Source organism: Hibiscus syriacus, unplaced genomic scaffold, assembly GCF_006381635.1.
Source record: "Hibiscus syriacus cultivar Baekdansim isolate YM2019G1 unplaced genomic scaffold, ASM638163v2 tig00110584_pilon, whole genome shotgun sequence".
Taxonomy (NCBI): Eukaryota; Viridiplantae; Streptophyta; class Magnoliopsida; order Malvales; family Malvaceae; genus Hibiscus; species Hibiscus syriacus.
Genome location: NW_024062792.1, coordinates 3,859,417 through 3,931,505, shown reverse-complemented (window position 1 = coordinate 3,931,505; position 72,089 = coordinate 3,859,417). Strand labels below are relative to the sequence as shown.

The window sequence follows — 72,089 nt, the reverse complement described above, 5'->3', positions numbered from 1 at the left end:
AGTTGTTGATGAATGTCTTCCTATTGTACTTGATGGCATAGCATCTGGTGTTGAATCCTCCATTAATGATGTGATGTAACACCCCAGTGTAGGGGTTATTTTTTTCTAGATTAAATATGATATCTTTTAAACAAATTGAGGGCCACTCAATAATAGATATCTTTTAAAGTAATGGGCAATTTATTTTTAAAAGAAAAACGTGAATGAGGATGAAAGAGTAGGTATAAGTGGACAAATTATTGTGTGAGTGGATTAAATTAATGATAATGGTATTATCTTCAAACTATTACTTCCAGCTTTCACTTTCAAACTCCAACAAGAGTTTTAGAAGAGTTGCATTATCATCGTCCCTCATTTTTCCTCCTCTTTCTCTCCTTTTCCCTAAAACCAAACGCTCTGTATCACTCCATTGGCCCCCATGAACATCCTTAAAAGCTTCGGTTTCAGAGCCAACAACAAGCTCAACCCATCAATTATGAGGTCTGCCATCGCTAAAGGTCCAGATGACGACATCCCTGCTCCTGGCCAGCAGTTGCTCAGTTCGGTGCTGGGTGTTTTTGGGGCGTTGAATTGGCGTTTCAAAGGGTTTCGGGTATGACCAAAACAGAGGTCGCAGAGACGATGCTTCCGAAGTCATACAAGTCATCTTTGAAATTCCACCATAAGCTAAGTTTTTGAAGAAGATGGAGCTCATTTTAGTGTTGATGTCGAAAACAATGGATTCCGCTAATACTTGGTATTGCTGCTTCGAACTAAAATTAATGCAAAGTGTTTGGAAATGATTTGGAGAATATGAAATGCTCTTCGTTTTTGTGTGCATGTGAGAACACTGATAAGGTTTATTAAGCAAGAAAGAAGGGAGGCAAGGAGGGAAGCCATCGCCGCTTATCGATTATGCGTGGGTTGGTCTCGCTACTGGGAATCCCCACTGCCTTTCTCCTTGTCCTAGTTGGTTTAGTGCTTATCATTTGGCTATTTTGAGCACTGGTAATGGAAAATAATAATAAATAAATGTAAATGGGTATAGCAAGGCACGTGGGATTGTGGGGGAATTATTGATATCATGCAAAAAGGGGTAAATCACAAGGTATGTCATCCAAGTTTTGTGAGATCTTTACCTTGTCTCTTAGTTTCCAAGTAGTTATAGTTATGACATAATTGCTTTTACAAGATTAATTTAGTCACTAATTTAAGTAATTAACTATTTTGATGGCAACATTAGTTTTCAATTTTACCAGTTGAGTTCTCAAATTATTATTTAGATTCTAATAAGTTATTTTTGTGGCGAGGGAAATTATTTGGATACGAGTTAGTAATTTTGATGACCTGGATCATGATGAAAATATTGGAAGTTGAATTAAGGATCGAGGGCATTCAAATGGAATTTAAATGGTCGATCAATAATACACGGAAATCGAGGTAATACTTTACTACCTCTTTATGCTTTATGGAACATGTTATTGGTAAATGCATGAATAAGATAATGTTGGTCACTTTTGTGGAGTTGATTAATTTATACACTCGATATGAATGAGGTAGAAATTCGGTAATTGAATACAGATCGAATGACTAATATAAGAAATTGGAGGACAATTGGAACTAAACTACAAGATTTGTGATTGATAAATGAATCAGTCTGGTTATGTAAATTATAATTTATTTCATCAAATGTACTTGGATTGGAAATTATGAGAATATTTCGGTAAAGTAAAATTACAAAAATACCCTTATATTGTAAGATGACAAGAATTGTCCGTGGAAGTTGACTAATAACTTTGAAAGGATATATTGATCTGAGAAAACTACAGATGTGCATAAGAAATGTTAGTTTTACTTGGAAATATGGATAACCGGGTTTTAACTCAATAAGGTTTATGCAAGATATTAGAAGTCTGTTAAGGAATGATTTCGAGATCAAAGAATGTTCGAGAAAGCAATTAACTATTGGATCTCTAAAGTATAATTATTTTCTTTAAGAGTTAATACCGAAATTATATGGTTAATAAATTACGAAAATGCCCTTGAAAGGTAAAAATAGTCCAAGTTGACTCTAAATGAGATAGTAATATGAGAATTTATTCTTAAACTGATAAATTACCGATTTAATGGTTGAGATCCTACTTTTGTATGGAAAATTCCTAACAATTCGTTAGTAATGTCTAAAAAGACTTTTAACCTGGAAAACTCCGAGTTAAGAATAAATTATCGAGGATACTCTTTTGTCAGAATTGTTCGAAGTGATTAGAAAAGATGATACGTTGGAATTAAATAATAAGACCAGATGGATGAAAAGGATTGAAATACATCAGATCTCTCAGAATAGTTCTATGGGAATAACATAAATGATAAGTTTGAATTTAATAATAAGATCGGACGGAATGAATTATTAGACTACAATGGATCTGTAAAATAACCAGAATACCCTTGGAATGTAAATGACCAAGAATATTACCAAGCTCAGGAATGATTAGGTATCCTCAAGCTTTAAAATGAATGGAAAAACATTGAGCAACAAAATGACCAAAATGCCCTTATGGTCTATACTAAGTAAATGAATTGGATTCATTAAGGAATCCAAATAGACATGGATGTTGCATTGCCTTTAAAAGTTATGGAACACAGTTTAAGCCGGTCAACCAACGCTAATGATATGTCAGTGCCTGAATGGCATAAATACCACTTGAATGTTTGTCGTCTACTTGGATAGATGATAATTATGGAAGTACTCAGCTCGGCTCAACGCCAGAGCACATTCGATATTAAAAAGTGGATATTCGTGAGATAAATTAACCACGAATACAAAATAATGATTTTAGTAAATGACCAAACTGAATTAAACAGAAGTACAACATGTATCCTAAATGTAGAAGCATCTGAATTACTCAGAAAGACTCTGAAGTAAATGATATATGATTTGACTACTAAATGAACCAAGTAACTTTAATGACTAAGAATTTAGTAAGTGATTGGATGAGTCTTAGAACTCCAATGATATTGCATGATATATGATTACTAGGGATTATGAGCCAAGAATTAAATACATTGACAATTCGTGATATTGTTTCCATGTGGATAAAAATAAAGATTATTTGGATCCTCTATTGCTTCCTTTAGATGTAATCAGAGATGATTCTGAAGATGATCTATAGACAAGAATTGTTGGTATTAAAGTGTGAATACTCTGGAAGGGCAATGAATTGACTAGTTGGTATACATCAGTTTTGGGAGTTGTTGATAGTTCGATCGATTGACATGGATTGTAGTGCCCTGAATCTTCGTTTCTCCTTTATCAACTCAAATTACTCTGGTCATACCTGAACACTTTCCTGAGGTATAATAATCATAGTGGGATTCGAAAGTATCAACCTAAAATGTCTGATTAGATAGATTATTAATCGATTCTCTTCAATATGACCTCATTCCTGGAATCTGATCAAATTGCATAAGTTTTGTGTTATCCATTCTGATAACTACAATGGCCTCTGAAAATACTTGGATCCTCTAGTGTGTTCCCTATGTACTATTTAATTATTTTATCTGTTTTGAAATATGGTACACTAAAATCTATGGTTTACTTCTTATTGATACACCGACTTACTGGTGACAGTTTATAGACTATGAGTAATATATGATTATTAGTTTTCACTGATATATATGATAATGATGATTACGGATTTATGGAAATTATGCTTACTACAAAAATTGTATTTTGAAATACTAATTTTGGATGGATTGAAGTACGGTGTATAGCTCTGATCAAGTTGGTAAACCTTATGGACCTAATGTGACTCTTGGGTAGGCTCACGGGTCCCAAGATGCTCCATTAGGTTGGCTCCCTTTGTTGTGTGCTTAGGGTAAGCCCTATGGACTTATGAACTTAAGGGTACAGGCCCCAGAGCCTATCCTTAGGTTGGCTCCCTTTGCTGTGTGCTTAGGGTAAGCCCTATGGACTTACGGACTTAAGGATACAAGCCCCAAAGCCTATCCTTAGGTTGGCTTCCTTTTTTTCGTGTGCTTAAGGTAAGCCCTATGGACGCGGTTCTAGGAACTACGGATGGTGTACAAGAGAATGGTTTAAACTATGAGTTTCAAAAGTTAAACTTTATTATGATTTTATGGGATTTACTGAACCATCATTTGATAAGTGTACCTATTATGATTTTATCGTACTGATGGAACACACTAGACATCCTATTCGATTTCCTGAAATGTGATACTATGAATGCTTCCTATGAACTGAGATATTCATGGCTTCTATTCGTTGAACTACCAGTGGAACTACAGATTATTCTGAAAACCGATATACATTTGATTAAATAAGAAATGATATGGCTTTCCATTTATTGACATGTCTTGCAGCAGCATCTGGTAGTTATGTATTACTGAGCTTTTCGAAGCTCACTCTATTACTCACCATTGCAGGTTAAAAGAATTGTACACGTACCACTATCAACATCAGTAAGGGAGTTCTTCCGGCGTTACTTGCAGAGTACGGTACATGTGATTAGGGGGCATGTAGATTGTATTTTGTTTTATATCTGAGTTTGGAAAACCTGTCTTATTTTTGAATAATAATAAATCATTTTATGATTTTACATGTTTTTAGAAAAGTTTTAAATTTTTTGCTATTTTTACGGTGGGTCGCTCCGATGGCCCTAATGTGACACTCCAGATCAGATCGGGCTATCTGCATCAGTCTGAGGGGGTTACATTTAGTGGTATCAGAGCTTTGGTTTGAGTCAAAATTTTCAAGATAGACTGGTCGGTCGAATGTCAAAATATGACTGATCAGTACATGCCCCTAGACTGCAATCGTACGTCTCTGAACCAGAACTCCAAGGTTGAGTCGCTATCTGTAACGAACAAACCTAAGTTCTATCTTGTAAGGCTCTACTTTTGCATAAAGGAATACCAGTAACGTCTATTTGAATTCTGTAAACTACTTCACAAGCCATGCGATAGTTACTCATTTGAGAAATTCTGAACCAACTCCATAAATGAAATATGTTATCGCTTTATGAGTCTATTCTTGTAACCAAGGCTAAATTGATTTCACAATGATAAATCTGTTCTGATTATTTTATTAGAATGAGGGAGAGTTTTGAAGAAAATTTATACTCATATTGTTAAGGATTAATAGAGTATAGTTACTTTTGTAAGAATTATTTGAAGATATAAAAGAAATGATGAAAGTTTCATTTATGCAATTCTATGACATGAATGAATTTCGAGGACGAAATTCTTTTAAGGAGGGAAGAATTGTAACACCCCAATGTATGGGTTATTTTTTTTCTAGATTAAATATGATATCTTTTAAGCAAATTGAGGGCCACTCAATAATAGATATCTTATAAAGTAATGGTCAATTTATTTTTAAAAAGAAAACGTGAATGAGGATGAAAGAGTAGGTATAAGTGGACAAATTATTGTGTGAGTGGATTAAATTAATGATAATGGTATTATCTTGAAACTATTACTTCCAGCTTTCACTTTCAAACTCTAACAAGAGTTTTAGAAGAGTTGAATTATCATCGTCCCTCTTTTTCCCTCATCTTTCTCTCCTTTTCCCTCAAAACAAATGCTCTGTATCACTCCATTGGCCCCCATGAACATCCTTAAAAGCTTCGACTTCAGAGCCAACAACAAGCTTAACCCATCAGTTATGAGGTCTGCCATCGCTAAAGGTCCAGATGGCGACATCCCTGCTCCTGGCCAGCAGTTGCTCAGTTCGGTGCTGGGTGTTTTTGGGGCGTTGAATTGGCGTTTCAGAGGGTTCCAGGTATGACCAAAACAGAGTTCGCAGAGACGATGCTTCCGAGGTCATACAGGTCGTCTTTGAAATTCCACTATAAGCCAAGGTTTTGAAGAAGATGGAGCTCATTTTAATGTTGATGTCGAAAACAATGGATTCCGCCAATACTTGGTACTGCTACTTCGAACTGAAATTAATGCAAAGTGTTAGGAAATGATTTGGAGAAGATGAAATGCTCTTCGTTTTTGTGTGCATGTGAGAACACTGATAAGGTTTATTAAGCAAGAAAGAAGGGAGGCAAGGAGGGAAGCCATCGTCGCTTATCGACTATGCGTGGGTTGGTCTCGCTACTGGGAATCCCCACCGCCTTTCTCCTTGTCCTAGCTGGTTTAGTGCTTATCATTTGGCTATTTTGAGCACTAGTAATGGAAAATAATAATAAATAAATGTAAATGGGTATAGCAAGGCACGTGGGATTGTGGGGGAATTATTGATATCATGCAAAAAGGGGTAAATCACAAGGTATGTCATCCAAGTTTGGTGAGATCTTTACCTTGTCTATTAGTTTCCAAGTGGTTATAGTTATGACATAATATCTTTTACAAGATTAATTTAGTCACTAATTTAAGTAATTAACTATTTTGATGGCAACATTAGTTTTCAATTTTACCAGTTGAGTTCTCAAATTATTATTTAGATTCTAATAAGTTATTTTTATGGCAAGGGAAATTATTTGGATACGAGTTAGTAATTTTGATGACTTGGATCGTGATGAAAATATTGGAAGTTGAATTAAAGATCGAGGGCGTTCAAATAGAATTTAAATGGTCGATCAATATTGTACGGAAATCGAGGTAATACTTTACTACCTCTTTATGCTTTATGGAACATGTTATTGGTAAATGCATGAATAAGATAATGTTGGTCACTTTTGTGGAGTTGATTAATTTATATACTCGATATGAATGCGGTAGAAATTCGGTAAATGAATACGGATCGAATGACTAATATATGAAATTGGAGGACAATTGGAATTAAACTACAAGCTTTGTGATTGATAAATGAACCAGTCTGGTTATGTAAATTATAATTTATTTAATCAAATGTACTTGGATTGGAAATTATGAGAATATTCCGGTAGGGTAGAATTATGAAAATACCCTTATGTTGTAAGATGATAAGAATTGTCCCTGGAAGTTGACTAATAACTTTGAAAGGATATATTGATCTGAGAAAACTACATATGTGCATAAGAAATGTTAGTTTTACTTGGAAATTTGGATAACCAGGTTTTAACCCAATAAGGTTTATGCAAGATATTAGAAGTCTGTTAAGGAATCATTTCGAGATCAAAGAATGTTCAAGAAAGCAATTAACACTTGGATCTCTAAAGTATAATTATTTTCGTTAAGAGTTAATACCGAAATTATATGGTTAATAAATTACGAAAATACCCTTAAAAGGTAAAAATAGTTCAAGTTGACTCTGAATGAGATAGTAACATGAGAATTTATTCTTAAACCGATAAATTACTGATTTAATGGTTAAGATCCTACTTTTGTATGGAAAATTCCTAAAAATTCGTTAGTAATATCTAAAAAGACTTTTAACCTGGAAAACTCCGAGTTAAGAATAAATTATCAAGGGTGCTCTTTTGTTAGAATTGTTCGAAGTGATTAGAAAAGTTGACACGTTGGAATTAAATAATAAGATCAGATGGATGAAAATGATTGAAATACATCAGATCTGTCAGAATAGTTCTATGGGACTAACATAAATGATAAGTTTGAATTTAATAATAAGATCGGACGGAATGAATTATTAGACTACAATGGATCTGTAAAATAACTAGAATACCCTTGGAATGCAAATGACCAAGAATATTACCAAGCTCAGGAATGATTAGATATCCTCAAGCTTTGAAATGAATGGAAAAACATTGAGAAACAAAATGACCAAAATGCCCTTATGGTCTATACTAAGTAAATGAATTGGATTCATTAAGAAATCCAAATAGACATGGATGTTGCATTGCCTTTAAAAGTTATGGAACACAGTTTAAGCCGGTCGATCAACACTAATGATATGTCAGTACCTGAATGGCATAAATACCACTTGAATGTTTATCGTATACTCAAATTTGGATAGATGATAATTATGGAAGTACTCAGCTCGGCTCAACGCTAGAGCACATTCGATATTAAGAAATGGATATTCCTGAGATAAATCAACCACGAATATAAAATAATGAGTTTAGTAATTGACCAAACTGAATTAAACAGAAGTACAACATGTATCCTAAATGCAGAAGCATCTGAATTACTCAAAAAGACTCTGAAGTAAATGATATATGATTTGACTACTAAATGAACCAAGTAACTTTAATGACTAAGAATTTAGTAAGTGATTGGATGAGTCTGAGAACTCCAATGATATTGCATGATATATGATTACTATGGATTATGAACCAAGAATTAAATACATTGACAATTCATGATATTGTTTCCATGTGGATAAAAATAAAGATTATTTGGATCCTCTATTGCTTCATTTAGATGTAATCAGAGATGATTCTGAAGATGATCTATAGACAAGAATTGTTGGTGTTAAAGTGTGAATACTCTGGAAGGACAATGAATTGACCAGTTGATATACATCAGTTTTGGGAGTTGTTGATAGTCCGATCGATTGACATGGATGGTAGTGCCCTGAATCTTCGTTTATCCTTTATCAAATCAAATTACTCTGGTCATACCTGAACACTTTCTCGAGTTATATGAATCATAGTGGGATTCGAAAGTATCAACCTAAAATGTCTGATTAGATAGATTATTAACCGATTCTCTTCAATATGACCTCATTCCTGGAATCTGATCAAATTGCATAAGTTTTGTGTTATCCATTCTGATAACTACAATGGTCTACGAAAATACTTGGATCCTCTAGTGTGTTCCCTATGTACTATTTAATTGTTTTATCTGTTTTGAAATATAGTACACTGAAATCTATGGTTTGCTACTTATTGATACACTGACTTACTGGTGACAGTTTATAGACTATGAGTAATATATGATAATTAGTTTTCACTGATATATGATAATGATGATTACGGATTTATGAAAATTATGCTTACTACATAAATTGTATTTTGAAATACTGATTTTGGATGGATTGAAGTACGAAGTATAGCTCTGATCAAGTTGGTAAACCTTATGGACCTAATATGACTCTTGGGTAGGCTCACGGGCTCCAATATGCTCCATTAGGTTGGCTCCCTTTGTTTTGTGCTTAGGGTAAGCCCTATGGACTTATGAACTTAAGTGTATAGGCCCCAAAGCCTATCCTTAGGTTGGCTCCCTTTGATGTGTGCTTAGGGTAAGCCCTATGGACTTACGAACTTAAGGATACAGGCCCCAAAGCCTATCCTTAGGTTGGCGTCCTTTTTGCCGTGTGCTTAAAGTAAGCCCTATGTACATGATTCTGGGAACTGCAGATGGTGTACAAGAGAATGGTTTAAACTACGAGTTTTAAAAGTTAAACTTTATTATGATTTTATGGGATTTGCTGAACCATCTTTTGATAAGTGTACCTATTATGATTTTATCGTACTGATGGAACACACTAGACATCCTATTCGATTTCCTGAAAATGTGATACTATGAATGCTTCCTATGAACTGAGATATTCATGGCTTCTATTCATTGAACTACCAGTGGAACTACAGATTATTCCAAAAACCGATATACATTTGATTAAATAAGAAATGATATGGCTTTCCATTTATTGACATGTCTTGCAGCATCATCTGGTAGTTCTGTATTACTGAGCTTTTCGAAGCTTACTCTATTACTCACCATTGTAGGTTAAAAGAATTGTATTCGTACCACTATCAACATCAATAAGGGAGTTCTTCCGGCGTTACTTGCAGAGTACGGTACATATGATTAGGGGGCATGTAGATTGTATTTTGTTTTATATCCGAGTTTGGAAAACCTGTCTTATTTTTGAATAATAATAAATCATTTTATGATTTTATATGTTTTAAAAAAGTTTTAAATTTTCCGCTATTTTTACGGTGGGTCGCTCCGATGGCCCTAATGTGACACTCCAGATCGGATCGGGCTATCCGCATCGGTCTGAGGGGGTTACATGTGAAATCATTACAGATCAGTTCCATCGGGCTATCAACTTGATCATCTTGATATGCAATGCCAAAGTAAGAGGAATATGAGAGACTACGAGAAGCACGAACCTCAATAAAAGTGGCATACATTTCAATAAGAGATTATGAATTCCCCATGTGAGCATCAACCATCATAGAAACATCATCATCGTTGGAAAGATGAAATGATGTATACGTAAGTGGAAAAAGTTCAGTAGGAAATCTATACTGAAGTGAAGATAGTCTTCTCTGGCCAGCTACACAAATCTTTAACGAACTTTTTGTGATTAACTCCTCAAGAGTGATGTTTCTCTTCAAGGTTAAGGGGATATAATGATCTGATTCAAAAACAACCCCCTCTTCAGCTTCCTTAATTTCTCCATCATACAAAATAACAACAGAAAGACGACTCATTTTCAGAGAATAAAGGATTGAGATTTTTTGAGAAATTTAGAGTTTGAGAATTTGAAAGCTTGTGAACTGTACTTTGTTTTGAAAGTCCATAATATGTTTCATATAATAGTGTCTATAACCGGGGTACTATTCATGTGAAGGCATGTTCCCGGGGGCACGCCTTCCATTATTTTGTCAGAGAATATGTTATCATTGCCTTATTATGTCACTCATGTCCCTCGGGGGCTATGTTATCATTACCCTATTATGTCACTCATGTCCCTCGGGGACACTATTCATTTCAGTACCCAAAGTGGTGAAAGTGTGTTTCCGGGGGCACTCCTTCCATTATTTTTTCAGAGAATATGTTATCATTGCCCTATTATATCACTCATATCCCTCGAGGGCTATGTTATCATTACCCTATTATGTCACTCATGTCCTTCTGGGCACTATTCATGTCAGTACCCAAAGTGGTGAAAGCGCGTTCCCGGGGGCGCTCCTTCTATTATTTTGTCAGAGAATATGTTATCATTTCCCTATTATGTCACTCATGTCCCCCGAAGAACTATTCATGTCAGTACCTATTATTTCTGAGGCATAGTGGTGAAAGCGCATCCCCGGGGATACGCCTTACACGCGTGGCATCCCAGTCAGCAAAAACCAGGTAAACCGCATCCCCGGGGATACACCTTTGTGCCACCTCAGCCGAAAGGGTGCTACTTCAGGAAATATTGGTCAAAGGGTGTTAGAAAGGGAAATTTCGGCTAAAAGGTGTCAGTTTAGTCAAATCACTCGATAAATTAGCATCGGTGGCAAAACCCAAGTAAGAGAAAATGAGAAATAATGGTTTCTTGTTTTAAGAGAAAAGAATGGAAGATGAATAGTCATATCTCAAAAAATTTGGGTTTTCATCCCCTTTAAAGTGTAACAACAAAATATGGATAACCTTAATTTAACTTGAGGTAATTTGTATCCTAAATCCATTATAGTATAGACGGTAAAAATAAAGTACCAAATAACCTTATAATTATGGGTTTAAACACCTCACACCCTAAATCTCTATTTTTTATTTCTTTTTAACAACTTCTAAGTATTAATAGGAAAATTATACCAAAAGTCTCTGATCTATTTAGAGTTTACCTTTATAGATTCCAAATTTTTCTTTGTGTTTAATTTAATCCTTATTTTTTGACTTTTTCTTTCAAAATGAATTTCAAACTTTATTTCTTATCAAATTTGTCCCCAAAAACATCAAATAAAATTTAAGGATCAAAATAGGGGTGCGGCAAATCTCCCCCTTAAAAGAAGTTTTATCTTCAAAATTTACTTGAGTCATTTAAATGAAAAAACTAACTGTAAGGACTCCTCTAAATTATTTCGCAAGGGATTTGACTAACTTATAGAACCTTTTATTAAGACGAATGATAGGAATTATCCTACTTATGATTTGGAATTGGTAGCAATCATGTTCGCTCTTAAAATATGACTTCATTACCTATATGGTGAATGATGCTATACTACACCAATCCCAAGAGTATGAAGTATTTGTTGACTCAAATGGAGTTGAACTTAAAGAAGAGAATTTGGATTGAACTTCTTAAATACTATGATATGGTTATCGACTACCACCTAGGAAAGGCTAACGTGGTAGCTGATGCATTAAGTCAAAAGATATTTTCTTCCCTAAGAGCTTTGAATGTGCAACGATCAATGAAATAATATGGTGCACTGATTGAAAATTTGAAATTAAAGCATACACTATTGGATGAAATAAAGGATATTAAGATAAATGATGAGAAATTCATCTCAAAACTTGAAAAAATGGAAAAATAAAACTAAAGAATTTGAAGTTAAGTATAATTGATACCTATACTACCAAGGAAGAGTTTATATTCCAAATGATGAGGAATTAAAGAAAGAACTTATCTCCGAGGTGTATTATAGTCCTTTGACTATGCATCCTGAAGGAAGCAAGATGTATCATGACTTAAAGGTATTGGTGGCCAGGCATGAAAAGAGCTATAACTAAGTTTGTTTTTAAACGCCTAACATGTTCGCAAGTTAAAACAAGTATCACGATGGCTCTTTATGAAGCCTTATATGGACGAAAGTGTTGAACTCCTTTGAATTGGTACAAGCTTAAAGATCGTGATATAGTCAGGCCTGACATGATTAAAGAAGTTAAAGACAAAGTGAAGATTATTCAAGATAATCTTAAAATTGTTATAGATTGACTGAAGTCTATCTAGATTTGAAAAGAAAAGTGAATGAATACCAAGTTCGTGATAAAGTATTTCTTAAAGTATCACCTTGGAAAAAAGTACTACAATTTTTATGAAAGGGAACTAAGCTTGAGATTTATTGGCCCTTATGAAATCATGAAAAGAGTTGGTCTAATGGCCTATCAACTAACTCTTCCTTCAGAAATGGATAAGATTCATAATGTATTTTATGAATAGATTCTTAGAAGTTATCAATCAGATCATTCTCATGTTATCACACCGAAGGAGAATATATTCAATCGGTAACTAGCGCTACCTTTAGAAATGGATAAGATTTATAATGTATTTCATGAATCGATGTTTAAAAGGTATTGATTATATCATTATCATGTTATCACACTAGAGGAGATTATATTCAATTGGATTTGATTATGAAGAATAATTGGTAAAGATCTTAGCATATGGAGCCAAAAAACTTTGGAACATGACAATACCACTTGTTAAAGTTATTTGGAGAAATCATAAAGTCGATGAAGCTACATGGGGAAGAGATAAAGACATGAGAAAGAAATATCCTCATCTTTTTAGATCATGTATATACTAAAAATTTGAGGAAAATTTTTCTTAAGAGGAAGAATCCTAATTACCCCAAAAATTTGGCTAAATGAATAAATTGAAAGTTTGGTGACCAAAGTACAAACATGGAAAAGTTTAGGGACTAAATTATTATTTTCAAAAGTTATGTATTTTAGTCTCATAAATTAATAGGTTACCTCAAGAATGACATTTTCGTGTCACTTGGATTTTTCGTACGGAGTTTGTATTAAAAGCTATAAAGCGATAAAATCCGAGAAAAATTCAGATAATCAGATCGAATCGAATAATTGAGATATTTTGAGGGATGATAAGAACATTTTAATAATTTCATTTTCATGCCTTAAAATGGTAATATTTAATATGGATCATTGGATTTAAGTTGATTTTTTTCATATTAAATCGAGACCATTAGAAGAAAAATTGCAAGATTGTAATTTTAGAAAATTACAAAGGCAAAGTTGGTAACTATTAATGTGTTGGTTTATTTTTTGACTTCTGGATGAACAAAATGAAATGTGGTAAGTTCATTAACTTGTGATTATAAGGCCAAAATTGTTATTTGGCATTAAAATGAATTTTTAATTCATTTTAATAAATAAAGGGAAAATGGCCTAAATGGATGAAAAAGAAAATTCAATATTTTTGTTCATGCTTTCCTTAATGGTCGTTAGCTTCTCCATATGGTGATGAAAACTTTATTTTTTTTATTTTTAAGCTGAATTATTAGGACTTTAGATGAAGGCATGAAATACAAAAATATTCTACATGAAACTCTATATAATTTGGTGCCATTTGTTCATGTTTCCAATGCTTGAAACCTTTATTTCTTGAATTGGATAGATGAAAGAGAGATTAGGTTTTGATGTTATAAGGCTTGATTTTAATGTAGCTAGTGTTATAGAATCATTTTCATGCTTAAAAGATGATTGAAAACCATTAGAAATGGTGTATATATATATACGATTAAACCATAGTTAGGGTTTTGATAGAAATTGAAGTTTGAATTGAATTTGATATGGGATTGATTGAAATTGTTTGGAAATGATGTTTGGAATTTTAATTCATGCTTGAATGAAATTAGAAATCAGCTATGGTAAAATAATTAGGGAAAATTATGGAAAAGTTTCTTTAAGGTTAGAAATGATTGATGAATTATTCTACAAGCTTAGAATGTTGCTTGGACTAATTTGGAAGTTTATAAAAGTTAGGAGACCAAATCAAAAAATGTATAAATTAAGGACTTTGGTATGGAAATTAATTGGAATTAATGAAGAATGCTTGGAAATGCTTTTATATGCTTGAATTTGAAGTTTAATGGCAATGGACCATTTTCAATATTATGGAAATATTGAGTTGAATTCTAAGAGGATTCATTTTAGCGGTTAAATGTGAAAATTTGCATTTGTTATGTGAATATTCTTTAAATTGTACATTGAGAGATTTGAAGTTACTATGTGAAGGATTAATGGTATTCTAAAGTGTTAAGATTGGTATTGAGCATATGAATTGGATTCAATATCAATTAAGTATTGAAAGAATTTTTAGATTTTTTTTGTACTAATGTGTGCCTATGTTAGTAAGATTACAAACAAGTACTTTGAAATGTATATATTTTTTAAATGATATACATGAAGATCATGATCGAAATCGATATACAAGTAAGTTTAAAGCTAAGAAAAAAGTGCAAGAGTGAAGATTATATCGTTAAGAAAGGTTTGCTAGTGAGGCATGTCAGGTGAGTGCATTTTTACTTATATTATTATATGTATCATATGAGGAAGACTTGTGATGAGTTAACCTCAAATGATTTGGAAATGAAAAAGGTTTGAATTGTATTTTGGTATATTTTCATAATGTTTTGCTAAATGGTATTTGGATTTTTTTTGAGCATGAACAATCCAATGCACTATTATATGATATTTTGATATAACTATGGATATTTATATTTTTTTATAAATGTATGATATATGATTTTGATAAAAATGCTCGTTGTATATACATTGAGATTGTTTGGTATAGTTGACATGCCATAGAGTTGGAGTATCATCAGCTACATTATGCACATAGTAAGTGAATTTTGTAGTATTGTGCGTTGTTACATTGAGTACATGGTAATTTGATTTTGGTACCATGTTATTTTAGGGAATGCAATACAAAGTAAGTGAATTTAGTACTATGGTATTCCTGATTATTAATACATGATGGCGTGTTCTAAAGTACTTGTATATATGTTTGGCACTGAAAGTGCAATATATGGATACTAGTGACTCGTGTACCTTGCATTCTCATTTAGTATAAGTATAGGTTTGATCGATTCGATTGAAAGTAAATATTTCATCGAATACTCTGATTTGATATAAAATGCTTTATATTTGAATTATTGATTTGTAGTTTATTAATATAAAAGTTAATAAGTCTATTTTATATGTTCATATATTATTATATGATAATTTCCTTACTATGGTTTATATTATATTTTATATATCGATATACTCACTTTATATATAGAAATGTCCCACAAGTGTATACTTAGCGTGTGATGGCTTCAAACATAGGTAAAGAAAATTGAGTGTAATAAGGAGCTTGGCTTGACATCACTTAATGAGGATTATCTCTCAAAATCAATATGACATATTTTAAATGTTATTGATATTCTAATGGATATGCATACATATGTTTAAAATTGGTTTGTAGTATTATATATATATATACTAGCTTATAAGTGATAATACTTTTTTTTGGATAAGTCAATTTTATTATCCAAGAAACAGAAACTACTTACCAAGAACAAAAGAAATTCCCTAACAAGATCACTCTAACCCCTAACCTCTACAAAGCTTAACATAAGTCAAGTTATCCCTATTTATACATTTGTTATGCAAAAAAATGCAAACTATACTCATTATACAATCAAGAATTTCACTACCATTACAAGACTGCCCCTAAAATGTCTAGCATTCCTTTCAATCCACGCAGTGTAAACAAACGCACTCCAAGAGTGATTTAAAATAGTCACCAGTAGGTATTTACCTTTTAAACAGGCATAAAACCAAGCCCAGCCTTAAACCTGGCTAGTAATGCAACAAAGACCCAAACCATTCAACCAAAAATGGTTTGAAAAAAATCATTTGAAGAAAATATGATCCCTCGACTCCATAGAATTCCCACACAAAAGAAAGCCATTCACCAAAAATAATCACATGCGCTAAACACAATCATAAATAGGCAATCTATCTGAAAAAGAAATCCAACCTAAAATGGCATGCTTTGGTATATGCAACGAAAACCAAAGCAACTTCTGCCATGACACCTTTCTTATTTAATCCCTAATTACACCCCAAATCCCTCGAGTGTTGATAGACAAACTGATGTGATCCCAATTTGCCCTAACTTTCTTCTTGAACTGATTAAATCATTGAAGTTCACCAAGGCTAATTTAAAGGGAGTTCTACCTTACTTCATCCTATAACTTCTCATTTATGCACTATATTTTATCATATGTTTGTATTTACCTCTTAGGATATGCTTATCATATGATATCATTCATTGCATGAATTTGCATGAGTTTTATTAGTTGCATGACATTCATTGCATTTAATAAGTGTGTTGTTCATTTAAGCATGCATTGCATTTAAAGCATCTAGTTCATTTAGGGAAGTAGTTCATTTATGCATATTTATATCATTTAGTAAGCTACTTCATTCATGCATCTAGTTCATTGAATAAAGTTCTAGTTTATTGAATAAGGTTAGTTCATTCATCAAACTAGTTCATTTATTAAACTAACTCTTAATTGTTTCATGGATGTTTTCAATTAAAGATTGAATAAAGTTCACCTTTATGTCTAGGTGCATGAGAGAAGTTGAACGATTTCAACAAATGCAAGAATATAAGTCAGAATGTCTTCTAATTTTGGATGCGATATAGACGTTTTGAATCACCTCAATTCGATATCGGGAGCTTGAGATATGATCGATTTACTGAATACAGTGCAGTCTAGAATTTTCATTATGGGAATTTTATACAAGGATTATTTGGATGAGTTTGAGCTAAGGAAGAGTCCTTTCATCTTCTACCAAGAGACAAGCAATTGATGGCCATCTTAATTCACCAATTCAAGGAATTCAAGGTTGATGTTATCACCCATTGAAGGTCATTCATGTTCAAGGAAGGGGACATGCAATACCAGCATTCAAAACTTAGCATTCAAGGCCTTTATCATCTTTTGAAGGATGATTATATTCTACAATGGAACAAACAATGAAGGCTGATTTTATTTCATTTAACGACCAAATTAAGTGATAAAATCATCAAGGAATTTGAAGAGAAAAGCTGATTTGGACATATAGGATGTCCACATTCATCTTATGACTTCATTTATCCTCTTTTCTTCAATTTGCAAGCAAGGCAAGGCATCCCAAGAGTCACCCCTCCTTTTTGAACGAATTTAAGGCTAGAATTATCTCAAATTAAAGCTTAATTCATCCATTTTCAATCTACATAGCCAACCATCTAATGATAAGAAGAATGTCAAGTCATTTAATTGAATTAAATTGCATTTAGGTGATTGTTTTATTTTAATTGTAAAAACTATTCATATGGTGCCTATCAACACTATAAATAGGCACCTCTATTGCATTTGTGCATATAACTTTTTGCATAATAAACTCTTTTAAAGGTTGTTTTCATTTTAGTTCTTGTATTAGAACTCTATCGGTTTCTTGTCAGTCTTGAAGCCTTCTCCATTTCATTTTTTTTATAGTGTTGGTTCCTAGCTCACCTATAGCTAGTGGGTCACGTTCCACCCTCTATCACTTTGATTCCATCTTTGTATATTGTTGGTTCCTAGCTCCATATAGCTAGTGGGTCACAATCCATACTTTTTATTTCATCATTCATCTCCCATGCCATAACATCTTTTACCTTCACCCTACTTCCATTCTTTCCACACTATAAATTATTATCACCACTACAGTTTCCCCACTTTCCTTCATTTCATTAAACTACAACAACCATCACTCTTCCATCACCTTCAAACCACTTTATCATAACCTACAACCTTTCATTTTCAATTTACTTATATAAATTTATTTCTTGTAACGTTGTTTGCGCATTTTTAGTCTTCAATCAAAGCACTATGAAGTTCTTACTAGAATCACGATCAGGCAACATCGTATATGACTCGGAACACATAATCAGGATCATATCACAAACAGTTCCTTCCAGCCGAGAAAATCCCTACAGCCTCACTTCTTAGTTTAAGGAGTTTTCTCATGATCCAACTATAATCAGTCTTGCAATCCATTGTCCAAAAATCAATCCCCTTCAGATTATATTCACACACCTAAAAAACCTATAATGAGCATTGCTTTGCAAGGACATTTTTAATAAGAGTTAAAATACATGCCTTGGACCAGTACTCCAAATCGTTTAACCCCATACCTCCCTCTGACTTGAGAGAGTAGACCTACTTCCACCAAACACTAGCCCCCGAGCAAGGTTGTCACACCCTTTCTTAAAAAAAGGAGCAAATTTGTTGAATCCTTCGAACTACATCTTTAGTTAAAGGAATCTATCTACACTAGTAGTTAAACAAACTATAAATAACAACTTGTATTAGTTGCAGTCTTCCACCATAACTAAGGAGCTTCCCATACCATATTCTCAGCTTACCAACAATCATATCAAGCAAGGGGTACATTTTTTATCGAGAGCTTCCGAGTCATCGGGGAAATCCCCAAATATCAAAATGAAAACTTCCCAACCTAGACGTCAGTGCCATCAATGACATTGGATATGTAGGCATGATTCATTCCAACAACATAAACTTCAATTTTTGAAACATTGAGCTTTAAGATTGAGACACTTTGAAAAACCTCAATAACACTCATCACCCCCAAAATTGAGTCAATGTCACCATTGCAAAAATATAAGCAAGTCATCTACAAACGCTAAATAAGTAAGCTCAATCCTTTTACAACTAGGATGAAACTTTGAAATCCAATTCACAATAGTTAAATTTAACATGGAAGACAACACCTCCATCACAAGCATGAGCAAATAGGGAGAGAGTGGGTCACCCTGCCTTACACCTCTCCCCCTTTGAAGAAGCCCACAAGACTCCCATTGAAGGAAATTAAAACCGAAAGGAAGTGACATAGGCATCAATCCAATCCTCTGAACCTTGTAGGTAGTCCCATGGATTCTAAAAGAGTTAACATAAACTCCCAATCAACATAATTAAAATCCTTTTGGAGGTATACCTTAAGAGTTCATCTAGGGGAGATGGCCTTTCTTCTATAGCCCCTTACGATCTTTAGAGAACACCAAGCTAGGAAGAAAACTCATCAATCTTAAGACCAAAATTTTGGTGATTGCCTTATAAACAACATAACAACATGAGATGTTGCGGAACTCACTCGACCTGGAAGCATTTTCACCTTAGGAACCTAGGTGATAAAGGTAACATTGAAGGCATGATGCATACATGAAGTATGGAAGGAGAACTGCATAGCTTTAACAAAATCCTCACGTACAATAATCCAAGAAGTTCTAAAAAACCAGTAGTGAAACCATCAGGCCCCGGGATTTTGTCATTACCTTGCTAAAAAGATCATTACTAACTTTAGAGCTAGTGAATGGCCTACACAACTTCATAGTAAGCTTGCACATAATCGTCCTTACTACCAAACACCAGAGAAATATTTTATCATTTCAGCAGACATGTCCTTAAATGTTTCTAGCCTATTACCCTCATCATCTATAAGTGAATGAATAATATTATGCTTTTTATTACTCATGAAAGCATTGTAAAAGAACTTGCAACAAGAATCCCCTTCCTGAATCCATTGAATTCGAGTCTTTTGCTTGAGGAAAGAAGCTTTAGCCTCTTCTAAGGAAATAAATTCAGACTGTAACCTAATCTCTGTAGCATGATCAACAATTTTACCTGATAAGTTCTCCAACTATTGCATCTCTAATTGCTTTTATTTCTCAATCACCCTGACAATAATATCATTAAAATGCCTCTTATTGAACTTCCTAAGCCAACTCTTCAACCATTTGAGCTTGACAAAAAGCAACTGCAAAGGTTCAAAAATCCCCTCAACATCATCTTTTAAAAAATCATTAATCACATCAAGAAAATCATAGTGTTGCATCCAAAAATTAAAAAATATAAAGGGCTTGGGCCTATTAACAGGATTTCTTTAAAAGGCCAAATGAGCCCAAGAGAGTGATCAGATAAACCCAGGACGAAAAACTCCACAAAAGAACTAGGAAAACATTGAAACCAAGTTGCATTAACAAGGATTCTATCAAGTTTTCTAGTAAGAAAACCCTCCTCCTACTTATTGGTCTAGGTAAAAACAAGGCCGCTAAAAGGATGGTCAAGGAGTTTAAGATCCTCCAAAATTTCCCTCATGTTAAACATATCAATAGTGACATAATACTCTAACTTATCAAAGTCAAAGCTCTCCTCTGCATTAATAAAACAGTTGAAGTCCCCAGCTACAAGCCAAGGGAGATGCCCAAACTTATCCTACAAATTCCTAAGTTGTTCCTAAAGGAACCGTCGAGCAGAGCCTTCATTATGCCCATATACCTAAACCTTGTTTAGGTAACAACATGGAACACTGAACACTACAACCCTTTCTTAAAAAAAATCATATTCGATCATTATCAATAATAGAGTAATCAAAAAATAATTCCAACCATCAAAATAATCAAGCAATATCCAAGGATTTACCTGCCTAATCCTTGTTTTCAGCAGACAAAAAACCTCCACATCCATATACCTAAAACTTTCAAACACCCACCTTCGCTTCTGAGGGTTATTAAACCCTCGAACATTCCAAAAAAAAGGTCATTGAGATACAACAAAGGCACTACAACACACTATAGAACCCCCATCACTCTTCTTCAATATCACACCCAACTTATCTTTTTTCTTGTTTTTAATCTCTTGGATCAGGGAGCTCTTTATTTTATCAACCAACACACGATCCTTGTCACCTTCCACACAACAAAGGGATATTACTTACTATTAATAGTTATAAATAATGGTTTATTGGTTAGTATTTTAGTACTATATTTTAATTTCTATCGAGATGAATTTATATTTAAGCAGTTTTTAGGCAGTTTCATTTATTATATAAAATAGTATTAAACCGCATGTTACTGCCTAAATTGAATGTGATTTAAATATTAAAATATTATATTTTGATTTTATGTGATTGAATTAATTGTGGTTTTATTGATTTTAAATGATTGATTTTTAGAAACAAAATTTTACAGTTTTTTGAATAATGATTGCTTTGATAAGTTTATGTTACATCATTGACTCGTGTTCGAGCACGAATATGGGAAGGGGGTGTTACGTTTATTGGTATCAAAGTATAAGTTTTATCTGATTCTAGGCCTAAAGACCGAGTCTGTTTTAAGTTGAAAAGTGTATACATACTACTAGGATGTCAATATTACTAATATGGTCCTTATATGATTGATGTTACTCCTTACTAACATAAGTTGATATGTGTTTGTATTATATTTTTTAGAGATAGCTATTCCGTTAGAATCGATCTCAGAGATTATGCATTCAATATAACTAGAGTTTTGGGCATTTGAGACTTGCTCACTTCTAGTACAACATTCGAACAAAATTGTTTCTTTCATACATAACAGAAACACCTTAGAATTTGCACTTTCACAATGTACATAAACACTTTTCTTTTTTATCTCATAATCTTTCTAGAAAATTTCTAAGTTTAATTACAATATCCTTAACAATCAACACATTACTCCACATTCAACTTCTACCAAAACGTTTCCAAGCATTTATTAATGGGTAAATTATTTCTTCATAATGTTTTACATGTGCAACATGATATTTGTTGAATAGTCTCACTGATAATCTCATATCGATCATATCGTTGAGATATGTAGCTCAACATTTATCGTATTCCAAACTTATAAAATTAGAATGAAAATTATGCCAAAAATTCTTCAATCTGATTTGTCGATGTAGAATTTAGGGGGAAATAACCTTATTAGAGCTTGGACAATGTATTTTGCTCTATAATCCACTTGGGTAGTAGTTCTTAATCTTGTAATTGTCCTTTGAAACTTTTAAGATTAAATCAGGTTCAACTTAAAATCTTGCTAGAATTTCTTATACTTCAACATCTCATACAATCGAACATTTATTCTCAATTTGAAACAAATCTTCAATTTCATAAGCATCAACCATCTCAAGCACTTTAACAAATTTCAAATATGATACGTCAATCTAAAACTCTTCAGTGGCTCACAATACCTATGCTTCTCGTTAATTCACAATAACTCTGATACCCTTGGAGCATAACCACTAGACAAAATTCAAGAATACATCCCTCAGTAATACCTCTTGACTATAACCCAAAAACTAACTTCGAAGTTCCACTTATAAGCTTGAATACTGACCTATAATCACAGAGTGTTTGTGGTAACATAACCCAAATTCATGTCGTGAGTCAGGTAAAAATTCTCAAACAAGTAACTCACACATTACTCATGAGATAATTTCTAGAATCGAGATGAATGTTAATGATATTCCTTTCTCGCAAATATTGAGTCATAATAGACAAAATAACTAGATAAACTTATTATAGAAAGAGAACTTGACGTTAGAGTTCCAACTCAGAATAGTATAATTATAATATAAGGAAATGTATTCTCCAAACACCCTATGACAGACAATCGGTTGATCTACTTATAAAGACTCAACTCTAAGCTATGATATCACTAAATGTAATACATTTAGACTGATATCGGTAGCTCGATCCAATTTGAGGTGACACATTAGGATCACTGGAGTGACCACAATAAAAATCTAAGAAACATAAAATTTTATCAATTCATTTAAGGCCATAAAATAATTTTAAAATAAATAAAGAAAATATAAGTTCAGAAATTGTTCAAACATTAAAACGAAAATCAACAGTACAAAATATAGAAACAAGTTTCAGACTCTAATATAAAAATATGTGACCTACATATCCCCTAATTACACGGGTATCATACTCTGCAAGAACCAACGGAGGAACTCCTATTACTGATGTTATTAATTACACCATGAAAAATTTCTTTAAACTAAACTAATAAATAATAGAGTGAGCTTTGGGTAAAACTCAATAATATAGAATTACTTAATGATGTCTTCAAATTTTCATTAGTTGTTCCTCAAGGTAACAATCGAGAAATCTATAGATTGATAGAATCATACAAAGATAAATTACGAAGATTAAGTAGGAGATTCTAGTGTTGTCCATCAATGCAAATAAGTGTACAAATAATTTAAACGGTAATAATTTATTTTAATAAAATAGACTTTTAAAAAAATGATATCATTTAGTTTAAAAATTCTCTAACTACCCTACATATGAACACTAGAATGTTTAGGTTCCCTTGAACCATACACTCACATGTACACCTGATAAGGACCTTTTAGCATGTGACATAAGGACCCGCTGTAAGGGCTTACCTTGTGCATAAAGCATAGGAGCCTAAAATAAAGTCTTACAAGTCATAGACTAAGCTTGAAATACTTCCTCCAACAGCAACCAACCCAAAACAGTAAAATAGTAATGTCATAAATCATGAACCAAATATATTATTGTATCAGAAATAAAAAAAAATTTGTTTTTATTTCAAATAACATAGGCATACTTCTAAAATTAGAGAGAATAGTCTTAGTTTTTTATATCAGAGAAAATACTCAAATGCACATGAAACACACTATAAGGTAACTGGTAATTACTAGGGAGGAAACACAACTTCTGATAATTTTGGCCTAATTTGATAAATGAGTTACCTATTAAGAGGGTCTCGGTAACTAACGGTTTCATTCATACATTCGAAAATTGATACATTAGGACCATTTAGGATTTGAATATATCATAAGGGTATTCAATAACTATTACAACAGAAGTATTTAAGGTTTCTAACAATTTATCAGGTTTCCAAGTTCCATCAAACTAATCGAACTTCAGTAACACAGTATTTATGATTATTCAGACAGAAACGCTTAATGAATATTTGTTTCTTAGTGTCAACTGCATTATATACATGAATAGATCACCTCCACAAACAATCACTGAACGTGCCTCGAGGAAACGGACATGTATTCAGGTTGTATTTCTTTCCAGTATTGTAATAGAATCGGTGATTCTCGACATACTTAGGTCATACTCCATAACTTAAGGGTGTTACAACATTTAAAGCTTCTTCAATATTTTCAGAACTTATCCAAAGATATTCACTTAACTCATGTTATGAGGGTGTTTAGGCCATTTCAATACTCGAGGATATTTTAATCATTTTAACCAATTTATTCATACATCGTACATTTAGTAAGTTAGTCTTCAAATAATTATTCAAAAATTAGGAGATCTACGTATTTTGAAATCTCGAAGGTTAGATACTAATTATCATATTTTTCCAAACATATCATAAATATAACTAGTGTATTAGTGTTCACCAGGTCAAGTATAAATCCTCATGTCATTTCCATTACCAGGGGTAATCTATTTCATTTTTACATCTCATGGGTGTTCTTGTTATTTCTCATTCAAGTAATTCATGCACTAAATATTTTAACCAAAATAATCAGAATTAAAGATGTTCGAGGTTAACTACGCTATCAATTGATTACTGAACTTAGAATTTCCTGTCAGTCCTCTAATTTCTCTTTTGAATCATTCGAGTCCTAATCAATTTACTATCATTTCATAGTATTCAGTACAAATTTAAAATTTATCAACGATAAACACATTAAAACATAATTATTCATGCATTAACCAATTACTAACAAATTTCGTAAAGTATTCAAAAGGTAGTAAAGTATTATCTCGACTTTGGGAAACATCGATCGACTTTTACAATTCCATTTGGTCACTTTCAAACTCGAATTCAACGTCCCTCAAAATCTCAGATACATGAAAAAATGAATTACATCAGAAACACAACTTAAACACGAAAATTGGATCAAATCGAAAGGTCAAACTCTGAAAAATAGCTTAACATGTTTGAATTTGGTAGAAAATATCTAAAAAATGGACTTAGAACGTCGAAAATTGTCATAGTAAGTATTCTTAGAAAAAGTCAACGTTCGGTCCGCGACATTGAATGACGATCAACTTGGCTTGGCTCAGTTAATGGCTTGGCTTGGCTCAATCGATTCCTGATCATTGCCTTGACTTAGCTCGATCAATGGTTCGAGTAGTCTGAACCGATTGAGACAAGTTCTAGAAGATGCACAAGCAATACACAATGCTCACGCGCAGGGGACGGTGCGTTGGGGCATGTGCAACGGTCTACTAAGGTCGGACAGCTACAAAAATTTCCAGAATTTATCTTCAGAGGATTTTGAGTCACTTACCAGTGTTGTTTCATGACGAAGAACGATGGCGACGAGCTTTTTGAATGACCGAAACTTTCTTTGCTTGATGTTCCTTAACGGCGACAGTGATGATGAAGATAACTACATCGGTTGAAACCAAATGACGAGAGGATCACAATGATGCTGGTGGTGTAACTTAATGGGGAGTGATCAACGATAAATCGACGTCGGTAGCAACACCAAAATGAGAGAAAATGAGAAAAAATGATTTTTGTTTTGGGAGAAAAGAATTGAAGCTCAAGAGTCATATCCTAGAAATTTTGGGGTTTTATCCCTTTAAAGTCTGTTAACAAAATACAAATAACCTTAATTTCAGTTGAGGATTCAATAAAAAGTGGCTTCCACATCAACACCATGGTAGAACTAAATTGTCTTGGCATTCGATTATTAATCTATTAATGACTCTGTGCTATAATTAAAACCTAAATTAAATTCTAGTGCTACAATTGAATCCATTTAAAAATTTAATAAATTAAACTTAAAATTCAATAATATTTTATATAGTTTACCCATAAATATATTAAGGGTTAACTACCAGAATAGTCACTTTATTTAAAAAAAATTACTTTTGATCATCAATTTTGAAAAAGTTATGTTTCATTTACTTATGTTGTCACTTTATTAAATTTGATCCATAAAACTTAGATAAAATTTTATTTGGACCTTAAACTTTAGATAAAATATTAGTTTAGCGTTAAATTAATATTTTATCTAAAGTTTAGTATTAAATAAAAAAGTAATCTCTTGTACTGACATGTCATATAATCAAAATAATATTTAATCTTAAGTTTAGTGTTAAATTAAAAACTAATCTCTTGTACAAACATGACACATAATCAAACTAACAAAATCAAAACTATTCAATGTACCAAAATGTAACAACTAATATTGTAAGTTATCAAAGTTTAATAAATCCATAATGTAAGTGACCAAAATAAAATGTTTTTAAATTTGTGATAAAATAGATAAATTTGAAATTATGATAAAAAAATAAGGAAAAAGAGAGAGACGAGGACAAACATTTATTGAAATTAGTCGTGAAATTTCACGTCCACCCTCGCCTTTCTTGTCTAGAACCATGACTTTTCCATTTGAAGTCAAATCCATTTAATACCAAAAATATGCATAAACATATCTCAATGCTAAAGAAAATATTATTATAAAGTTAGCTTTTAACAGAAATTATCTTATAATTATCTCAGATTAATAAAAAAAATATAATTTTTTTGAAAGTTACAAATATATTAGGCTTAATGATAACTGAAAAAATGTTTTTAACAGTTGATTAAATGACTATTTTATTTTTTAATGTATTTTGACTTGTATTATTTTATATTTGGGTAAAAGACCTCATCCGTAGATAGAAATCATTAATTGATAAAGGGTTCACACTTTAAAATAGATGTCTTTTTACCTTAAAATGAAACGTTGAGGGTTAAAATGCTCCAAAAAAGATTAAAGACTAAAGTGACTATTTAGTCAAACGCTATGAGTATTTTTATCCTAAAATAAAATATTAGAGGTCAAAATGCTTTAAAAAATGTCAACATAACCTCCTAGACCCGGCCTAGACGTTACGACTGAATCTCGAAAACCACAATAATTTAGATTAATATAAATCATGAAATTTCATATTATAGCATGCATCGTCATAAAATCAATATAAATACATAAACAAAAATAAGAGTTCATAATAGATACCATAATATGAGTTTACAGTTCAAAATCAGTAAAAACATAATATTCCAAAATCCCCATGTAAAATATAAAAAAGTTAACAAAAAGTAAAAATAAAATAAAATCTAAAAACATTCATACAATGTTAGAAAATAAAATGTGTTATTAAACGATCCTCTAAGTACCAGGCCAGAATCCTAAAGGTTAGAACAATTTGAAAAGACATAAACTAAAAGAATGAGTTGAATGTGCCATGTAAATTCAATATGTATTGATAACAAATCTTAAATACTTTAGACGATACATGGCATGTAAATCACAACACAGATAATAATAAATTAATAGTTCATTATAGGTATATTATAACATAAACTTTTGCACATCATTACCTTTTGCCTCAGATAAATAGGATAAGGACTTTATCCTTCGAAAAGGTACCCAAATTAAAATACAAAAATTAGGATGGAGATTCTACCCTCCGAAGAGGATCCCAGTCAGAAACAGAAATTAGAATGGAGATGTAGCGCTCCGTAGAGGATCCCTAATAGAAACATGATGAAGATTTTGTCCTCCGTAAAAGATCTCAAACAGAAACAAGACATGGATATTGTCCTCCATAGAGGATCATATGTAGATGATAAAAATATATCGAAGCAAAGATTGTAAGTGATGCAACAATAATTAGAATTAAGACATTTCACAACCAAACATAATCAGAATACGAACATACGTACTGATAGCATCATTCAATAAAATATCATAAAATTATTAAAAGCATAATACGTGTGAAGGGAACACACCTATAGTTGATAAACAATATCGGCTAAGTCTTATGCTTCCCACGATCAATAGTACTAGGTACTATAAAATAATGACGTGTATCTCGAGACAAACATGCAAAATTGAACTTAGTTGAGTGAGGGTGACTGGGATCTATCAGAGAGCAATGCGGAGGCTCATGATCACCTTCAGAACATAATACCCGAAAATGAGTCTAAAATCTCATAAATTACTTAATATAATTTTGAATTTAAGCGATAAATGATGTAAAATAGGGCTTTTGAATCATAATTTGGAAGAACATATTATGGAAACAAACTTCGGACGTCAAAAACCATAGAGGTAGGGATAAATGGAAAAAGTTAAAATTCAAAGGTTCGATCAGTGGATCAGTTAACGGTTCGTTCATCAGTTCAGACAGACCGATTTAGTTAATGGTTTGGATAGACCGATTCAAGTTTGATTTAAGGTTAAACAGTTTAGTCAAATTGGCCTAGATTCGGTTCACTACTTGAACAGATAGAATCATTCCCACATGCCCACAACGGCGAGTGAAGGTACATGCGATGTCGTCCGGTGGTCATTTTTGCACAAAAAATCCATAAAATATTTTAAAATATGGGAGTCACTTACAAATATTATTTTTCAGAAAAGAACGATTAAAATGCAGTTTCTTGAAAACCTGAATGTGAGACCCTTTTTAAAACACTAACAACGATGACGGTGGAAGAACCGATAACACCGGATGAACGGGATCGATGAGATGAAAACAATGACACCACCGGTGTGAGTCACGGTTGTTTGAACCTCAACAAATCAAAGGAAAACCAAAATTCTCCAATGCAGAGAGAGTGTGTTCAACGATTATTTTTTAATGGTCAAAGTTAGAAACTACAAATAAGAGGGTAAGGTTTCATAAACCTAGATGGGTAATTTATTCTATAAGTCATTGAAATTATAAGAGTTTCTAAGTTAATACTAAAGTTTTAAAAATACCTCAATTCAATCCCTAAAACTTCATAATGTGAAAACTCTTCCCCTTAATAAATTTTCGACCTAAAAATTTTACCTGACAAAAAGAGATGAGGGAATTCCTCCTCCATAAACACTTGAGTTTCCCAAGTGGCCTCCGTAAGGCTACAATTACTCCACATAACCTTAACCATTAGTATATATAGGCTTCTTAGAACTTTATCCTCATAGGAAAGAATCTAAATAGGCTCGTCCTTATAACGAAGAACAAGTCTCAGCTCGACGTCCTCAATAGAAATGATATGAGACAAATAAGAACGGGAACGTCTCAACATAAAGACATAGAAGACATCATGAATGCACTCAAGCTAAGGTGATAACTCAAGTTGATATCCAACTAGTCCTACTCGTCGTAATATTTGATAAGGTTCAATAAACCTATGACTCAACTTACCTTTATAGCCAAATATGAGGACTTTATTCCAAGGAGATACTTTTTAGAAAAACTTAAACACCCACACTAAACTCTATAATCCATCTATTCAAATCAACATAAGATTTTTGTTTATCGAAAGTAGCATTAAACATGTCTCTAATCAACCTAACAATACCATTAGTCTCCTAAAATGGGCTCCTAAAACCCTGTTCTTAGACAAATCAGTCCAACATAACAGAGTACGACACCTATGACCATACAAGGCACATACGATGCCAACTGAATACTAGTCTGATAAATGTTGTTGTAGGAAAACTCGACCAATAGTAAGTGATTCTCCCAACTACCCTGAAAATATATAATGAATCCTCTTAGAATATCCTCCGAAATCTGAATAACCCACTTAGACTAACCATTAAACAACGAGAGATAGACCAAACTAAAATTCATTTGGGTACCTAGAGCCTCATGAAAAGCCTCCCACAATTATGACATAAACCTCATATCTCGATTATAAATAATAGATAAAAGAATCCCATAAAGGCAAACAATCCTAAAAATATACAACCGAGCCAACCTGTCTAGAGTATAATTATTTCGAACCAAAATAAAGTAAGAAAACTTAGTAAGACGACCACCAATAACCTAGATCGAATCCTTCTTGGACTGTGTCAAAGGCAATCCACTGAAAAATCTATAGTTACTCACTCCCATTTCCACTCGAGAATCTGAATGGGTTGAAGTAAACCAGAAGGAAACTGATGCTCAGCCTTCACTTTCTGATAGGTCAAACATCTAGCCACATAATCAATGACATCTCTTTTTAAAACCATAACAATAGTACCTTTTTGTAAAATTCCAATACATCTTAACAACACTGAGATGCATAAAATAAGGATTATCATGAACTTCCTAAAAAATAACATTTTGCAACTCCGAATCATTTGGCACACAATAATGTCCTCGAAAGCACAACACACCATCCTTATCGAAGGTGTACTCAGAATCATAACTTTACTCAATTTGTTTTGCAAATAGAATACATCAAGAGGTTACTTCGACTTAATCTCAACCACTAATGTGGGCTTAACTTGGAATTTAGTAAATAAAGTATCATCGTCATATAAACTTATACTAGAGAACATAACCCTTAAAGCATTAGTCTTTTTATGACTCAAAACATCAGTAACTATATTAGCCTTTCTAGAGTGATACTCAATCCTGGAATCATAGTTTTTAATGAACATTAACCATTGGCACTGTCTCAAAATTAAGATCCTTCTGAGTTAACATATATTTCTAACTTTTATGATCGATATAAATATAGCATTTCTTGCCATACATGTAGTACCTCCAGATTTTTAACGCAAAGACCACTACAGAAAACTCTAGGTCATGAGTAGGGTAGTTACACTCATGAAACTTCAACTGAAGAGACGCCTAAGCTACTACTCTACCATCCTACATCAGAACAAAACCTAGATCAGTATGAGAAGCATCACTATAAACTGAATAATCCTTTCCAAACTCAGGTTGTATCAAAACTAGAGCTTTATTTATAATTGACTTCAACTTTTTAAAGCTCGGATGTTAAGCTTCACTGCAGACAAAAGGCACATTCTTCCTTAGAAGTTTTGTCAAAGGAACTGCAATCATAGAAAACTCTCTACAGACCTCCGAGAATAACCTATCGAACCTAGAAAACTATGGATCTCTGTCACAATTTTAGGTTACTTCAATTTGAGAATAGTCTCAATCTTCTTTGGATCAACATAAATACCCTTAGAAGAAATAATATGTACCAAAAATATTGCCTCGCTAAGACAAAATTCACACTTACTGAATTTTTCATAAAAAAAATTTCCTTCAAGGTTTGGAAAACAACCCTTAAGTTCTTATCGTGTTCAACCTCAGACTTTGTGTAAATCAAGATATCATCGATAAAAATAACAATGAACATATGGTTGGAACACTCGATTCCTCAATCCATAAAAGCAGTATGGGTATTATTCAACCCAAATGACATCACTAAGAACTTGTAATGACCATATAAAGTTCAGAAAGTCATTTTCGAAACATTAACATCTTTCACCTTAATTTCATAATAGTTAGATCAAAGATCAATCTTCGAGAAAATAGTTGCACCTTAGAAAATATCAAATAGATCATTAATGTGCGATAACATATATTTGTTTTTAATTGTCAATTTATTCAGATTCTAATAATTTATCCATAAGTGCAACATTCTTGCATTCTTCTTAACAAAGAGCTCCCCTCACAAAGAGGTACCAGGCTGAATAAAACCCTGATCCAATAACTCATATAATTGGACCTTCAACTTTCTAAATTATTTAAGTTGCATGTAATAAGGTGCCATGGACACTGGTACGATAACTAGATATGGTTTAATTATAAACTCTAGTTCCCTTTCAAGCAGTACACCAGTCAATTCTTCTGGGAAAACATCCAAAAAGTCTCTTACAATACGAGTCTGTTCAATTTTAGACATAGACTTCCTTGAATCCAAAATATAAGCAAGGTATGCTACATCACCCTTTCGAATCATTTTTTCATCTACTAAAGCTGATACAACATTATAAAAATAACCACGTTATTCACCGATCAAAATAACCTCCCTATCATCAAAAGTATTTAGAATTGCTCTCTTATGTTCGTACTTCATGTCAAACGATGATCCTTCAACCAACCAGTACCAAGAATAAGATCGAACTTATCTTGTAAGAGTTTCACAAGGTTTATCAAAAGGTCTTTCCACAAAGCTTGAGGGGACAACTTTGATAGATTTTGTCAACCACTACCGATTGACCAATAGGATACTGAACAGTAACAAGACATATGATTGACACAACTAGAATTTCAAGAATCTATGTAATGAAATTCACAACGTATAAATGTGTAGATTCATCGTCAAGCAAAGCAAAATAATGAATATAATGAACGATAAAAGTACATGTAATGACGTCTGACTCATCACGATCCTCACAATATCTCATAACATAATTGAAGGCAGAATGTCTAACCTTTGTTCTCATAGAACCTTTACCTTGGGTAGATCACCCTTACTAAAAGAACATGATATAAATTCAGATGATGTGGGTTTGTTCTGACTACGACCCTTCGGTGTTTGAGATGATCTCTAACTTCTAAAAATGTTCAATAAAACTATATTTAAAACATGGCCTAAACTTTGTGCAACACTCTCCATCATGTTGTGTAACCCCCTCAGACCGATGCGGATAGCCCGCCGATCTGGAGTGTCACATTAGGGCCACCGGAGTAACCCACAAAAAAAAATAGCAAAAAATTTAAAACTTTTCTTAAAATATGTAAACTCATTAAATCATTCATGAGTACAAAATAAAATTTATCAGTATTCGAAATAAAACATATTTTCAGTCTCATATATAAAACAAAATACAATTACGTGCCCCCTAATCACATGTACCATACTCTACAAGCAATGCCGGAAGAACTCCCTTACTGATGTTGATAGTTATACTGGTACAATCTTTTAACCTGCAATGGTGAGTAATAGAGTGAGCTTGAAAAGCTCAGTAATACAGAACTACCAAAATGATGCTACAGGACATGCAGATAAAAGAGAAGCCATAATTTCCTTATTAAATCAAACGTATAGCAATTGCGGAATAATCTGGGGGTCCATTAGTAGTTCATCGAGTAGAAGCCATGAATCTCAATTCATAAGAAACCTTTCATACAGTCACGTTTTCATGAGGTCGAATAGGATGTCTAGTGTGTTCCATCAGTACGATAAAATCATAATAGGTACACTAATCAAATGATAGTTCAGTAAATCCCATAAACCATACTGTAGTAGAGCTTTTTAGACTAGTATTTTTAAAACCATCGTACAAAGAGTTAACCTAAGGGAATATTTTAGGGCCTGAGAGCCTACCCAAGAAAGTTTAGGGCTACGGGGCCTATTTAAGAACACATCTTAGGGCCGCAGGGCCTACCCGAGAATGATCTCAAGGCCGCAGAGCCTATGTAAGAGTCACGTTATGTCCATAAAAATTTTCCAGCTTGACCAGAGTTGTACTTTACAAATCTGTATCACCAAGATACAGTTTATACAATGATACAAATCCATAAGCCATCAGCGTTAAGTCAGTGCATCCATAAAACAGTAACCATAGATTTCAGTGTACCACATGTTAAAACAATAAAACAATTTTTCAAAATATAAGGAACACACTAGAGAATCCAATTATTTTTCAGATGCATTTTGTAGTTATCGGTATGGATAACATAAACTTGTGCAATTTGATCGGATTCCAGGAATAAGATCTTATTGAAGAGAATCGATTTTCTAACCGATCTAATCAGACATTTCAAATTTATACTTTAGAATTCCACTAAGTTTCCATGTGCATCGGGAAAACATTCAGGAATCTTTATACATAATAATTCAAAATTCAGATTTACTGCGAGTGATTCCATTACCCAAACAATCAGGGGTATTCAGGATTATACTTTGAATTCATAGGATTTCAGCCTAATTGAACCAAATGAGGTATTCAAAATCTTTTCCTTCTGCGTTACTTGCGTTTTCAAACATGACCGAAGTGATTTTAGATGAAAATATAGAATCGAAGATTCATGTCATTTACAATCTATGACTATCGATCGTATTATCAAACAACTCGAGTTACACAAGTCAATTAATTATCCTTCCAGTGTATTCACTCTTTAATATTATAATGTAGATCCATAGATCATCCCCATAATCATCGTTGAATAGATCTTCCAACGGTCTTTATTTCATTTCCACTTTTCAACGATATCAGAAAATATGGACGTACTTGATTCATGGTTCATAACCCATAAGCACAATTCATCATGTAAGTTCATCAGTGTTTCCAAACTCATCCAATCACCCATTTAATCCTCAGTCATTGAGGTTACTTAGTTCGTTTAGTAAGCAAGTCTATCTCAGTTACTTTAGAGTTTTCCAGAATAATTCAGACGTTTCTGAATTTCAAATACATGTTGTATTTCCTTTCAGTTCAATTTAGTCATATAATAAAGTCATTTTGGTATTTGTGGTTGATATGTCTCACGAATACCAACTTATTAGTATTGTATGCGCTCTAGAGTTGAGCTGAGCCAAATACTTCCAGAATTATCATCGATCCAAATTTGAGAAGACGAATAAACATTCAAGTGGTACTTATATCATTCAGGTAATGATATAGCACTAGCGTTGGTTGATCACTTAAGTTGCGTTTCATAACTTTTACTAGTAGCAAAACATCTATGTTTATTTGGATTTCTTAATTAATCCAAGACATTTACTTATTCTAGGTCATAAGGGCATTTTGGTCATTTTGGTGCTCAACATTTTTCTATTCATTTCAAAGCTTGAGTATATCCATTCATTCTTGAGCTTGGTGACATTCTCAAGTCATTTCCATTCTAGGTGTATTTTGGTTATTTTACAGATCCAAAGTATTTCCATCATTTCCTTACGTTTGATCTTATTATTTAATTTAATCTTATCACTTACTTTAGTCCTTTCAAATAATTCTGGCCAAAGATCACATTCGATAACTTATTCTTCAGGTATTTACTCAATTCTGTAATTTCCAGGTTAAATATCTTTTCAAATGTTACTAACCAATTTTCTGAAATTTTCCATACAAAGGTAGGATCCCAACAATCAAATCAGTAATTTATCGATTTAAAAACAAATTCTCAAGTTACTCTTTCATTTAGAGTCAGCTTGAACTATTTTCAACTTTCAAGGGCATTTTCATAATTTCACACCCAGATACTTTTGGTAATAACTTTTAATGAAAATAAATATAGTTCAGAGATTCTATGCTTAATTACTTACCCGAACATTCTCAGATCTTGAAATGATTTATTAACAGACTTCTAGTATCTTGCAAAAAACCGTATTGTGTTAAAAACTGGTTATCCAAATTTTCTAAACAAAACTATCATTTCTTATGCACATTTGTAATTATATCAGATCAATATGTCTTTTCATAGTTATTAACCAACTTATATGGACAATTCTTGTCATCCTACAACATAAGGGTATTTTTGTAATTTTACCCTACCAGAGTATTCTCATAATTTTCCCATCCAAGTACCTTAACATTTAATCTTCGATGATATAAAATATAAGTTACAAATCCATGGTTGATTTCTTTATCACAAATCACACAACTTGTAATTTAATTCTAACAATCCCTCAATCATTTATATTAATCATTCGATCTGAATTCAGTTATCGAATTTCTACCATATTTATATCGAGTGTATAAATTAATCAACTCCACAAAAGTGATCAACATTATCTTATTCATGCATTGACCAATATCAACAAGTTCCATAAAGCATAAAGAGGTATTAAAGTATTACCTCGATTTTTGTGCCATACTGATCGACTATATAAATTACATTGGAACGCCTTTGATCTTTAATTCAATGTCCAATAATTCCTCAGATACATATCAACAGAAATTACATAAAAAAATAGAGCTTAATTGCGATAAACGAATCGAATGGGGTGATTAATCAGTCAAAAACAGCTTACCAGGTTCGAATTTGGTGAAACGGACTTCGGATTCAGGACGTCAAAAACATAAAATATGACTTTTAAAAAATTTGGAATTTTCAAAGTTAAAGTCAACGGGTTTGACTAGCAATTTCAAGGCCTTCGGGTCTGAATTTCGAAAAACAGACTGCGAAATCGGACTTGGAACATCGAAATACATTAGGATTGGTATACTTGGTCAAAGTCAAATGTCGTTTAATGCATGGTCAACGCCGGTCAAAGTTCTGGTCAACTGTGGTCAACGTCGGTCAACGTCGGCCAACAGTCGACCATTTTACACAAATATCACCTAACACAAATTAATTACAAAATTAGCCACCTTCTACAAATATTTACGAAACTAACACCCGAATTTTACACAAATAGCACCCAAACAGAAATTAATTACAACAAGACGATGCCCACTCTCGGGGGTGGCGCGTGCGGCGCGTGCGGCGCGTGAACAGTAACCTAGTGTCAGAAAATTCCTAAAAATTATTTTAAGTGATTTTGAGGCACTTACAAAGCTTTGGTTCACAATTTTGAACGGTGGAGAGCTCGATTATGAAATGTCGGAAACTTTGACAGTCTCACCCCTCCACGCGCCGGCGATGACGGAGAAACGAAGAACATCGGTGGACTCAGAACAATGCAAGGAAAACGATGGTGCGGGAGGTGTCGTAAACGGATGATCGGATCCTCGTGAATCGACGAAAAACCAACTGAAATCGAGTTATTACAGACGATACTTCTGACTGAAATTAACGACGAACGGTGATGATTCACGATGAAAGGTTTGAGGGGTTTTGATCCTCGGTCGATAACAAACATGATGGTGGTTTTGGAACTTCCTGCACTTCTTAAAATGGTCTGCCAACTTTACGATTTTACAATTTAATCTTCAATTTTCTTCCAAAATATCAAATTAAATTCACCACTTTAAAATTTCTTAAATTTAACCCCTAAATTGGGGTGTTACATGTTGTCTACTACAAAAAGTAAAAGTATGAATAACTTGCTGAATAGAAGAAACACCCTTACTCTCTAACCAATCAGAAGAATCAATATGTCTAGATCTAGAGTTAAATCTCGATGTTCCATCATTCAAACGCTTATCAGGACGATTAGAAGATCGGAATTACCTTTAAAGCTTGATTACTTCCTTTTATGATTATTTAATTCCCTATTGAGATCTTTCATCTCTCTTCTGTACTCTTATATCTGTCCATAAGCTTAACAAAAGTCTCACTCATAAAGAGTAGCTATCCTATTACGAATCCCAACCCGTAGACCCTTCTCAAACAATAGGCATTTATCCTCCTCGATAATGATCAGTCTAGTGGCATACTTATTAAGACGTAAAAACTCTAACTCATAATATTGAAATGCCATATCACCCTACTACAGATCCATGAATTCCTATTTTCTCTATTTTAGATAACAACTACCAATAAACCGACTTCAAAAAGCCTTTAAGAAAAGCTCATAAGTTCGTTGATCCCTTGGAGTAGTCATCTTCACTGAATTCCAGCAACTCAGGGCATCATCTTTCAAATGTAACATGATTGGCTGAAGTCTCCAACCCCCTAGGATAATCCATCTTATCAAAAAGACGCTCGATCTTCTAAATTAGTACTCACCGACAAACTAGAATGCTCAAGTGAGCTCTCTAAAATATTTTTCTCTGTTACGTAACATAATCGATGAAATAATAATGGTAGTGTCCTCTGGTTGAACCTTAGTAGATCTCTAAAGTAAACGTAACACCACTCAACTAACAAAAACATCCTCTAAATCATCCATAGATTTTCCCTCAATAGTAGACATATGCTCAGTTAGATTAGAAGAATCAGATCCTCGAGTACAACCCAAGATGTCTCAACCTCATGAACTAAAGGATCCCTATCACTATCAGCCGCTCGACCTCCAAGGCCTCGAGCGCTACCACCTCTACGGATTGGTGCAAAAGGACGTCGACCTTTATGAGATGACATACTATCTACTGAATCTAAGATTAAAATATAAATACAGACTAAAGTTAGATTTGGTATTAGTGTCTCAAAACAAGATAAATCATATAAAAATTTCATATAAGAAAACAATAAAGATTATACTATTTATCAAAATTTATAATCAAAATAGATTTAGAAAATATTTCTCATACCCAAAACATTTTCAATGTAAGCAAAAATTATTTTTCAGAACAATATAAGATTTATGGGTAACTCGGTCTGAGAGTTAAACCTGCGCTATGATACTACTAAATGTAACTCCTTAGACTCGACTTGAACTTTACGATCAAATCTTATAGACCATAATAATTTAGATTAATAAAAATCATGAAATTTCATATTATAGCATGCATTGTTAGAAAATTGGTATAAATCCATAACCAAAAATAATAGTTCATAATAAATACCATAATACGATTTTAAAGTTCAAAACTAGTAAAAACATAATATTCCAAAGTCCCCATATAAGTATATAAAAAAAGTTTACGAAAAGTGAAATAAAATAAAGTATGAAAATGTCCATACAATGTCTGAAAAGAAAATATGCATTGTTAGAAAATTGGTATAAATCCATAAACAAAAAATATTCATAATAAATACCATAATACGATTTTAAAGTTCAAAACTAGTAAAAACATAATATTCCAAAGTCCCCATATAAGTATATAAAAAAAGTTTACGAAAAGTGAAATAAAATAAAGTATGAAAATGTCCATACAATGTCTGAAAAGAAAATATGCTACTAAACTATCATCTAAGTACCAACCAAAGTCCTAAAGGTCAGAGGGATCTAAAGCGTAGAAACTAAAGGAATGAGCTATAGAGCTCAATGTGTCCTCTAAATGCAACACGTGATGGTAAAAAATATTAAATACTTCTGACAAGACATGATGTGTAAATTATAACACAAACAACAACAAACTAACAGTTCATTACATGTATATTATAATATAAAATTTCACACACTATTACCTTTCACTGCAAATATACAAGATCAAAACATTATCTTCTAAAGAGGTATCGAAATCAGAATACAGAAATTAGGATTGGGATTCTACCCTTCGAAGAGGATCCCAGTCAAAAACATAAATCAAAATGGGGATGTAGCCCTCCATAGATGATCCCTAACAAAAATATGATGTAGATTTTATATTTCGTAGAAGATCTCAAACAGAAATAAGACGAGGATATTTTCTTACATATAGGATCCCATGCATATGAAAAAAATATATCAGAACATAAATTATAAGTGATGTGATAACAATAAAAATATCATACATTCCAGCCAAAAATAATCAAAATATGAACATATGTACTGACAATATCGCACAATATAATAACATAAAATTATTAAATTCATCATACGAGTCAAGTGGACACACCTATAGAAGCTAATGAATACCGACTAAGTCTTACACTTCCCAGAGTTAATAGTACTAGGTCTAACAAAATGGTGACATTTATCTCAAGACAAATGTAAAAAATCAAACTGGCTAAGAAAGGGTCACTACAAGAAAATATACCTTTAATGACACACGCTAATTTATGACTTGTAAAAACTGTGTGCCATAAAAAAAAGGTCATGTTTCTTAAAATATGAACGATTTATGATTTACAATAATGTGTGTCATATTTAATAGTCATAATCTAAAAAATTTACAAAACACAAAGTACACTTTTTAAATGTGTGTCATCTATAAAAGTCGTCTTTTAATTATTCCCCCCATTATTTTCATCCTTTCCCGCTTCTTCCCCCTCAATAATTATCAGTTCACTCTGCATGCTTCCCCTTTTTTCTCTTTTTCCCTTTTTCCTTTTGTCCAAAATGCCATCTTCTCGAAGGGATTATGTTATTTTTTGTTGTAGTGATTTTGCATACAACTACCTCGAAGGGACCATTCCAAGTGAATGTGCTTCAATGAATTTGACTTTTGCATCCATCGTCACGTACGATATCCGAGCAATTGTCATTGACGGGAAACGTCACGTTTTGGTATTCGGCTCCATTCACTACCCTCGCAACACCCCTGATGTAAGCTTGAATTTTCTGTCGTTTTCCCATCGTTTTCCCTTTACCTATTTTTGGAAGAGGAAAAAATGTGTTTCATGTTTTCAGATGTGGTCGGACCTTATACAAAAATCTAAAGACGAAGGATTAGATATGATCGAAACTTACGTTTTCTGGAATCTGCACGAACCAGTTCGAAAACAGGTTCTGCTTTCTTTTTTCCTCTTCAGTTGTTGTGCTAAAAATGTTCTAAACTTATGCACTAAAAATTAATCCCATTGATTATTTCCCTGAGTTTTGATTATCGATGTTTACATTATAATTTCGAAGGAAGAAACGATTTGGTTAAATATGTGAAGTTAGTTGCAGTAGGTGATCTTTATGTTCATCTGCGCATCGGACCATATGTTTGTGCTGAATGGAATTATGGGTAAAATTTTATTTATTTATTTATTTTTGGGTATGTTTAATTTTCTTTTATTTGTTGATAAAATATTTGCAGTGGATTTCCTCTTTGGTTAAATTTTATACCCGGGATCAAGTTCCAAACTGATAACGAACCATTTAAGGTAATATATTTATCCATAAAAATATTATTACTTTATTATTTATATAAATTAATCTATTCTTTATTCATCATTCTCTTCTGTTTCGTAAAGTTCACTGAAATTGTTGGAAGGACTGATAGCTGAAATGATTAAAAACAAGTGTAAAAATGTTTTTTTAGGCAGAAATGCAAAGGTTCACGGCCAAAATTGTGGACATGATGAAGCACGAGAAATTGTATGCATCATAAGGAGGACCCATTATTTTGTCACATGTATACGTTTTGTCTTTGCTCTTTTCTTCTCCAACTTTCTTATGAACAATTCCTATTGTTATTGTCGGTGCTAAAATATTTCCCCTAATGGTTTTTTGGGTTTTCTTATATTGATTGAAAATGAATATGGAAACATTGATTCAGCATATGGGGCAGGTGCAAAACCATATAATAAATGGGCAGCTGATATGGCTATCTCATTGGATACTGGAGTTCCCTGGGTCATGTTCCAGCAATCTGATGCTCCTGACCCCATTATAAGTTTGGGGTTTCAAGATTTAGGTTTTTTACTTGCAATTTCGATCATAGTTAATCGTTTCGCTTGGAATTTGCATGTTTTAGTCAAAAGAGGTTTCAGTATGTTTATTCTTTGTTTTGAAAATAAGGGCATTGGTTGGTTTTTGATACATAATTTCTTCTTTTATCTTGGCAATGACAGATTAACACCTGCAATGGATTCTACTGTGATCAATTCACTCCAAATTCTAATAAGAAACCAAAAATGTGGACCGAGAATTGGTCTGGATGGTATGGTGTCCAAGTCCAACTCGTCAATATAATTTACAATCTGACTTCTACTTAGTAGTTGTTTTGGTGATATGGATTAAATGTCTCCATCATAATGCTGATTGCTTGCTTCTCTTATTCAACTTTTTATCAAAAAGTATTTCTTCTTCATTACTTCCCAATATATTTCAAATGCTAGGTTCCATTCATTTGGTGGTGTCGTTTCCTACATACCTGTAGAAGACCTAGCATTTGCGGTTGCGCGGTTTTACCAAAGAGGTGGAACTTTCCAAAACTATTATATGGTAATCATAATTGGATTTTCAAATGTGTTTGTGCATTATATTTTATAGTAATAAAATTCAATCCTAGAACCTAGTATGAAGTATCATTTCGAACGGAACTTACGGGTTAATTTTTTTGGTTTCTCTTAAAACAGTATCAGGGTGGAATGAACTTTGGAAGGACTACAGGTGGACCCTTCATTGCTACTAGTTATGATTATGATGCTCCGATTGATGAGTACGGTATGTCTTCAGCCAATCTAATAAAAATTGTTAGCACTTCTAAGCATCTACTTGGCCTCCTGTAACATACTTGAGGTTATCATCTTGTATGCAACTTGACTCATATCGGTGGTTATTACAATAGAATGAGTAATGTATAACCATGATTATTCAGTTTATAATTTCATAAATGACATCTTCTAAGATTCACTTGTCTTCCAATTCACTATTTTTTTTCAGGACTTGTTAGACAACCTAAGTGGGATCACCTAAGAGATGTTCATAAGGCTATAAAGCTTTGTGAAGAAGCACTGATAGCCACTGATCCTACCATTTCCTCCTTGGGTCCAAACTTGGAGGTATTTTCCATATTTATTCTCTTCCTTTCTCATTTTAAAAGAGAACCTTACTTCTTTGCTTCTATGTTGGTTATGAATAAGAACTCAATGAGGGTTGCCTCTTTATTACTTGTTTGTCTGATTGGTGAGCAAGGGTCCCGTTGAAAATCTCAAGGATCATAATATTTTATACACATAAATGAAAAAAGATAAATCACTTTTTTTCTGATCATAAACTCTTCTTAAGACTTTTTTCGAGAACAAAATGTGCTCAGGCTATTATTGAAAGATATAGTTGAAAATCAATTAACAGTGGCCTAATAGTTTCTTCTGCCAGATCTTGTTCAAATTAATCTGTTCATTGACGTATTTCCTTCTTCTTCCCAGGCTGTTGTATATAAAAAATGATCATTCTGTTCTACTTTTATTGCCAATATGGACACCAAATCTGATGCAACTGTTAAATTCAATGGTAATTCATTCCTTTTACCTGCGTGGTATGTCAGTATCTTATCAGACTACAAGAATGTGGTTTTGAACACTGCCAAGGTATGCTTCATTAGCAAATTCGCCACCCACTTCAAGTTTTGTTTAGCTTCATTAGCAGCTTAACCAGCTTGCTTATTGTTCTAGATTTTCATGCCATAACTAGTCAACATTCTTTATGACAAGTTTCTTTGAAACATTGGAATGAATAACATAAATCATGTAAAACTAGCTTTTCTATCTTCTCTTACAAAAGGATCATAGCTGGAAATTCAAGTTGTCATTATTTCTGGGTTCATATAACCTAAATATGTAAAAGAGACTGTCTGAAAACCTCCCTCGCAATTGTACAGTGTATTTCTTCCCCGGATTAGGTCAGTCTTTTAGGATCTCAATCGGCTTTTACCTTTGACCAAATGAAATGGGGAATACATATTTATAACTGCAATGAACCTTCCATATTGGTTGTTAAGTATAATGTGCTGAGTTTATGATTATTTTTACTTCATAACACTAATCGGATCATTTTTGTAGATTGTGTCTGCTTCATCTACCATGGATTACTTGCATTTATATTTACTTAATTATGTCAATTTGTTCTTTCAAGTAACTCATAGAGTTTTATTCTTCAAATGATAGATTAACTCTCAGACTGTGATTCCTAGCTTCATGCATGAATCTTTGAATACCAATGCCAACTCAACTGACTCAAGTGATTTCTCTGAATTTTCTTTAAAGTTGCACATATAGAGATTGAATGTAGTAAATATACCCTCTACTTATTGTATAAATTCACTTGTTTGAAAAGTTCCCTAAAATATACGCTTCTCGTAGTCGTCATGGATACCAGGAAAATGTTGGTCGTCTGGATCATTGTAATGTTTTGCTTTAGCTTGCTTAGATTTGCTGAGTGTAAGGTGGCCAAAGAAGAAGGTGAGTCAAATTTCAAGATCTGATTTTTATTTGTGGTAGTTTCATTTTGTTTATGAGATTGTGGGGGAAAACGGGTGTAAGAGCTCTTGAAATGATTTTCTATGATGATTCTACATACTAATTGTAATCGTGAATAGTAGTGTTTAACTGCTTTATATTATCTTTTTGTAGCAGTGATTTTGCATACAACTACCTCGAAGAGACCATTCCAAGTGAATGTGCTTCAATGAATTTGATTTTTATGTAAGTTTAACATAAGTTTATTCTCTTAAAATATCAACTTGAAAGTTTTTGTGCAGCTCTCTTCTAGTAAATTGCTTGTCAGGAGAAATTCTGAAGTACCTGGGAAAATTTACCAAACTCACATATCATTATGTTCTGAACCTTTGTTAATTATAGTTATTCAGTTAGATTTTTCAGGGTGCGATAACGATTGACTTCCTAGAAAAATTTGCATTGCAAAATCAAAACAACAAACTCTGTTAGTCTATTTTTTATTAGATGTTGTAGGTGCTAGAAAATTAAAGACTTTTCATATTCCTTTTTTCACTCAGAAGGAAATTTATTAAGGATGTTTGATGCTTTTCTTTATCAGAAATCTTGAAGCAAACCAATTTTCGGGCCTTGTACCACCTGCACTTGGAGATTTAGTGAACTTGGAAACTTTGTAAGCAAAAACTCAGTACCTTCTTCTTCTTTGTTTAATATTTTACGATTCTCTTAATTTCTTGTTAAATTGGCCTTGATCAAATGATTTGTTTTCATTCTCATTGTAATTTCAGGATGCTCTCCTCCAATCAATTAACTCAGAATTTGACAGTGACGTTTAGTTTACTCAGAAATCTATCTGACTTGTAAGTTTCTTCAAATTTTCCTCTATTTTAAACCATGTATCTGGACACGTTCATAGGATCAACACTGATGTGTTTGCAAATATTGCATTTATCTTTTGTGCAGAAGGATTAGTGATATAAATGGGCCAAGTCATGATTTTCTTGTGCTCAGAAACATGAAATGCCTACTGACATTGTATGTTTTGTGCTCAAATTATCAAATATTTTGAAGGTTCCATCTATATATGATTCATTTTGACAGAACATAATCATATTATATTTGTATAGGGTTTTGAGGAATCTTATGTGACAAACTTTATTATGTCTATTTTGTATCGACATATGATTACAATATTTTGTATCGCTTAATGTGAATATATTGTATGCAAATGGATTGCTTATATATAATATGATATATATATTTAGTATTATGAGGCATTAAATGTGATTTAGTTTGATTATTTGTCAATCTACAATATATATATATATATATATATATAATTTAAGACATACAATCACAACATACGAATGTGTGTCATCTTTTCTAATGACGTGTGCTTCAATGACATATAATGTAAGTCATAAATGCGTGTCATAAATTTATGACACACAAATATGTGTCGTCTTCATTTATTATGGGGGCTTCAATGACGCGCAATGAGCGTCATAAATGCGCGTCATAAATGCATGTCATAAATGTGTGTCATAAATGCGCGTCATAAATTTATGACGCACAATTGCATGTCATCTGAGATTCATGTCGGTGGCTTCAATGATAGCCATTTGTGTGTCACCCGCACCCATAGATGACACGCAATGTGCGTCATTAAAGGGGTTTTTCTAGTAGTGAGTAATCAAGATCTACTGGAGAGCGATGTAGAGACTCATGATCACCTTCAGAACATAATACCAAAAAGTGAGTCTAAAATGTCATAATTTACAAAACATATTTATAACTTTAAGCGATAAATGATGCAAAACATGGCTTTCGGGTCAGAATTTTACAAAATAGACTACGAAAACAAACCTAGACCATTAAAAAAACATAAAGGCGGGTGTTAATAGAAAAAGTCAACGGTTAAATTCAATGGTCAAATTCAACGATCAATGGTCAATGGTTTTGTCAATGGTTTGATCAATGATTCGGTATATGGTTCATTCAATGGTTCAAATAGACTAGTTCAGTCAATGATTTAGACATACTAATTCAGGATCGGCTCAGGGTCTGATGGTTCTGTAATATCTCAAACATTGGGTCAATGATTAAAAGGTAAGAAATTAAAATTTAGTAGCGTATTTGGAATAAGTGGTAAGTTCAAGGACTAATGGTTGAATATTTTGTGTTAGGAGTTATTTGCAAATGAGAAAAAGAATAAGGGCATGATGGTCTTTTTCAACACATGAATTTTATATTCATTTCATTTAAGATATTTAAGTGGATAAGGAAGAGAAATATTGGAAAAGAAACTTAGTTTATTTCATTCTTATTCTTTTGGTCCGTGCTCTCTTGGGGGATAAGGTGAGTTTCTTTTAATTTGTTTGTTTCTTTAAATTATGGGTTATATTGAAGATTTATGAAGTGGAAAAGACTAAGGAAGCTTGGAAGGAAAGGAAAACTAAGTTAATAATAAGTTATTAGGAAATGAATGATTTGGGTTTAGAAGTGAGAATTTGTAAATGAGTTGATTAGTGAATTTTAAGGGTAGAATTGACTTGCTAAGGTCATAATTAAGAGATTTAAAGTGTTGGAAATAAATTATAACATGTTTGATGAAATGATGTGATTTTTAGTTCAAGGATGTTAGGAAGAAATTTGGAAGTTCTATGAGGATTAGTGAAGATAAATGATTAGTATAAGTATTAGTGAGTTTGAGGAGATTTTAGAGTTAAAAATAAAAGATGTAGGTGATTTTTTGGGTGAATTCGAAATGGAAGAATTGAAAATCTGGGCAAAGGTATCGGTACCCCAGGAACAATGTATCGATAACTCAAGGCTTAAATAAGTGAAAATTAAGAAGGGGTATCGGTACTGATTGCTAGTGTATCGATATGGTAGGGGGAAGTATCGATACCCAAAGAAGGGTATCGATACCACTAAGTATGAAACGAGATATTTTGTGTTTCTTGTTGATTAACTTTGATGATTAAATATAAGTGATTATATATTTATTTTGATTGTTTCTGTAGATCGGGATCAAAATCAACATTCAAAAAATTCAATTTTACAAGTTTCAAATATAAGAGTAAAAGATCCTAGTAAGGCAAAGGTGAGTGCAATTCAATTGTTTTATATTGGAATTGAGGATGGCTTGCGATAAGCCAACTTCAAAGTTTTCGATCGAAAACCAATTTCAATTGTTTTATGCAATATTTTATGATTTTATTCAATTATATGTCCAAGCAAGTTTTGTGATCTATTGTTTTAAACATGAACACGTGAATGAGATTTTGAATTGATTAAGAGTAAATTGTCTATGAGAATGATACAAATGCACATAAGATACGCTTTAAATGATGGAACTTAATATAATTATAAGTGGAATCCCAAATTATATATATGAGAATTAGGGGTATAATTGGCATGCCAAGAGTCGAGGGTTCTACGCGGTCCTACGGGACAATTTATTTAATCCTTCCGGATATTCCTACGTAATCCTTAGGGACAATTTCTACGCGGTCCTTCAGGACAAACTCTACGTGACACTTAGGTGCAAATTATATGAGTTGTGATGACAACAATTGTGCACAACCTCAATGTACTCAGATATCCTAGATTCTCTCAGTGTTATACTTTGGGCTAAGTGAATAAAGTTATCAGCTTAATAAATAATAAGCTAATGAAGTTTAAGAAATCTAAAGTTCATTCTATTAGGAAAACAGTTTTGTTATGAAATCGAAAAGATCTTTTAAATGTTTTATGTTACTCAATGACTTAGCATGTGGATTTTTCCCACGTAGGTTCTAGGAGATCCGAAGAGTGAAGGTTAGGAGGGGACAACATAAACGTTGAAGATCATATCAGAATCGTTTTAGATAGTAGGTTATTACATTTTGTTATTTTGTTGGCAAGTATTCTTTAAATGGAAATACTCTGATCAGCTTTATTTCTTTTAAATGTAAATATTTTGAAATATTTATATAACTGATGTATGATACTTTGCAGTTAAATTTAAAAGTTGTATCTATTAATCTATTATCTTTTGTAAAAACGTATATTGCTCAAAAGGATATTTTATCGTCAACTATTTGTTTTAAAGTCAAAGATTTGAAAAGTCAATGTAGCACTTTGAATGAATATGGGTTAGGTTGTTACATTTATTGGTATTAGAGCTATAGTTTAATTGATTTTAAGTTCGGAATCAAGTATTTTTATTTTAAAATAGGATACATGCCAATTAAAAGAAGAATTTTCTGATCTGATAGGGTCATTATTATGTTGTCCTCACTGATAGAGTAGTAATTTTCTCTTAATAGATGTCGGATTTAGAAGGCTCCCGAAGTGAAGCGGGAGAAGGCAGAAGAAGGTCAAGAGGGAAGTAGTAATTCTCCTGCCTCATTGAGGCTAGGTGAAGAACAAGCGTCTCAAGGGGTCCATGTGATCAGGGAGTGTTTTTCAGAACGTTGGACGCTATTCTGACGTGTTTCCAACCTTCTGCTTCTTCTACCCCTAAGACTAACGTGACCAAGGAATTGAAAGGATTGGGAGCATCGAAATTTAAAGGTGACGCTGATGAAGGTCCTGTGGTGGCAGACATTTGACTGAATGATATAAAGATTATGTTCGAGAGTCTTCACTCTTCTTAAGAGGAGATGCTAGATGGAGTTGTATCGTTATTAAGAGGTTAAGCTCGAATATGGTGGAAAAATGTGTCGATGAGAGCTACGAGAGATCAGTTGACATGGCCATTTTTCTTGATGGAGTTCAAGAACAAATATATTGGAGATCAATTTATTCGTCGTCAGATGAAACAAGAGTTCATGAGCTTAAAGTAAGGGAATTGTACAGTATATGAGTACGAGTGTGAATTTAATAAGCTAAGTCTTTGGTTCCCACAGAAAAAGATTCTTGTGACTGGTTTTTGGAAGGGTTACGTCCTAGATTGAAGGAATTAATATTAGCTTTGAATCTTTCCACGTTTCAAGAAGTGGTGAATAGAGTGAAAGCTTTGAAGCGAGCTCAAAATGAAAGATTCGGGGAACAAAAGACCTAGTGGAACAAGAGAACTGGTGCCTCATCTAGCATTTCCCATCAAAGAAGAGTTAAGGTTTGGGTTTTAGACCCCAAGCAAGATCAGAGTCAACTGCATCCTCAGGTAGAGGATTTAATCTGGAAAGAGGTAGATAAAATCAATCGGTGGGCTTTGGAGTAGGAGGAGTAAACTAATGTCAGCATTGTGGTAAAAAACATAGTGGCATCTGTAGAGTGGCCTCTGGAGCATGTTTATGGTGTGAAGATACGGGACTGCCCCTTAATGACTAGAGAAGCCACATCATCTGAGAGATCGGTTATTGTATCTCAGAGAGGCAGATGTTGAGAAAGAGGGAGGAATCAGTCTGAATCAACTAGTCAACCTGAAATTCGTTCTATTGCTAGAATTTATAACCTCAACACCAGTGAAGATCGTAATGATCCTGAGATCATTGCAGGTACTTTTCAGTTATGTGATAAACATATTTTGGTTTTAATTGATCCAGGCTCAACTTATTCTTATATCTGTAGTGAATTGGTAAAAGAACTGAAACTTCCATTAGAAACTATAAGCAATGATGTGATAGTAACTAATCCTTTGTGACATAGTGCTCAGGTAAATCAATTGAGTCAAGGGTGTCCCATAAAGATTCAGGGAATTGAATTCCCTATTAATCTAATGGAATTACCCTTTGATGATTTTGAGATCATTTTGGGAAGGGACTGGTTATATCGGTATTATGCCAATGTCGATTATCGTTTGAAACAAATAATTTTGACAAGCTCTGAGGAATTTGGAGTGATGATATTTAGTGAAGGATTCAATCCTTTAGCAAATGTAATATCCATGATGTCAGCTAAGAAATTGTTGCTGCAAGGATGTCCAACTTTTATTGCAAATGTATTTGATGCTCGAGTTAAGGATCGAAGATTGTAAAATATTCCTATTGTTCAAGAATTTCCATAAGTATTCCCGGAAGAATTTCCAGGGTTACCTCCAGCTAGGGAGGTAGAATTTCACATTGAAGTTATACAGGGAATCGTTCCTATTTCTATGACCCCTTATAGGATGTCTCCGAGGGAGCTAAAGGAGTTAAAAGTTCAATTACAAGAGCTTTTGAATAAAGGATTCATCAGACCCAGTGTGTCTCCATGGGGTGCGTCGGTATTATTCGTAAAGAAGAAGGATGGGTCGATGTATCTCTGTATCGATTATCGAAAAACTCAATAAGGTGACCATTAAAAATAAATATCCTCTTTCTTGAATCGATGATTTATTTGACTAGCTGAAGGGAGTTGCGGTGTTCTCTAAAATTGATTTATGCTCATGTTATCATCAATTAAAGATCCAAGATTTTGATATCCCAAAAACGGAATTCAGGACTCGATATGGCCATTATGAATTTGTGGTAATGCTTTTGGTTTGACAAATGCACCTGCGGCATTTATGGATTTGATGAATCGAGTTTTTCAACCCTATCTCGATCAGTTCATGGTAGTTTTTATTGATGATATTTTAGTATATTCAAAGTCTGTGTAGGATCATAATGCTCATCTTCGTGTGGTTCTTTAGACGTTGCGTGACAAGAAGTTGTATGCTATTCTAAGTGTGAGTTTTAGCTTTCTGAAGTGATATTCTTAGGTAATGTGATTTCTGTAGTGGGGATTAGAGTAGATCCCTTGAAAATAAAAGCTATCTTAGATTGGGAAGTTCCAAGAAATGTTTCAGAAGTGCGAAGTTGCTTGGGTTTGGCGGGATATTATCGAAGGTTTGTAAAAGACTTTTCGATGATTTCCTCCCCTTTGACCAAGATGTTAAGGAAAGATGTACTTTTGCATAGACGAATCAGTGTCAAAAGAGTTTCGAAACTCTAAAGAAGATTCTTATAGAGGCTCCGGTGTTAGTACAACCAGAATCGGGATAGTGACACTTCTCTAAATGGATTGGGTTGTGTCTTAATGCAAGATAAGAATTGCTTATGCTTCTAGACAACTTAAGCCTCATGAAAAGAATTATTCGACTCATGATTTAGAGTTAGCAACAGTAGTCTTTGCACTGAAGATTTGGCGTCACTATCTGTATGGGGAACGGTGTTTCATCTTTACTGATCATAAAAGTCTGAAATATTTGTTGACTCAAAAGGAGCTTAACTTAAGGCAGAGAAGGTGGATTGAGATACTTAAGGATTAGCATGTAATCATAGACTATTATCCCGGGAAAGCTAATGTAGTAGCGGATACTCTAAGTCGGAAGACTTTTGCCGCTTTAAGTGCCTTGAATGCTCGATTTATGGTGAAAAGTAATGGTTCTTTACTAGCTGAATTGAAGTTAAGTCCGTTATTATTAGAGCTGATACAAGAATTGCAAAAGAATGATGATAAGTGTTTACGTTGGCTCAAGCAAATTCAAATAGGTGAAAGCAAGAACTTTGAGGCCAGGACAAATGGATGTTTATATTTCAGAGATCGAGTTTGTATTCCCAATAATGAAGATTTAAGGTGGGATATACTTTCTGAAGCACATTTTAGTCCACTAACTATGCATCTGGGAGGAAACAAGATGTATCAAGATTTGAATGAGCGTTTTTGGTGTCCAGGCATGAAAAGAGATGTGATGGAGTTTGTGTCAAAATGTCTTACTTGTCAACAAGTGAAAGCTGAGCATTAGGTACCTTCGGGACTTTTGCAACCGATATCTATTCTTCAATGGAAGTGGTAAAGAGTTACGATAGATTTTGTAACTGGATTACCTTTGACACCTGGTAAGAAGGATTCAATTTTGCTCATTTCCTTCCGATTAGAACAAATTATTCGATGGAAAAGTATGTTATACCTCAAGGAGATAGTGTGATTGCATGGAGTGCCCGTTTCAATAGTATCCGATAGAGATCCAAGATTTACTTCCAGATTCTGGAAATCTTTACATGGAGCTTTGGGTACTCAACTAAATTTCAGTACTGCTTTTCATCCTCAAACTTATGGTCAATCTGAACGGACGATTCAAGTGTTGGAGGATATGTTAAGAGCATATGTAATTATTTTTCAAGGATCATGGGAAAAGTATTTGTCACTTGCAGAGTTTGCATATAATAATAGTTATCAAACAAGTATTAAGATGGCACCATATGAAGCGTTATATGGAAGGAGGTACATAACGCCTCTTAATTGGTATGAATTGAAGGACAGAGAGGTTCATGGTCCTAATTTGATTAAAGAAGTAGAAGAAAAGGTTCAAGTGATCCAACATAACCTTAAAGTAGCATCAGACAGGAAAAAGTCATATGCAGATTTGAAGAGAAAGGAAATTTAATTTAAAGAAGGTGATAAAGTTTTCCTCTAAGTGTCACCTTAGAAGAGGCAACATGGGAGCGTGAAGATGACATGAAATGACAATTTCCTCATCTCTTTGTTCAATAAAAATTTGAGGGTGAATTTTATTTAGGAGAGAGAATTGTAATATCCTAAACATCGAGTTAATGATTAAAAGGTAAAAAATTAAAATTTAGTAGCGTATTTGGAATAAGTGGTAAGTTCAAGGACTAATGGTTGAATATTTTGTGTTAGGAGTTAATTGCAAAGGAGGAAAAGAAGAAGGGCATGATGGTCTTTTTCAACACATGAATTTTATATTCATTTCATTTAAGATATATAAGTGCATAAGGAAGAGAAATATTGGAAAAGAAACTTAGTTTATTTCCTTCTTCTTCTTTTGGTTCGTGCTCTCTTGGGGAATAAGGTGAGTTTCTTTTAATTTGTTTATTTCTTTAAATTATGGGTTATATTGAAGCTTTATATGAAGTGGAGAAGACTAAGGAAGCTTGGAAGTGAAGGAAAACTAAGTTAATAAGAAGTTATTAGGGAATGAATGATTTGGGTTTAGAAGTGAAAATTTGTAAATGAGTTGATTAGTGAATTTTAAGGGTAGAATTGACTTGCTAAGGTCATAACTAAGAGATTTGAAGTGTTGGAAATAAATTGTAACATGTTTGATGAAATGATGTAATTTTTAGTTCAAGGATGTTATGAAGAAATTTGGAAGTTCTATGAGGATTAGTGAAGATAAATGATTAGTATAAGTATTAGTGAATTTGATGAGATAATTAGAGTTAAAAATAAAAGATGTAGGTGATTTTTGGGGTGAATTCGAAATGGAAGAATTGAAAATCTGGGCAAGGGTATCGGTACCCCAGGAACAGTGTACCGATACCTCAAGGCTTAAATAAGTGAAAATTACGAATGGGTATCGGTATTGATTGCTAGTGTATCGATACAGTAGGGGGAAGTATCGATACTCAGAGAAGGGTATCGATAACACTTTGAAGCTGAAAATTACAAAATGCAATATGGGTATCGGTACCTGTATGAGGTATTGATACCTCCCAAGGGACGTATTGATACCCTTGAGGTAGTACTGATACCACTAAGTATGAAACAAGAGATTTTGTGTTTCTTGTTGATTAAGTTTGATGATTAAGTATAAGTGATTTTATATTTATTTTGATTATTTGTGTAGACCGGGATCAAAATCAACATTCGGACAATTCGATTTTACAAGTTTTGAATATAAGAGTAAAAGATCTTAGTGAGGCAAAGGTGAGTGCAATTCAGTTGTTTTATATTGGAATTGAGGATGGCTTGCGATAAGCCAACTTCAAAGTTTTCGATCGAAAACCAATTTCAATTATTTTATGCAATATTTTATGATATTTATTCAATTATATGTCCAAGCAAGTTTTGTGATCTATTGTTTTGAACATGAACACGTGAATGAGATTTGAAATGATTAAGAGTAAATTGTCTACGAGAATGATACAAAATGCACATAAGATACACTTTAAATGAAAGAACTTAATATAATTATAAGTGGAAGCCCAAATTGTATATGTGAGAATTAGGGGTATAGTTGGCATGCAAGAGTCGAGGGTTCTACGCGGTCCTACGGGACAATTTATATAATCCTTCGCAATATTCCTACGTGGTCCTTAGGGACAATTTCTACGTGGTCCTTCGGGACAAACTCTACGTGGCACTTAGCTGCAAATTATATGAGTTGTGATGACAGCAATTGTGCACAACCTCAGTGTACTCAGATATCCTAGATTCTCAGTATTATACTTTGGGCTAAGTGAATAAAGTTGTCAGCTTAATAAATAATAAGCTAATGAAGTTTAAGAAATCTAAAGTTCATTCAATTAGGAAAACATTTTTGTTATGAAATCGAAAAGATCTTTTAAATGTTTTATGTTACTTATTACCTCACTAAGTCAACGACTTAGCGTGTGGATTGTTTTCCCACGTAGGTTCTAGAAGATCCGAAGAGTGAAGGTTAGGGGGGACAACATAAGCGTTGAAGATAAGATCAGAATCGTTTTAGATAGTAGGTTATTACATTTTGTTGTTCTGTTGGCATGTATTCCTACTTTAAATGAGAATACTCTTATCAGTTTTTTTTCTTTTAAATGTAAATATTTGGAAATATTTATGTAACTGATGTATGATACTTTGCAGTTAAATTTAAAAGTTGCATCTATTAATCTTTTATCTTTTGTAAAAATATATATTGCTCAAAAGGATATTTTATCGTCAACTATTTATTTTAAAGTCAAAGATTTGAAAGTCAATGTAACACTTTGAATTCATATTCGGGTCGAATATGGGTTAGGGTGTTACAGGTTCAATTAGATCGATCTAGGTTCGATTCACTGTTTGAACGGGAAGAATCATTTCCACACGTGCATGACGGCATGTGAGGCACCGTATGGTGGCCTTTTTTCATAGAAAATTCTATATTATTATTTTAAAATACTGGGAGTAATTTACAAATGTTATTTTCCTGAAAAGAACGTTGGAAACGAGATTTCTTGAAAACTTGAATGCTCGACCCTTTCTAAAAATACTAACGACGACGACAATGGAAGAATAGAAGACAACTGACAAATGAGGTCGGTGAGACAAGCACAATGATGCCATCGGTGAGAGTCATAACAACCTGAGTGCCAACGAATCAAAGAAAACCAAAATCGGCCAATGGAGAGAGAGTTTGATGGGGTTTTTTTTTCAAATGGGAAAAGTTAGAAACTGCAACGGAGAGGGTAAGCCTTCATAACCCTAGATTTATGGGTAATTTACGTTATAAGTTCTTACAATTTTGAGAGTTTCTAAATCAACATTAAAGTTTTAAAAATACCTCAATTTAGTCCCCGAAACTTTGGAATGTGACCGTCAAAATAACTATTTAGTCAAAACCTAGAGATGTTTTCTTAGCATTATGTCAATATATTATTCAATTAAAATATTATTAATATATCATTGAATTAAAATATGATTATAAATAAGCCACTTTATTGTCAAAATTGAAATGAACAATTAATGTAATTTGGTATAATAAATTTTTTAGTCTCAAAATTTACGTATTATATGAATTATAACCTAATTCAAAACAAATCAATAAATTTAATATTTTATATTAAAAATATTTATCAATTTGATCTATTTTTGTAATATTGTCAAATGAGTCCATCAAATCAAAGCAACGGTTAAATAATTATATTTTATCATAAAACAATAATAAATTATTATTAAATTGTTCTTATATCATAATCATAATTAAAAATAATTTATCATTTTTTGAAGAAGAACAAGTAACTTGATAGAAGAAAAAAATAAAAATGAAGAAATTATTAAATATGGAATATTAAATTATTTCAAATTATGACAAAATTAATAAATTGTATAATTTTTAATAATTAGAATTATTATATCATATTAAATCATTATTTTGTTTAATATTTAACGTAGAAATGACATATATTAAAATTTTAATTAAATAATTTATTCATATATTAAAAATACACGTTTATTAGCAAATCTATAATTAGTTTACCTATATTGTTTAAAAAAATTATAAACGAATTTTTTTATTAATATGAGACGAATACAATATAATATTTATTTAAAGACTCTTAATCATTTAACATTGAACATTTATATCTATGCAAATATGGTGCTCAAATCCACGACCTCAATGAATAATAATAATTTACCGATCGTCAAGGTCACTTGATTTGTACTTATAAACGACACACTTTTATATACAAACTTCATCGACAGGCGTATACAACGTCGATAGACTAAATTTTTTAAAATAAATGTTATCTTATAATCGCTCAGATTATTAATCTATACATAATTAACTAATTTATTTATAATTTTTAAAAAAAAAATATATCTATTATTTAACTTAGAATTAATTAAATAATCGTGGGTGATGTTTAAAAGAAATTATAAATAAGACACACATGTGCAAAACAAACTTCCTACTTGGACTAGCCTAAGCCTATTTCCGTCGACTCTTTTTCTTGATTTTGCAGAGTGACAATGGCGTTGCAGTATGGGATAGCGGAGTTTTACGACCAGTCGTCGGGGCTTTGGGAAGTCATTTGGGGCCACCATATGCACCATGGCTTTTACGATCCGTCCTCCAATGTTTCCGCCTCCGATCATCGAGCTGCCCAGATCCGAATGATCGAAGAGTCGCTCCGTTTCGCTGGGATTACCGGTTCGTATTTTCTATCCATTTCTGTGAAATATACTCTTCGAAACCATTAATCTGATGAACACGAAAATAAATCACTGCACATCATCTGGATTCAATGGCTGAAACCACACCATGTTTCTTCTATTTTGTCTATTGCGTTCATCTTTGTGTTTGGTTATTTACTGTTTGGCATGATTGCCCACTTTTCTGTTTTAAAATATTCAACGTCTGAACATCAAAGGAAAACTAAATTTCTAATGTTTCCTATCATTTTTAAACTAATCATCAATCTTCTAAGCTTCGTATGCATCTAAACCCCATAATTTCTGAATCCCATAACAAAACCGATGAACCGACTTATTCTTCTAGTATTTGATATAACCCTTAACAAAAACATTCATATCTGTGATTAACAGTTTAATATTATTTGTTTAATATCCATATTAATAAAATGTAAACAAAAACATGTGTCTCAGCCGCACCGTAATCATCCCTATTTGGTAAACTTGTCGTGCTTTAAGTTGTGTAAGAAAAACAATGCTTTTATAAGAATATTCAACTCTCAAAATCATTAATATTTCCTGAAAAATAAAAATATTTTAAATATATTAATAACCTGTTGGTCTAAAAATATAAGATTTTAAATTTTTTAAGTGAAATTAAGATTTGAATCTAAATATTATAAATGAATGAATGCCAACAGATCAAATAAGAAAACATTTTAAAACTTAAATTACTTGCTTTACTGTTTTATTCAAATATACTTTTACTATTTGTAGAAAGATTAAATAATTTATAAATAATATTAATTTGCTCCTATACAGGTTAACTTAATCTAATTGGATAGCTTGTATTTAATAATAGAAAATGATATAGGAAGTTGAAATTAAAGGATATAGTTATGGGGAAGTGGAAGGAGGAAGTGGAAAATATAACTTGTTGTTGTAAAATTAAATAATGAGAGTAATTAGTTTTAACTTAAAATATTATCAATAGTATAATTTTTTAAGTTGAATAAGATAATATTTTAGGTTGAAATTAAAATGACAATATAATGGAAAATATAATTAATCATCGTACAACAAAACCAGCTAAGAGGGGTGGAGGAGACGACGATACATCCTAGGCGGAGAGTACCAAACCAAAATAGACAAGAGTTGTGAAGGTGGTCCATTCTCAATAGGAAATAGGAAATTACAGAAAATTATTGTCACATTTATATATTAGAAAAAAGGACATTGAATTTGAAAAACTACCTAGTTTCAGCATAGGGGTTGAGCGATTGAGTCGAGTAAAAAAATTGAGTTATTTAACTTAATGAGTCCTATTTTATAACTTCAAGTTGATTTCAAATTTTTTTGAGTCGAGTCGAGTTTATAAAATTCAAGTCGAGTCAAATTTTTGAGTTTATTTTTAAATTTAATAATAACTATTTTTATATTATGATATTATTTGATTTCAATTTAAATGACTTTTATAACCATATACAATACATATATATTTCTTCATATTTTTTTCATATGTAATACACATATATCATAAAAATTTGAGGGACTCGACTCAAACTTAAAAATTAATCCACTAATTACTAAAAATTTTGAATTATTTGAGTTGTATTTTCTAACTTGATTTGAACTTGAAATTTTTTCGAGTCGAGTCAAGTCAAAAAATTGATTTTTCAAGTCAATTTGAATTTTGTTCACCTCAATTTCAACAAGTCTTATGATAAAAATATAATTTTTAAATATATTCTTACGAATAAAATTAAAAGATGCCATCCACTTTCACAATTTAACAACCACCCTGTCCCTCTCTTCAGGATCTATCCGAAGAGTCTTTGCAGCCATGGGAGAAAAAGCTGCTAAACAGGATATGCAATGCTTATTATTTACCCGAGTGGTGTTCTACTTCTGATTATGTCAAACTCCTTCAGTCCCTCTCCCTCCTGGTAAATTTATTTCCTCGAATTGGCTAAAACCCTTTCGGTCATTCGACAGTTCTGTTCAATTTCACATGCTTCACTCGCAGGATGTAAAGGCTGCTGATTGGTCCGAGCACGTTGTCCCGTTCTGGCCAGTGGTGATACGGTCGGCATTTACGTGGAAGGGTTTCGTATCACTGCTACGTAGCGGTAACTATGTTTAACATTCGATATCTTGTTAAACAAGTTGATATGAGCATAGCTTGATGTTGGTCTTAATGTGGATTGATGTTGTTAGGATTAAATACCATCAAAGGTGCATTGGTGATGCCATTGATGATCCAAGCGTACCAGAAGAGTGTGATCAAGTTCGCCATCATTACCTGCCGGAAACCCGAGTAAATTGCTACGGCGACCGAATGTTTCAAGTGTGTTGTCTGTTGTTGTAATACCCCAAAAATTTAGATAGTGACCAAAATAAAAAATTTGAAAGTTTATTGGTCAAAGTAGAAAATTGGGAAAAGTTTAAGGACCTAAGTAGTAATTTTCTCAAAAAGAATTTTATTCCATAAATAGATTTAATGAGCTGTTAAATTATAATTTTTAAAGTTTGGTGACCAAAGTATAAACTTTGTAAAAGTTTAGGGACCAAAATTATAATTTTAAAAAGTTACAAATTGGCCTTGTAAAAAATAGTTTATCTCAAGAATAACATTTCTATGGGAATCAGAATGTTCATACGAGTTTTGTAATAAAAGTTATAAAGCAAAGGAAGTTGGGGAAAAATTCGATAAATCAGATCGAATAGAAAATTCAAGAAAATCTAAAGGATGATAAATTAGACCGAAAATTTATTTTCACATTTTTAAATGTTGGAAAATAATATAAATCTTGAGATTTAAGGGTTTAATTTGGACTGTTGGATTAAACTGGCAAGAATGTGATTTTTGGAAAAAGACAAGGGCAAATCGGTAAATTAAGATATTATTTGTTCATCTTTAACTTATGGGAGATGATAAGGTTGAGTTATCTTGAGTTAATGGTGATTATGAAGTTTTATTAAGGGTAAATTGGTAATTTCCTAATTTAACGAATTTAATATTCATTAAAGGTAAATTAAAGGTAGATAAGCATGAAAATAATCTAAAGTTTCATGCCAAAAGTGTTCATCATCTTCTCCATTGCCGTGAGTTTCCTAAGGTAAGGGAAAAATATTTGCTTTCCATTTTTAAGCCATTTTCTATGGATTTCAAGTTATGCCGTGAAATATGAAAGTGATCTAGTCGAGAAACGCTATCTTTTGGTACCAATTATGCTTGCTCAAGTTGCTTGATTTTAAGATCCCAAATCTTATGGTTTATGTTCATGCTAGAGTTCATGAAATTGATGATGAATATTGATGTTTTTGAGGTTATAGATTCATTTTCAAGCTTTATTTATGATTAAAACATGTTTAAACTCCTAGAAATGATTCTATAATTTTCGGTCAAATGAAGAAATTATAGAACTTTGTATTATGATGAGAGTTGATTAAGGTTTTGATTTTAGAGATGTTGTAAGGTTGATTGGAAGTTGATTTCATGCTTGAATCGAATCAAAAGCAAGAAAAATCATGAAAACTTAGTTTCTATGTTTAAAGCCTTCGACCATGGGTTAGTTGAGTGAAAAAGATTATGGAAAAATTATATACGGGCTGGAAATGATGTATGAGGTATTCTACAAACCTTAGAAAAATTTAGGGATCATTCTATAATTTTTGAAAAATTAGGGATCAATTTCAAAATTTTGGAAAAGTTGTTAATGGTTGTATAATTGCCAAATAGTTGATGTACTATGCTGGAAATTATTATTTTGGAATTTAAATGTGTTTAGATGTGAAATATGACTATTTTTTAAGTTTGAAAAGATTGGTAATTTAAGTATAACATTTGCATAGTTGGGGGTGTTTAAATGTAATTATGCCTTGTAAAAGCACTTGAATAGTAATAAGTTCAGTGATAGAATTTTTGGTATTAAAAATTTAAGTGATAAAATGGTGAATGACCATTTTGTGAAAATTAAAAAAGTTGGTGTCAATGTTAAAAGGGTTTTAGGTGTTACATTTATTGGTATCAAAGCTTTTGGTTTAGTCGTTTCTGGACATGGAAAGAGTTTATATTAAGTCAATAATGTATACATGCCACTAAGATGTCAAAAGTTTACTGATAGTTGTATATATATATATATATATATATATATATTGTGATGATGCTTATTGGGAGTAAAGTTACTCTTTACTATTGTAAGATGATTTTGACTATGTTCAGATGTCGGAAACTAAAGAAAAGAAGGTCGAGATGGAAATCGACCCAAAAGAATCCGACATGACTTCAGTATCACGTACTAGAAGAGTTGAAGCTGTTAGGGATTTTCCTCCATTCTGTGGAAGAAATGCCTCAGCTTTCAACGAAGTTTCTGCATTTGAGGAATCCATTAAAAAGTTTGAACGACTTACAAGAGAAGTCGAATCGGATGAGGATCCAAAGGAGATTTCTGAATCTAGTGATGACTCTGAGGTTCCTTCAGGTAAGCTTAAATAAGTGAGAAATATTTAAGTTAAGCATTAAATTGTTTAAAGCATTTTTTATTTGAGTAAGAGGAAATAAGTAAGCGGTAAATACGTTGTTCGCTAAAAGTTTAAGGAAAGTTAAATTATTAGTGAATCAAATAATTATGAGTTTGATTGAGAATTTATATTAAGTTTTATGGACTTGATAGAGTTACCTTGCGAAAGTAAATTTGCAAAAATGGATTGTCTACCCATTCCATGCTACAATAAATTATTGTTTAGATTGAGATTGATTCTTAAGAACTTGAAAAGTTTCAAGTTTGTAGTGAGAGGAAAAAGAGTAAATTTGTTTGATAGTGTGATTTTAGCATTAACTGATATGAAGTTATTGTTACAAATTGTCTTCTTATTGAACGACGTGGACATTTAAACTTTCATTTGAGATGGAAAATGTTTCCACTGCTCGAGAATAAATTCTATGGGTATGGAAAAGTTATACAAATTATCTTAAGAATGAATTAAGGAATTCTAAAGTTGAGATATTCAATTCGACTGGATAACAAGTGTTATTATGGCAGAAGACCTATGGGTCATTATGCATGTGTTAGTCGAACATATATTAAATATTCGATAAAGGTTCAGGAGCTTATGTTCCTAATGAATCCGATGTAATTATCATTTAACGAGTTTTAGATAATTTTGAGTAAGGTTTGGTTATCTTTGCACTAAGGTGGTGTTGATGGTCGCAAGAAGCGATTAATTTATAAAGATGTGGATAAATTGGAAATTTTAGTGATTGATGAAAAGCAAAATCATCACTAATTTGATATCAGCAATGAGTATGATTAAAATGATGTAAAAAGGATGCATAGCTTTTCTAGCTAAGGTAGTAGATGCTTAAGTATCTGAAGTAAGATCATATGATATTCCCACAACGCATGAATTTTCAGATGTCTTTTTAGATTAATTATTTGCGTTACCTCCAGATCGAGAGGTGAAATTCAAGATATTATGGTTCTCAAGGCTTTGATTTTGTTTATATGGTTTAATATCAAATGGATGAAATTGAGTTAAGAGAATAAAGGTTCAATAGCAAGAGCTGCTAGATCGAGGATTTGATGAACTGAGTATTTCAACTTTACTTGGATTAGTTGTGGTTGTATTTATTGATGATATTTTGGTATACACGAAGACAAAGATAGAGCATGATGTTTATCTTCGTATTGTGCTCGAGATATTTAAGAGAAAAAGTTATATGCCAAACTATCAAGGTGTGAGTTTTGACTGTCAGAAGTTGCTTTTCTTGGTCATGTTGTCTCAGCAGAATGCATAAGAGTTGATCCTAAGAAGGTCAAGCAATAGTGGAGTGGAAACCTCCAAAGAATATTATAGAGGTTCGAAGTTTCTTGGACTTGCTGGTTATTATCGAAAGTTTGTGAAAAACTTTTCGATGATTGCTTCTCCTTTAACCAAGCTCTTGAGAAAGGATGTTTCATTTGCTTGGACTGAGAAATGTCAAGAGAGTTTTTGAAGATTTAAAGAAGATTTTAATGGAAACACCAGTACTGGTACAACTAAAATCTGACAAAGAGTATGTGGTGTATAATGATGTATCTCATAATGGTATGGGTTGTGTACTTATGAAAGAAGGTAAAGTGGTCGCCTATGCTATCGGATAATTAAAGAAACACGAGAGAAATTATCCCACTCATGATCTTGAGTTAGCGGCGGTTGTTTTTACTTTAAAGAATTGGTGTCATTATTTGTATGATGAGCAATGTCATATCTCCTCGGATCATAAGAGTTTGAAGTACCTGTTGACTCAAAAAGAGCTAAAACTTGAGACAAAGGAGAGTGATATAACTCTTAAAGGACTATGATTTGATCATTAATTATCATTCAGGGAAGGCAAATATTGTTGCATATGCACTTAGTCGGGAAACTTTTGCAACTTTGTGAGCTATGGATGTGCGACTGTTGTTGAAAGAAAATGGTGCACCGTTGGCTGAATTAAAGATAAAGATGATGCTTCAAGATCGGATAATAGAGCTACAAAGGAAAGAGGGCAGATGCTTGGAAAAGATTTCACTGGTGGAAAAAGGTGAGTCTAAAGACTTTGAAGTCAAGTCTGATGGTTGTCTGTATTTCTTAGGAAGAATTTGTATTCCACATGATGATGAGATGAATAAAGATATTAGTTCTGAGGAATATTTTAGTTCGCTGACTATGTATCCAAGCACGAGTAAGATGTATCAGGATGTTAAGAGTCAATTTTGGTGGCCAAGTATGAAAAGAGCCATTTCTGAGTTTGTTACTACATGTCTGACATATCAACAAGTGAAAACGAAGCATCAAGTCCCTTCGGGATTGTTGCAACCGATTTTTTATTCTAGAGTGGAAGTGGGAGAGAGTCACTATGAATTTTGTTACAGGGCTACCTTTGACATCAAATAAGATGGATTCCATTTGGGTGATAGTTGACTGGTTAACGAAATCGACACATTTCATTCCAGTGCGAATCGATTACGCCTTGGATAAATATGTAGAGTTGTATATCAAGGAGATAGTTCGAGTACATGGAGTACCAGTATCAATCATATCCGACAGAGATCCAAGGTTTACTTCAAGATTTTAGAATTCTTTGCATAAAGTTTTTGGGTACTCGATTGAATTTCAGTACGACCTTTCATCCACAGATGGATAGTCAATCAGAGTGTACTATTCATATATTAGAACATATGCTGAGGGCATGTGTGGTTGGGTTCAAGGGATCATGGGAATAGTATTTTCCTTTAGCAGAATTTGCCTACAACAATATCTATCAATCGAGCATCAAGATGGCTCCGTATGAAGCTCTATATGGGAGAAAATGCCGAACATCATTAAATTGGTTCAAGTTAAAAGATCGGAATCTTGCTGGCCCAGATTTATTGAAAGAGGTTGAGGATAAAGTAAAGATAATTCAAGATAATCTCAAGATGTCATCTGATCGGCAGAAGTCTTATGTAGACTTGAAGCGAAAAGAGATTGAATTTCATGAAGGAGATAAAGTTTTTCTTAAAGTATCAACTTGGAAAAAGATTTTTGCGTTTTTGGTGCAAAGGAAAGCTAAGTCCAAGATTCATTGGACCTTATGAGATCTTAAAAAGAGTTGGACCGATGGCTTATCAGTTAGCATTACCTCCGGAGTTGGAAAAAAATACACAATGTTTTCATGTGTTGATGCTTAGAAAGTATCGATTGGATCCTTCACATGTCATTTCATCGGAGGAAATTGAGATCCGACTAGATTTGATTTATGAATAAGAACCAATACATATTTTGGCTTGAGAAATCAAATAATTGTGTAGCAAGACGACTCCTCTAGTTAAAGTGCTTTGGCAAAAGCATAAAGTCTTAAAATTCGAGGACGAATTTTATTTAAGGGGGAGATTTGTAAAACCCCAAAAATTTAGATAGTGACCAAAATGAAAATTTTGAAAATTTGTTGGTCAAAGAAGAAAATTAGGAAAAGTTTAAGGACCTAAGTGGTAATTTTCCTCAAAAAGAATTTTATTCCATAAATGGCTTTAGTGAGTGGCCAAATTACAAATTTTTAAAGTTTGATGACCAAAGTATACACTTTAGAAATGTTTAGGGACTAAAATGGTAATTTTAAAAAAGTTACAAATTGGCCCTGTAAATAAATAATTTATCTCAAGAATAACGTTTCTGTGGAATCAAAATGTTAATACGAGTTTTGTAATAAAAGTTATAAAGCAAGGAAGTTGAGGAAAAATTCGATAAATCAGATAGAATAGAGGAAAATCTAGAGGATGATAAGTTAGACAGAAAATATTATTTTTCACATTTTTAAATGTTGGAAAATAATATAAATCTTGAGATTTAAGGGTTTAATTCCATGTTTAATTTGGACCGTTATATTAAAGTGTAAGATTATGATTTTTGGAAGAAAAAAACAAGGGCAAATCTGTAAACTAAGATCTTATTTGTTCATCTTTGACTTATGGGAGATGATAAGGTTGAGGTGTCTTATTTTGGAAGATGATAAGGTTGAGGTGTCTTGGGTTAATGGTGATTATGAAATTTGATTAAGGGTAAATTGGTAATTTCCTAATTTAATGAATTTAATATTCATTAAAGGTAAATTAAAGGTAGATAAGCATGAAAAAAATCTAAATTTTCATGAGAAAAGTGTTCATCATCTTCTCCATTGCCGTGAGTTTCCTAAGGTAAGGGAAAATATTTGTTTTCCATTTTTAAGCTATTTTCTATGGATTTCAAGTTATGCATGAAATAGGAAAGTGATCTAGTCGAGAAACTATATCTTTTGGTACCAATTATGCTTGCTCAACTTGCTTGATTTTAAAGATCCCAAATCTTAGGGTTTATGAATTGATGATGAATATTGATGTTTTTGAGGTTATAGATTCATTTTCAAACTTGATTTATGATTAAAACATGTTCAAACTTCCTAGAAATGATTCTATAATTTTCGGTCAAATGAAGAAATTATAGAACTTTGTGTTATGATGAGAGTTGATTAAGGTTTTTGATTTTAGAGATGTTGTAAGGTTGATTGGAAGTTGATTTCATGCTTGAATCGAATCAAAATCAAGAAAAATCATGAAAACTTAGTTTCTATCTTTAAAGCATTCGACCATGGGTTGGTTGAGTGAAAAAATATTATGGAAAAATTATATAAGGGTTGGAAATGATGTAGGAGGTATTCTACAAGCCTTAGAAAAAATTGGGGACCATTCTATAAATTTTTAAAAGTTGGGGGACCATTTTATAATTTTTTTAAAGTTGGGGGACCAATTCAACAATTTTGGAAAAGTTATGAATGGTTGTATAATTGCCTAATAGTTGATGTACTATGCTGGAAATTACTGTTTTGGAATTTAAATGAGTATTTAGATGTAAAAATATGACTATTTTAGAAGTTTGAAAATATTGGTGATTTAAGTGCAACAATCGTATAGTTAGGGGTGCTTAAATGTAATTATGCCTTGTAAAAGAACTTGAATAGTAATAAGTTCAGTGCTGGAATTTTTTGTATTAAAAAATTTAAGTGATAAAATGGTGAAGGATCAATTTGTGAAAATTGGAAAAGTTGGTGCCAATATTAATAGGAATTATTAAGTGTTAAGTATTTTTTTTGTAGAAAATGAGTTTCAAGTATATTATGGATTTTGTTTTGGGGATGTGTTTATGTTAGTACAATACTAACATATGTATTGTTATGAATTTGTGATTTGTACAAATCGTGATTGATTTGTGATTTGTACAGATCGTGATTGATTTGTGATCGAGGCAAGTCAAATATAAAGGGTTTATTTTGATTATAGTGAGGCACATCTTTTGGGTATATAAAGTGTCAAGATGAGTGCAATACATGCATGAAATTGTTCATAGACGTTTCATAAATCATCTGGAAGACTTGTGAAAAGTCGACCTTATTTATATCAGCATGATATTATGTCATTTTTATAACTTCGATATGACGTTGATATGTCACAGTGTGAAATGATAATGCATTGATCATGGATAATGTGATATTTTACCATGGATGTTATTTTGGGTATGAACTGCCTTAATGTTAGATATATGGCTATATGATACCATGGATGAATGAATTAGACTATATGCCTAAGTAAGTCGTTAAAGGACAGGGTATAGTTGGCATGCCTTAGAGTATAGCGGCTGCAGGTTTATATTAGCATTATAGTGTGTAAGGACACTAAGGGGCTGTTTATTTGGCTCTGAATGGAATCATTCAGCGCTGAATGCTGAACCGTTCAGCATTCATCGCGTTTGTTTTGCACCTCTGAATGATTCAGTGCTGATTGATTCAGCAAAACAATGTTGAATGATTCAGCATCAAAGTACATTTTGAATGATTCAGAGTCATTATCAAACATCATGTCACATTCAGAGATAATTCATACAGAGCCTCTGAATCATTCAACATTTGAATCATTCAGCGCTTAATCATTCTAAAATAAACAAACAACCCCTAAGTGTCTATGGTGGGCACGACCTTATGTGTAGCACTACGTTGTAGATATTACTCGAATACCTAGGGTTTTCATAGGTTTACTTGTGGGTTATAACTATTGGTAAAAATGATGATATTTATATTATATTATTTTGATTATGGTAAAACATTGGTCATGCAGGTAATGTGATCATATAGTATTTGAAAATGACATTAAATTTCATGCATGAGTTGTATTGTATTGTTTATTGTTTTTAATTGACTCACTAAGTATATACTTAGCGTGTGATGATTTGCACGCATAGGTAAAAAACCAAGAGTAGAGTAAAGAGTACAGAGCACTCCAAGCATAAAGGAATATACTACAATATCAATAAGACATCCTATGATGTAATTTTGACTTACTTAGTGGCATGTACTTATCAATGTCCTAGTTGCTCTGTTGAACTATTTTAAAACTAGTTTGTAATGGATAAACTAAATTATTTTAGGCTATTTTAAATATGGGTAATACGAAACATTATTATTATTTTGAGTATATGTAATTAATATACATATATATGTTTTAAATGTCATATGATAGTTTTACTTGAGATAATATTTTTATATTATCAATTACCAATTTGAGAAAAGAATTTTGTAAATCACTTTTTGGAATTGTGAAAATGTTTTTAGAAAATCATGTGACATCTATAATCTGTATAGATATATTATACGAGTTTTAGGTGTTACTGTTGTACTCAGTATAGGTATACGGTGGAGGAGGATGCTACACAACCTGAAACATCCATTATCTCAAGCTTTCATGATTCAGCTTCAAAGTCTTTATTGTTCATATTACAAGTGTAAAAAAAAACTGAAGCCGTATCTCTATAATCTTTATAATGTTTGATTAAATTGCTAATCGAAATGGATTTAAAATAGATCTCAAAATTTATGGTTAAGTTATAATTTCATTGACGTATTATAATGTAATGCAAGTGAATAATAACCATGATAACTACGTTATCCCTACGGATGGAATTGAGTGTATACTTGGAGGTTACTCTTCTCTAGGTTTTTGGGGTCTAACTACTTTTCAAGTTTATCTTAATTTTGAAAATTTAAAAAAAATGAATTTTAAATTTTTTTATTAATATAGAATGATTATAAGATAATATATGTTTAAAATACTCTTAACATTTGACAAATAACATTAAATGTTCAAATATTTCTGTAAATATTATGTTCAAATCCGCGTGACCTTTAAAAAAAACAATAATTCCATTAACGATTAATATAGCTTGATTTATACTTTTAAATTTTAAATTTATTTTTAATTAATCATCAAACCAGTCACGTTATGTCATCGCTAAAATTTATTATAGGTGAACCAAAAAAATAAAATATAATTTATTAGTCATTTTGCAGCTTTTTAGATTTAAGTGACAAAATTAAAAAGTTTATAATTAAACAATCAACTTGCAATTTTAATTTTATTTTTAACTAATCATCAAACCAGTCACGTTATGTCATCGCTAAAATTTATTATAGGTGACACAAAAAAATAAAATATAATTTATTATTTTTTTGCAGCTTTTTAGATTTAAGTGACCAAATTAAAAAATAAAACATAATTTATTAGTCATTTTTTAGGCTTATTCCTTTGTTCAGTACTCAGGTGTTGAAGAATTTAATAAATATAGTTGGCCCTTCAAGAGCTACCCTATACCTATTCAGCAACTCACTTTCCCTTTTATTATAAAAGCTCTACAAGACGTTAGTTGGCTCCCAACTTCGACAACTTTTCTTTTATATTTTAATTTTAAGCGTAAACTATACATTAGTATCTTAATTATCTTTTCTATTTCATTTTGGTCACTCAACTATTTATTTCAAAACCATACTTAATATTTTGTTTTCGTTTCATTTTGATCACTTACTATTAAAAAAGTAACAAAACTATTAACGTGATATTTTTAAAAAAAAATCAATGATGACATGTCATTATCTTATAGTGACATCAACATTACCTTTAATTTTTTAACAATAGATGTCAAAATAAAACTAAAATGTAACCTTAAGTATAATTTTGAAACAAAAAATAATTGAGTGATGAAAATGAGATAAAAGTGATAATTAAGACACTAAACTTGTTGTTTACCCTAATTTTAATTTTCTTTTTGGAATCAGATTTTTTTGTTAATCTGAGATAAATAAAATATAGTATCTATTCAAAGATAACTCTCAATTACTTGACATTTATCGTTCACATTTCTTTTATTTTTTGTGCTCATACCTAGGCCTGTAAATGAACTAAACGTTTAGCAAACCGTTCATGAACCGTGCGGCGGGAAGTTCGTTTATTTATTAAATAAACGAACATGAACAAGATTTTGTGTTCGTTTAATTAAATGGACGAACATGAACAAAGGGCTCGTTCGTTCATTTACGTTCGTGAACGTTCAATTATATGTTCGTTTATGTTCGTTCATTTATGTTCATTTATGTTCGTTCATTTATGTTCGAACAGAGGGCAAGTTGAATATGTTACGAAGATTATTGAAGTTGTTTGGATTTCAAGAAGATTGTTTTGTTGAACAAATTAACATTAAGACTTTATTATGTTCATATAGCTTATTTATGATTTATGTATGTTTTTGTCGTATTTGAACAAATTAACTCTAAAGTTGCAGGTTATATTAATGAATTTTAAGTTGTTATTCTTGTTGTTTATTTTTACATTCGTTTGTTGTGTTCGAATAAGTTTTTTTGTGTTTGTGTTGTTCGTTTATGTTCGTTTATTGTGTTCGTTCGTGTTCGTTTATGTAACATCCCGAAATCCGGGTCATTGACTAAAATGAGAATTTTTTAAACTTGGTGATAAAAGTAGAATAGTTAAATAGTTTAATGACTTATTGGAAATATAGTTGAATGTTGTTTAGTAATTATTGAATGAATTAAAGGGTAAAATGGTCAATTGACAAGTAAGATTTTTTATTTTCCTTTATAAGATAAGGGAACCACATGGAAAGAGAGAGATTTCTCCAGAGTTCTCTGCTTCTCTTTTTTTTCTTCTTCACGTGGAAGCCAAGAGCAAAGGTTAGTTCTGGTTAATTGATTTCTTATTGAATTTTAAGTTTGGTTTCGATTATCAAGTGACTTTTAAGCTTAAGGAAAGCTTAATTTTTCATAAAACAATAAGAGGAAAAGTATAGAAAGGATTAAAAGAAGGAACGGAATAAAAGAAATCTTGGTAGAAAGATATTTATGGGATTTCCAGACCAAATTTGGGTCTAATTAAGAAGTTAGAAACAATATAATTGAATTTGTAACATGTTGAAAATTTAGTGTAATTCTTGAATTACATATGGAGAATAGGATTTTGATGTTAAAGAGGTGATAAATGAATAGAAATGAGTTTGAATATGGTATGCGAGTTAAGAATATAAAAGGGGATGAAATATGAAGAGTTGGGATAAAATGAAAGTGGATTTCGTGCTCTAACTGGAATTTCTGGGTAGTGTGCATCGATGCAGATTAATTGTGTACCGATGCACTCTCAATTAAATGAACATCGAATGTAGTGAGTGCATCGATGCATAGGGAGTGCATCGATACACCCCTTAAAATAGAAACATCGAATGTAAATTGTGTATCGATGCATGGGGTAGTGCATCGATGCACATGTTAGGGATGCATCGATACACTGTAGAATGTACCGATGCACTTCAATGGGAAATGGAATAAATCTTTCTTTCACTCTAAGAAATGATAGATTAAAGTATATCAATTGGATAATGATAAGTATCAATACACGATGATGTAGATATCGAGCACGAACAAGTTCCAGGACGACTATCAAGTTAAGATTCGATCGAAAGAAAGGAAATCATAAAAGGGGATTGGAACTTAGTGAGGCCAAGGTGAGCGCATATTATTAGAATATACGTATTGTATATGGAAATTAGACTTGCGACAAGTCTGTTTCCAATATTTTGAATATATGATTGTATGATTAGAAGTATGATTATGTTTGATATTACGTGAATATGTTTAGTTCATATTACATGTTATGTGGTATGAATTTATATGATATGTGTTATATGGCAATGATTTATGTATTATAGGAAAATGTTATATGAACTATATGAACTTGAGATATAAATTATAGGATCACGAACTATGTAAAATACCAATGATTCATGTGATAACAAAAAGAAAGTGACTATATAAACAAGTAAGATAAATTATATGGGAAAGATTTATAGGCTTAAATGAATTTATAATAAATAAGATATATAGTAAAAATCTATGAAGCCATAGAGAGATATTATAGGAGCTTTTGATGATAATTTATTAGAAGACTTGTATATGTGATAAGCTATGTGAAACTGAATTAGGTAAATATATGAAATTAGTAAATAAATGATGGGAGATAAGTAATTATGTAAAACATGGAGTTATGATATATATATATATAGACTATATGAAAATGTGTACATGAATACATGCATAAGTGAGATATGTTTATAGGTTATAATATGTTATAGAATTTATGTGAATATAAAAGTATAAACCATAAGTTATATGATATGAGATAAGTTATTATATGTACATGTGAATTATATGGAAATAAACTATGTGATTAAGTGTGATCTTATGAAATGTTATAATGAGCTATGTGATATATGACATGAGATATATGAAAGAGAAAGTATATGTGATAAGTGAAAGTGAATCATGTGATTACATGAAGATGTGAAACGATATAAAGATAATGCCCATGTTATATGTTATGAGATCTAGAGATATAGTTGGAATGCTAAGAGTCGAGGGTCTACACGGTCCTTCGGGACATAGTGGTCCTCCGAGACATAGTGGTCCTCCGGGACATAGCGGTCCTTCGGAACATTTCATAGTGGTCATTTGGGACAAATTTGATATCCCCTAGTGGGACCCCATATGAGCTGTGGTGACAGCATAGTGCACAACCTCAATAGACTCACATATCTACAGTTCTCACAGATATGCATGGGCTAACAAAGAGATAACAATAAATAAATATATTACATGTAAAGTATATGCTTTTGTGATATGAATTGTATTATATGATATATGAGATGATGTGTATATTGCTTGATTAATTGAATCATATGTGGCTTAAAAGAATGGATATATGAGTATATGATTATTAGACATAAATGATAAGAATATGGATAATGGAATAAGGTTAGTAATGGATATAGTGTGAGATATGTATATTTGTATATTACATTGTATGTAATGTTAAATTGTCTTGGTATGACATCATGAGATGATGTATTCCTGCATGTTTAAATAATTAGAGTTCTTTTATAAACATAATGCCTCACTAAGTCATAGACTTAGCGTGTGATTGTTTCACAAGTAGGTTACAGAAGTGAGAAGAGTAAAGAGCAATGTGGAGCAAGAC

General features: G+C 32.3%; 1 protein-coding gene and 1 pseudogene across 1 annotated transcript; both read left to right on the top strand.

Annotated features, from left to right (window-relative positions):
* The first annotated feature begins 39,853 nt into the window (after window positions 1-39,853).
* Window positions 39,854-51,316, top strand: LOC120133706 (annotated as a pseudogene).
* Window positions 51,317-56,025: 4,709 nt separating this feature from the next.
* Window positions 56,026-67,503, top strand: LOC120133705 (tocopherol O-methyltransferase, chloroplastic-like). Its single transcript, XM_039150232.1, has 5 exons — window positions 56,026-56,229; window positions 58,005-58,133; window positions 58,214-58,316; window positions 58,405-58,545; window positions 67,387-67,503. The coding sequence occupies exons 1-4, from the start codon at window positions 56,026-56,028 to the stop codon at window positions 58,506-58,508; spliced, it is 540 nt and encodes a 179-aa protein (XP_039006163.1). The 3' UTR covers window positions 58,509-58,545; window positions 67,387-67,503.
* Window positions 67,504-72,089: the final 4,586 nt, after the last annotated feature.

Excerpts from the sequence above, each read along its gene's own strand:
- LOC120133705 (XM_039150232.1), top strand. The coding sequence starts at position 56,026 with ATGGCGTTGCAGTATGGGATAGCGGAGTTTTACGACCAGTCGTCGGGG. Across the intron at positions 58,134-58,213 it reads TTCAGTCCCTCTCCCTCCTG|GATGTAAAGGCTGCTGATTG; the intron begins GTAAATTTATTT and ends CTTCACTCGCAG. Across the intron at positions 58,317-58,404 it reads CGTATCACTGCTACGTAGCG|GATTAAATACCATCAAAGGT; the intron begins GTAACTATGTTT and ends TGATGTTGTTAG.